The sequence below is a fragment of the Argopecten irradians genome, chromosome 14 (assembly GCF_041381155.1).
Source record: "Argopecten irradians isolate NY chromosome 14, Ai_NY, whole genome shotgun sequence".
NCBI classification, from domain to species: Eukaryota; Metazoa; Mollusca; class Bivalvia; order Pectinida; family Pectinidae; genus Argopecten; species Argopecten irradians.
In genome coordinates, this window is record NC_091147.1 from 7,348,617 (window position 1) to 7,420,705 (window position 72,089).

At 33.2% G+C, this 72,089-nt stretch overlaps 1 protein-coding gene across 1 annotated transcript; it reads left to right on the top strand.

The window, feature by feature from the left end:
* Nucleotides 1-4,991: 4,991 nt before the first annotated feature.
* On the top strand, nucleotides 4,992-54,510 carry LOC138307736 (FMRFamide receptor-like). The gene is made up of 2 exons (XM_069248592.1): nucleotides 4,992-5,248; nucleotides 52,697-54,510. The coding sequence occupies exon 2, from the start codon at nucleotides 52,761-52,763 to the stop codon at nucleotides 53,883-53,885; it is 1,125 nt and encodes a 374-aa protein (XP_069104693.1). The 5' UTR covers nucleotides 4,992-5,248; nucleotides 52,697-52,760; the 3' UTR covers nucleotides 53,886-54,510.
* Nucleotides 54,511-72,089: the final 17,579 nt, after the last annotated feature.

Here is a 72,089-nt window from a genome sequence, read left to right on the forward strand (position 1 = left end):
ACTTCACTCCCTATTTACAGCTAGAGTCATGTTTATGCCGTATATCGCGTGTGTTGATGTTTGTATGTTTTGGTAGGCTGCGGTATGTTGTGTTTCCGTGTACACAGTGCACTCCATCCGATCACATTATGTTGATATGAGGACAATGTAGAGAGCATATCATTGTGTAAATATGTATCAATCATGTTAGGTTATGTTCCACCACACTTTGATGTTTTTTGCATGTATTAATAACATTATCATTTGTACAATGCCAAATGTTTTTCATAACTGTAGCGATCAAACAGTATAAACTTCAATCGTTTTCCCAACCGACATTTAATTAATGTTTAATTATAGTATGATAGTTAAATCATTATGTATTGATTAGCCCCAACAAAATGTATCCGTCACTGTCATTTAATTATTTTACAGATCCGTATATCCACTCAATTACTGTAGGGCATCGACATCACCATCACAGACATCTAAGACAGCTGAATCATTAAAGACAAATAAATCACCTCGAGAGGATGGTATAATAAGTTATTTTCATCAAATTTATTAGATCTTAAAGAAAAGCAAATAACCCGCTTACTAATAATTCAATACACATTTTTAGAAAACAATCTATATATAAAAATAAGGGCTTAACTGATAACTGATATTTCAGGAAGAAGACAGAAAAGACATTAAAAACTGAAGACCGATAGCATTATTTAATCATAGCAAAGATTATAGCGGTCGCAACCTGATTAAAAAGGAATATGATCTATCGTCTTAGAATCGTATTAATGATGGAAGAGAACAGAGTAGCCCTCGTTATAACATATCAAAGTGATATGGAAAACCAGGATTGTCGAGGTATTTTTTCTTGATCATCAGAAATCGTTAGGCAGGATAGAGTAGTGTTGAGTATTGGAATGATTATTTAATTTCATTTTATTTTTGTCATTTGGATTACTGTATACTGTACAATGTACATTCCTAAGCGACTCGGAAACATGGGCCTAAACAAGATCTATCAGGAAACAATACTGGCTTCTCCTCGTTGATATATCATGTACATATATAAAAGTGACAAACAATAATGCAACACAAACAAAATAAATATGTTTATAAATTTTAGAGGGATATCAAAATCCATTGGGAGCAAAATTGATTACTAAGAAACTGAATGCGTATCCCATAAGTAAACCAGCCGATTAGCCCGTGCTTCATACGGATATATACATATGTCCCTATATAGTCAACGGGAGGAGAGTTGCGTTCAAATTAGCGTAATCGTCATGACGTATGAATACAAACCGAGAACAGGTTTGGACTGCTTCTACTTTACGCTTCGGTAAGATTTTGAGTCATATGATAATTAATAGATAAAAACTTGTTATTAGATCCAATTAAATATGTATTAAAACAAAACAGAATTTGTGTTCAAGCAAAGTTACGGTAATAAGCAACCAAAATAAATCACTGGTCAGGGCTTTCCTCAGGAATGCTCGAGGAATAGTACGGTCACTCCTCTCAACTAAATATACAGAACATATGATTGTCGAAGAACAACTCCAGGAACGTCTAAGCGAACAAAAGGTTAACAAATCATGTACATGTTTCGGAAGGAAAAAACAACATTACAGGTAGCTTTTCCAAAACAGTATCCTCCGTCTTTGCATTCAAAACAGACCTACACATACCATGCAAACACTCATCTATCTTCCGTACAATAAAATAAAAGTCATGACTATGACGAATTTAGTCTATATCGCGTTCGTACATGTACACCGATACATAAATGACAAACATTCAGCAGCTCAACGGCCATACCAGCAATAGGTTATATCACAGTAACTTTCCTCGGTCGAAAATCATATATGGCGGCTCGCTCCACTTGGGACCGTATCCCTACCCTGACAACGATACATGTATGTACCGGTAGTCGTTCCGTCTCGGTTATCTCATATGTTTTCGAAATGGACATTATTGATATATGATCAAATTGAAAAATAAGCATATTTTAAAAATAATTGAAAGCTGTCATTGTTATTTTTTCAAATCAAATTCAGCCACAGCATGCAACAATCGGAAATATATCTACGGCCATACTGACTACTGTAGTTACCCAGCTTAGCAACCAACATCGTTTTTAAATTTGATCACGAACATGTAAGAATATACTTATTTATGTAAATAGCGCACTGCATTTTATATGTCTGTATCCCATTGCGTTCATGACATCTTTAACGCAATCAAACTCTGTTCAATCTCTAAAGAAATAATATCTGATATAGTTATTTATTTATTTTATATTCAATAGATATGAAATTGTATATGGGATAGGAAATGCATCAATTCGAATGAATACTTTGTTATTTAGCTGATGTATGTTGTGTGTGTAGTGTGTTGTGGTTTGGACGACTACGGTATATTTGTGTTGGGTCTCTATACAATAGATGAACACTTGCTCTGTTTATAGGGCTATTCCACTGAGGCATTCCTACGAACAAACAAACCTCACCCTAGCAACTTATACTGACAAAGAATACCCAGTCGTCCCACTAAATTCACGCTGAGCGCTAAGTTGGAGCAGAAATTCATAGACATCACTTTCATAGACAAAGGTGTGTCTCGGCTAAAGGACAGAATCCAGAGCCTTCCTCACAGGAGCGAGCGATAGACAAAGATGTGTCTCGGCTAAGGGATAGAATCCAGAGCCTTCCTCACAGGAGCGAGCGATAGACAAAGATGTGTCTCGGCTAAGGGACAGAATCCAGCCAGAGCCTTCCTCACAGGAGCGATAGCGAGCGATAGACAAGGAGCGAGCAATAGCAAAGTGTCTCCGCTAAGGGACATAATTAGGCTTTTTAATTTTGTTTTTTGTTTTTTTTTTGCCTAATATATAGTCAGCTCGCACCTCTTAAAAATGTGAAAGTAGATAAACAAAATTCTACCGTGTATATGCTACATGTATATGCAACGTGAATATCGCGAAAGTTATGCGGTACCAGCAATAGTCGTGTTCAATTTGAATATTTGACAACAAATCATGGTCGTGTATGTCGACCATGATTTTACTTTAAAAACTCTAACTGGCTAGCATTTTGTTTATCTTTCAACTACACGTGGTTTTTTAAAGATAAAACCGGAAGCGAAGTTGATTGGCTGCCGTTTGCTCTACTAAATGTGTATACGGCGGCCATTACAAATGTGTGAAATAGAAGGGTCTCGGAAGTATTTCATTGTACACAGTTGTTTAATTTCATAAATGGGATGTAACATGGGGGCAAAGGAGTACATAAGATCCCAATATAAAGGTATGTGTACGTTTTCCCGGCATTGCATGGACGATATATTAGAAATATGCCGCTGACGTAGCGTAGGCCAAATCTGGCCTACGATTTCACATTTTTAAGAGGTACCGCGAGCTGACTATATATTAGGCAAAAAAAATAAATAAAAAATAAAAAAAAAACTAATAATATAGGCAGGTTTAGCGGACTATAGACAAAGGTCAAACAAAAGTGAGGCGGTGTCGAAGGAGACTTGAGGAAGTAATCAGTCAATCAGGAGGAAGTGAAAATATAAAAAAGCTTTATACAGATTGCAAACCATTCACAGAATACTGCTACTGCAACACAGAAAATTGGAATGTAATAGATTTTTTTTGAAAAGATAACAATTATGCAAACAGTAATGTCAATGTTCAGACTTGTAGTGAATCGACCTTTCTGGGTTTGTTCTGGTTCTATTATAATAGTTAAAAATCATTCTTAAAGTTTCCTATCCAAGTACATGATACAAACAGGAATCATATTCTCCTTGGAAATATCCCTATCCAATTAAAGTATACAGCCATTCCAGAAAAGTGAGCTAAAACTATGGAATGTTTCGTATGAAGACATTCAGGAGCTCATATCACATCAAGGAATATTTCAAAAATGTAATTAATACAAAATCACAGCAATCTTTCGGATAAAAAAAATCTTCAAGATTTAATAAATATACTAAAAGACAGTATTGCGCCAGAGGTCATCTAAGTCAATTATATTCAATAGTAAATTATAATATGAATTATATATGTCCATTAAACTGCAACAGACAAAAATCAATTCACTTAGAAGAGTTGATATCAAATAATATTTACCAAGTACTAAGATATGATTATAAATGGATCCAATGTATTATGCCATTTTGTGATAAGGATATCAGCACTGAAAACCACGTAGATTTTACTGTCAATTTGCTCATACCGTGTGTGGAAATTGTTGTTCTGAAACCTAATATGGAGTGAACGAAGTAAACAGTTTAATTGGAATGCACCAAATCATTTAAAACTATATTGATAAACTTGGTAATAATCAGCAAAGTCATCTCCTAACTGTAGCTACTCTTGACTTGACACGTCCATTATATTTTCTAATTTATGTTATTTGTCTTCCACAATATCCAATTTTCAGCTTAAAAGTTATGTTTATTTCGAAATTGGTAATTTTGTAGTGTCGCAAAAGTTAATAGCCGAAAGTTATTTAAAATAAGTGCAATGCTAATTTACATTACGCGGTTCGTAATATGTTTCAAACCGTCATCCAAAATATTGCGTGTTAGCTAATTATCCAATGCGCCAAACCGCAACATAGAGAACTGAAACTTCACTGTTAACATATTTTACGAACGAAAAGTTTAGTTAATCGATATATAAATTTTCTTATGTGGTTCTTGTAAAGAAACGTTGTTTTTATTTTGAAAATGTATCGACCTTTAAGTTGAATACTATTTTTTACGAACGCGGATGTTATGTTGTTTTTTTCAGCGACTACGATATTATTTTCTGTCTGTCTGCCAGTCATACAACTACCTGTAACCTAACCGATATCAAACTTGTAAATCCGATACCTGAGCTCTAGATGAACTATATGTAGAGTATATTCTACACCAACGCCTCTCAACCTTATACATAATATTCGGTTTAAGTATGTCGTAAAATAATTGATCGTTTCGGAAAAGTCCACGCAATATTTTGGTTCAGTCGTCATTTGCTTAAAAGCACTACAGAAACCGGTGCTTGCTAAAATAGCTAGTATAGTATTTCAAATCGTCATTGCCAGTGCGAAGCTTTTGCTGAACGGCTGATACTAGTTAATAGAGCCGGGCTATCGATCGGCAGGGGAAGCGCTTCGGAGACATCGTGCTTTGTACCAGTGTTACTCCGTGATAGTGTTGTAACCTGTTGCTTCTGTAATAAAGGGAATGGCATACAACGTACTTCTGTAAAGTAAGTATTATGTCACCTCTTTATATCGGATATATTGCCCTTGATAGAGTCCCTATTATACCGCATTACGCTACATTTACTAAATTAAACAATTCACATTTAAGGCTCACACAAGCATATGCCTATATTTTGTTTTATGAATCGTTAAAATAAATTCAGCTTAATAGACCATGATCAAATAATGTTTTATTGCAAGCCATAACTTGTTGCTGATTAAACGTCTTGTGACGTTTATTAACATTAACAGTCTAAGGAAAACACGCCTGTTAATTTAGATTGCTCAATATGTTCAAAGGCTAGGGCGAAGTGTTTTTAGATTTACAGTCATATGAACATGGTAACAGTGACCTTCCAAGTTAATTAAAGCAAAATTGTTTCTAACAATTTATTTCCTTTTTTTTACATCCACTATTCACTAACTTGCTTGACGAATATTTATATGCTGATTTATTTTCTTGTTAGAGTTTTGATTAACAAGTCCTATCAAACATGACTTTAGCACAAGAATTGTGTAACTATCCCAGGATCCGAGTGATCGCAAAAATTAATCGTTACTGTATAACACTTTAATGTAGTAGGATTCAAACTAATCCACGAATTCCTAACATGAACAAATTGTTCCGTATCATAGGAATATTTGTATCGTATATATAAAATATAACCTCCCCAAATAATCCCCGTATAGGATGCCGCACACCATTGACCCTACGCTATATTTCATGATGTGTTAATAGTAGCCATTAGAGGATTTGTGTCATGTAGATTGTACATACCGCGAAATGATGATCGCGACTATAAAGACCTAGATATTACTTTATCTAATAGCTTAATTCATAATTTTAACATGTATTTTAGACAAACCATACCTATAATAACAAACCTATCGCACCAACACGTTCAAGTACTAAAATGTGTATTTACATACACTACACAGGAAATCTTTTACCGATGACGTTTTTCGTTGTGGCCTTGCAAGGTGCACTTCATTTTAGACTTAAAGATTCGTGGTACATCTCGTTTTATAACAAGTATCACATTGGTGTTATATGTGATTGATTTGTTTGTGGATTAAGCTTAAAGTCATATATTACCCGTAAAGATTATTTACATACAACCTCCGCGGATGTAATGTGTCGCCTGTGTAAATCACTACATGTTTTGGGAAACTGTGGTAAATTCGTGTTGTAGTAGTGGGACTATTGTTCTTGTAAAAGAGTTCTCTTACTGAAGTAAGCGAAAGACAACGAACAACACACGTCATCAGGACACATGGAATTGACGTCAGATATATCATTCTACTCAGATCTTTTGTGGTGAACGTTTAGCAGATTATTTTACTTGGTTTAATGTTCTCTTAACAGATAAAGCCGTTTGAATTATATTTCTTGTAATTTTCAACATCACAAACTCTCATAAAACTACAGTGTGTGAATATGGATGCTTAATTATATATGATGGTTCATATCTATAAAAGCACCAATATACTATTGACATAGCGGTAAATGTCGCATGAAATATCACATGTTTTGAAAGAACCGCCATAGTCAACGCCATGTTTCAAACTTTCGGATAATATCGGAAAACTGAGTTGAATCACGTGATCGACATCGGCGATACCCGTATAGATAATATCTACAATACCCGTACAGATCGAAATAGATCGGAGCAGTTCGGATACTTCCGGGCTATTTAAAGCCACACTATACATAACTATCAACAAAAATTCAAGTCAGATTCGACTTCGATATTGTTAGTATTTGTAGATTAAGTTAAAATTAAGATATAAATGTATTAAAGAATATTTATAATATTTCTTAATTACTTTGGTACAGTAGTTGTTGAAAGTCGATACATGTAAACATGCCTTCATTTTAAACTGGTCGCCATAGAAGTTACGAGTATTGCCGAACGGAAGTCAGAAAGTTCATGACCCGTTTTCGGAAGAGTTCGGACAAACGTTACGTAGTTACGGTAGACACATGGCGTTCTCTGCAACGACGTTACAATGTCGGCTAACTTCCGCTTGTTTGACTAAGTGGGACCCACCTAGCAATGTTTAATGTTTATTTGATTTTTATCAAAATAGTCCGAATCTTATCGCTCATCTTGACTTCGATTTAGTCCTGTCTCTGCATGATTTACAACAGGATTTTTTTCAACATTCATCTAAACCATGAAAAAAAAATAAGAAGAAAATAAGTGTTGTGTTTGTGTTTAGGACCAGTTATAGTGTTATCCAATTGCCATAGTAGTAATGCCCGTAAGTGTGATGAAGCCACAATAATTATATAATCTAACTTATTTTCGTATTAATTAGAATTGTCAAAAAGAAACTATTAATAGATAAATTATGGGGTTTTTTATTAATTAATGTCTTATTAACAGCCAGATTCGTGTAAGGAATTCGAACGGCCTTCCATGTATGCGGTGTGTAGCGTGCATGAAGTGCGCGGTGCGTGTTTTGTAAGATTGCGGTATATTCGTGTTGTGTCTTCTTGTATAGTGGAACTTTCGTCCTTTTTATAGTGTTATATCACTGAAGTATGCCACCGAAGACACCAAGCAACATATCCCACCCGGTCACATTATACTGACAATAGATAAAGTGCTTTTTTCAATGAAGCATATTGCCGAAAACACAAAAACTTACATCCCAGAGAATCACAGTATGCTGACAACGGGCAATGCGGTAATGCAACAATGCAGTACCATGTGACCAAGGAAAGTACTTTGCCAGGGTATCTAGTTGGTAGCTTGTTTACTTAAAAATTTGCCGTTGTCTCTTAAACATCTCCCTTCTCCCATGGCTGTATATATCGCAATTTCCACGCACTAATGAGACCTTTTACAACAATGTTTACCCTGTATTGGCATGGAACACGGAACGTTATACGTACTCTTTCATATGAGTTTTTTTTAAATACATGTACAACAACTATCCTCATATATTTTACAGATTTCTGGTATAAAAGACCCCAGCCTATATAACGTGGTCTCCACCCTCGTATCAATGTGATGTTCTGTACCTGTAATGACGTTGTTAGCCAGCGTACGCTTTAATATGTGAGCTTCAAAACGTTAATATCTTAACACGGGATAGTCTTACATTAATAACGATAATTAGTTGTTAATAAGATATTAACCCTAATTAACCAAACCAAGTGTAGTTTTCGTTTAACTAGACAACCAATCGACAAAAATAAAATCATAGCCCAACGTATTCAATCATTATTCGTTTACCCACCATTATTGCGATATTATCACTTATTAAGTTCAATATTTCATTATTTCATTCCATTTTTTACTGCATGCGGATTTTGAAGTGATACACAGCTGCAATAGATGTGGCTACAGGGAGAATGAACAGATGTTGATATGTAAAATTTTGTAACAGGCTAATATGATATGTTCTCGTCATATATCATAAATTATAAATAATGAATAATAAACACAGTTTCAACAGTCTGAAATGTTCATTTGTAATGTCTCCAATAACCATTATGCTACAAGCAAAAAATATAGCTTACTCCATGCTGTCTGCTGCCTACACTAACGTTACCACCTTGCTCTTATGTTATAGAAAAGAAAACTAAATAAACACAATCATAATGTCTTTTATTTCCAAAAATAAATTAAGATAAACATTCATATGACTATTCATTTCGTTGGCGACGGTTTCATATCAAGTGATCACTCACATGTATCTAATTATCAAGTCAATTCGCTAATTGACAATATGCCAATAACAGGCTATATTGTATTGTCCTGATCACTTAGCACATCATTGATGCGTGGTAAGACTATAACACGCCGAAATAGAGGTAGTAATCGTTTTATTATTATCGATACAAATTGTTCTTGCCATTGTCTTGCAGAAATTACTTCCGATGTTTGTTTTAATCTGTTGTATAACCATAACGTCAGATAAAAATAGAACTATCAGGTGTAAGTCAGACACTTTTGTTTGACCCACGATCATTAGTGTATTGCCGTTATACGTATGTAAGCCAAAGTAGAAAAGGTTTCTCAAAAAATTCAATTTGTTTAAATATCATATTGTGGCCAACGTTTCATATTATTCAGCATATCAAAATAAAAAAAACCATTGGCATGATATGGAAACCAAACGCGAATGTTGAAGTCGTGCGAAACCCTATAACATAATTGCAACTGCAACCTACGGCAGAGTTGTTGATAGAGATGTGGTGAAAATCAATGGAAATGTGTTTGAGCTTTTTTCTAAATTCAATTTAAGTTTAATTATTGATTGTTACGTTGTGTTTGGGTACCCAAATTTCACAAATGTAAACCTTTTTAGTAGCTGAACTTGGTATTATTCGAAGGTCTATATTTTCACTGTTGATCTGACTAGGTAGCTCTCAGTTGAACGTTTAGAACAAAATCTGGCTCCTTACGGCCTATAGAATTATTTTTAGTCTGTAAAACACCACAGCTTACCAGGACATACACACACACAATACTTTACATACAGGTCATCCAGGTCTCAGCATTAAGGGTAGGTCGAGTTGTTTTCCTGGTTGGAAGTATAATGACTAAGTTGATCGTGCTGTTTGGTGTGGGGGCATTCGTGCTGTTTGGTGTCGTTGGGGCATTCGTCGGTGACCATAGCGCTACAGAAAGTGTAAGACTGCCAGTATTATTTGAGGCAAAACAAGAATATACCACAGTCAACAACCAAAACATAAACTTTTAAATACGCAACACACATTGCTTAAAGTGAATAATCGGGCAAAAGAATGGCTTAAGTCGCTAAAAAAATGGTCTTGATATATCCAATATACATAATTTCCTATGAAATAGGAAAATAAAAGTTTTCCAATCAAAATCGCTCTAAATGCAAAGAAACTCAATTTATAATTATTCGGAATCTCGGGTGATAAAACCTCCACTTAGCCCAACTGGCTATCAGCTGTTTTCCGTGAACGCGCAATGACATTCTTAGCCAACGCTGCTACATAGCCTCGCGCTTTCAAAAATTTAATCTCTTTAGAACTTGTGCGCATGAAGTTACACAAAGGTCTTTTCCATTATTTCCTTCCAATGGTCCAATTCAAAATCGTCTCTAAACTGAAACTAATTTATATTATACAGGAACTTGACCGTGGCTATGTCCGTGATTTGACAATTTTGAATTTATAAAGATTCCATTTTCAAAAACAGGACAGATACTTGAATGCTCATGAACGCATTAAGACTGGTTTTCATTGCCCGACTATTCACTTTAAATGGGAGGCCGTCATAAATGCTATGTATGTTACGCCATCGTATGTCATTCTACCGAAATCCGGGGCGGGTAAATACGGACAGGCGGGTTAATGCGGACAGCTGGGTAAATGCGGACAGTTCTTTTAAGACATGCACATAAACCACTATATCAAAATTAAATAAGTCTTCGTTCATGGTAGATGTAGATCGGTATGAAAGTGATGATGTTTGTCTTTGTTTCGTCTGGTATCTGGTTTATCCTAAAGTCTAAAAATAGCCATGGCGATTATGATATTGTGTGACGTCATCAGAAGGCATTGCGATGCATTCCGGGAAACTGGATTTCCAGAAACGACATACGAAAAGCTAAGTCACTAATCGATAAATCAATACGCTTCAGTTATCGTTAAAAGAAAATAGAATTCTTTCTTTCATGGTGTTAATGTTGCTATTTGTTTATTTCCCGTTACCGAAATGCATCATGGTAGTTAATTTCGAAGAACGAGTGTCTGAGGGGTCCGTGATATTCCGTCATGATTTTCATTAGTCGGGAAAATACGGACAGTCCATAATTGACCAATTAATAGCAGCAGTTGCTTGGATTTTCATCAGTTGAAAACAGTGCCAATACTAAGTTTGCTCAGAAACTGAATACTGTAAATAAATATTGTAATATATACTGCAAAAGATTAATTGTTTTCATGATTTCTCCATTACTTCTGACATCGTTCACAATTGTTTTCTATCAACATGACGTCATTTTCAAATCTGAGTAACGTACATTTAGTCATAACTAACGTACCCGTTTGATACAACACCCATCTGTTTTGAATAATGTTAACGTGCTTACAATGTTTATTATACGTATATATATATCTCTATCAAAACGATCTCAAAATGGTCTTTTTTTAGTTACATGTACGTACAATAGTTTTAGGTATAGTTTTGTATGTCCATATAAAATATATATGTTTGATATAATATCTATTAATTTCTGAAAAATTAATCCAAATCACTTCTATCAATCATTTCCCGTACGGACACTAGTTTGCTTCCTGTTTCATGTTTTACCCGTACATTCACGTGTACATACATTTACGTGTACATTTCTCTTACTGTTATTAACTTATTTCTATGATTTGTTTTGCTATAAAATAACTATTAATTGGACACTTTTAGTATAATTTATAGTTTCCTGTGGACATAAAGTCTCAGTAATTAGCATACTACAGTAGCAGTGTATGATACGTGCATACATACTGACGATGTATCTGTACTTGCTATAAGTAAACCACCGTTACTGCTGGTTCCCGTTATAGTTTGATATCTAACGCTTCTCATAATGTCTAGCTTGACAAGACTCGGCGGCATGGTTATCCATACTTCATGGGAGAGAAATCATCGTTAGATAATTATGTACAGAGATGTGCACTTAACACTTATACAAATATTTGTATGTCATTCCTGTCTGTAAACATAATAATGATACAAGACGTCCTTTGAAGTTATATGTATTTCAACAATAAATTATATGTTTATATGAATTATTTAATTTGCATTGGTACTACTTCTATTTCAAATCGTAATCAGGCATGCATTGTTCAATCAACCGTGTCCACAATATCTGCTTATAAGTGTCACATAACAGGCAGATCTTATACTATGTTTGGTCAAATCCCTGTAGCATGGAAAGAAAACATACAAAGTCATCACATCGACTGTTGACACCAGAGGAATTAATGAAAGGGAAAAAAGAGACTGCATTAAAACAGAAATTAAATCTTAAAAGTTGAACGACTGCAGAAAAAATGAAGTAAATAAGCTGAAAACTAGAGGCAAAATAGATTGCACTGTTCTTTTAAAACATTTTTAATTCTAATCATCCTACGTTTTGGCAGGACCTGGAATAACAGTTTGCTCTAAGTTAAACATCCTTACCTGACCTTACATGTAAATCCATATACATGGATATGTTCGTTCAAAATATCATTTCATGCATGAAATGAAGTTAGTATTTAAAGATTGTTTTTTTGCGCTTTTTTTACATAAAGAATTCAAAGAAGATAAATTTAAAAAAATCAACATTTGAACACACATTGATACCTTATCTTTACCCATTGTCTATTATCACAAAGCACGTGCCCGATATAAGGGGCGATCTACAAATGTAGTTGCCAAATTTGGTCCAGAAGATCATTCTTACAGACGTACCTGGTTAGAATAAATAGAAGCAGTTTGACCAATATTTCTCTATCAGCATTATGTACATCCGGCTATACCGTCACGAAATCTTGATGCAAAAAAAACAACAAAACCCATCTATAACACGGACTTTAATGTCCAAGGTGCAATTACAACCTGTTTATTGTAGATCCATGGGTGTAGAGAATCATTATAACGTGGTTTCATGAGTTTCCTTATATGAAGTTATGATTCTAGTGGCGCTTCCGCATTTACCCGACTAACGAGTATGTATTTGAAGTATTCATCTGAAAAGTGTCCTTATTTACCCGGACCTATCATTTAAATGTCCTTCTTAAAAGTTCTTCAGGCAGACAGTGATACTACAGATCATGTCCCGCTCATTTTGTAATTTAGGACATATGATAGAAGAAGCCATGGCATTTTAGTGATTCCTTGTCATTCAAAATATTCTTTACCCTCATATTTCTGTGATATGATACATTTATCGTATCGTATATCATAACAGTGAATAGTCAGGAAACCCTGAGTCCGTTATCACTGAAGACTCTTTGCTGTATTGCCGACGGATGTTTACACTTTTAAGTTTTCATAGTAAGACAAGTAAGATTGCGAAGTGTGTTATATAACCACTGCATGCGTCAGCTTTATATAAACAGTTAAGTAATCTTCACGTTGCATCCGTACGATAATGACTCCACGGAGTTAGGAATTGAGGGCACGGTTAAAACAGGAAATAATGAAGCAGAGATCATGATGTGTCTCTATCGTCTCGATATACACGAGACTAACGGAAAACAATCAACATCTCTGTTCAAATATTTTTCTGTTATCTCCTATTTGATAACTGTAAGTGAAAGACCCAGGAATGTTGTGATTGACTGTAATAGACAGATTAACATCTACAAATGTCATTATATGACTTGCTCACTCCTTTTTATCGAGATCTCCACATTGATTCCAATATAGCGTTTGAAGAATCTTATACCCAAATAGCTATTACTGAGTTACAATAATCTTTGAGCTGTCACACACAGTGTTGTGTTCTGAAGCGATTAAGGTTTATACAAAGAAAGCGATATCACTACATTGAAGTCATTTTCCTGGACATATTTTGTGATACAAAATATTTAACCATGGATCGTAAAACAGACAAAGCCTTTAATATATTTCCACTTAATCTTCGGACCATAGGTTATAATATGATTTTAAATAAGTGTAGTGCTCAGTGCATATGCAAGTTAATAAAACGAGTCTACGACGTTTTTTTATACTTAGATATAATATTCATTAAATTTAATATAAAAACAGATATTTTAAGATACTTTTGTTATCTCACTTAACGGCGGAGTTATATTGAAAACATCCGCGGAGTACCGCCATTTTGCACACGACGTCTCGACTAACTCAGAATCCTGACGCCACAGTCATCACTTATACCTAGGAACGTGTTTCCGAATTACATTACCCATAATGCAATAAACTAATGGGCACCGAGTTACTCCGACTTATCAGGCAGTGCAGGTTATGTGACTTATAGACAGAGTTAGAGATAGAATATAGACAGTTAGAAATATAGACAGAGTTAGAATATAGACAGAGTTAGAATATTGACAGAGTTAGAATTTAGACAGAGTTAGAGTTAGAATATAGACAGAGTTAGAATAGATTTAGACAGAGTTAGAATATAAGACAGAGTTAGTAAATAGAATAGACAGAGTTAGAATATAGACAGAGTTAGAATATTGACATAAGTTAGATAGTTATATAGACAGAGTTAGGTAATATATGACATACTTTTGTTAGTGTTACTGTAGAAAAGAATATAGGACAGAGTTAGAATATAGACAGAGTTAGAATATAGACAGAGTTAGAATATTGGAGTACATGAGTTAGAATATAGACATAGTTAGAATATAGACAGAGTTAGAATATTTGACAGAGTTAGAATATAGACATAGTTAGAGTTAGGAATATAGACATTAGTTAGAGTTAGAATATAGGGACAGAGTTAGAATATAGGACATAGTTAGAATATAGACAGAGTTAGAATATTGACATAGTTAGAATATAGACAGTTAGAATATAGACACGCAGCTTAGAAATAGACAATCAAGTTAGAATATTGACATAGTTAGAATATTGACAGGAATAGTGATAGAGTTTAGAAGTATAGACATAGTTAGAATATAGACAAAGTTAGAATATTGACTAAAGCGTTTAGAATATTACAGAAGTTAGAATATAACGACAGGAGTAATAGAATATTGACATGAGTTAGAATATAGACTAGAGTTAGAATATATACATAGTTAGAATATAGACAAGTTAGAATATTGACAGCGTGGTAGAATAATTGACAGAGTTAGAATATAGACAGAGTTAGAGTATAGACAGTAGTTAGGAATATTGACAGCGTTAGAATATTGACAGAGTTAGAATATAGACAGAGTTTAGAATTTATAGACCAGAGTAAGAATATTGACAGTCGTTAGAATATTGACAGAGTGTTGAATCATTAGACAGAGTTTTAGAGTATAGACAGAGTTAGAATATTTGACATAGTTAGAATATTTACAGCGTTAGGAAATATTGACAGAGTTAGAATATGACAGTAGTTAGAATATTGACCATAGTTAGAATATTGACAGCGTTATGAGAATATTTGACAGAGTTTAGAATATTGACAGAGTTAGAGATATAGACAGAGTTAGAATATTGACATAGTTAGAATATTGACAGAGTTAGAGTATTAGACAGAGTTAGAATAATGACATACGTTAGAATTTAGACCAGTGTTATAGAATTGATAGACAGTAGTTTGTATATTGGAACAGAGTTAGAATATTGACCAGAGTCTATAATAATACGAAAGAGTTAGAATATTGACATAGTTGAGAATATAGACAGACGTTAGAATTATGGCAGAAAAGTTTAGAATATTGACATAGTTTGAGTATAGACCATAGTATAGGACAGACAGTTAGAATATAGACAGAGTTAGAATATTGACAGACGTGTAGAATATAGACCAGAGTTAGAATATAGACAGATGTTAGAATATTTGACAGCGTTAGAATATAGACAAGAGTTAGAATATAGACATAGTTAGGAATATAGACTTAGAGTTAGAATATTTGGACAGTCGTTTAGGAATATTGGACAGAGTTAGAATATTGACAGAGTTAGATTATAGTCATAGTTACAAGTTATAATGATAGACATAGTTTAGAATATTGGACACGAGATAGAAAGTTATAGACGAGTTTGTATATTAGACCAGCGTTAGAAATATAGACGAGCGTTAGAATATACGTACAGAGATACGAATAAAGACAGAGTTAGAATGAAGCACAGATTTAGAGTTAGAATATAGACAAGAGATGAATATTGACAAAGTTTAGAATATAGACAGAGTAAGAGTTTAGAATAAAAGAACAGAGTAGAAATACGACAGAGTTAGAATATAGACAGAAGTTAGAATATTGACAGAGTTAGAAAAGATAGACAGAGTTAGAACATTGACAGCGTTAGAATATAGACAGAGTGAGAATATAGACAGATTTAGAGTATAGACATAGTTAGACATAGAATATAGAACGAGTTTAGACGATAAGACCCCCCACATATGATAGAATTTAGACGATAGATAAGTATATTTACGAAGAGTTTAGAATATTGACAAGAGTTAGAAAATTGACATAGTAAGAATAAGCAGAGTTATAATATAGACAGAGTTAGAATAGTTGACGAAAGTTAGAATATAGAACAAGTTAGAAGTTAGAATAATTGAACATAGTTAAGAATATATACTGACATAGAATATAGACAGGAGTTAGAATATTGACAGCGTTTATGTAATCATAGACAGAGTTAGAATATAGACTAGAGTTAGAATATATAACAGAGTTAGAGTTTTGAATTTAGACAGAGTTAGAATATTAGACAATAGTTAGAATTAACATAGATAGAATAGTGACAAGTTTAGAATATAGACAGAGTTTGAATATAGACAGAGTTATAATAAAAACAGAGTTTAGAATATAGGGGGAGTTAGATTTATTGACATAGTTAGAATATAGACAGAGTAGAGTTAGAATAAGACAGAGTTAGACTATAACAGAGTTATGAATATAGACAGAGTTTGGAATATTGACAGCGTTAGAAATATAGACAGAGTTAGGAATATAGACAGAGTTTAGATTGTTTAGAATAAAGACAGAGTTAGAAATAATTAACAGAGTTAGAATAGTGACATAGTTATAGAATATAGACAGAGTTAGAAAATTGACAGAGTTAGAATATATGACAGTAGTTAGAATATTGAACAGAGTTAGAAATATATATCTGAGTTTAGAATAATAGACATAGTTAGAATATTTGACTAGATTTTTTAGAATATAGACAAGATTTAGAAATATTGACAGAGTTATGAAGTAGTAGACAGAGTTAGTTTATTAACAGAGTTAGAACATAGACAGAGTTTAGAGTTAGAACATAGGACAGTTGGTTAGAAGATTGATCATATGTTAGAAAAATGACATAGTTTAGAAGAATAATAGACCACGTTAGAATATTGAACAAAGTTAGAATAATTGACATAGTTAGAATATAGCAGTAGTGTTAGAATATATACAGAAGTTATAATAAATAGACAGAGTAGAATATTGAATTAAAGACGAATATAGACAGAGTTAAGATATAGTGTAGAATATAGTCAGAGTTAGAATAATAGTCATAGTTAGTGAATATAGACATAGCGTGTAGAAATGATAGACCAGATTTAGAAATATTGACAGCGTTAGAATCTTGACAAAGTTAGAGTTAGAATATAGACAGAGTTAGAATAATAGACAGAGTTAGAATATAGAACAGAGTTAGAATATAGACAGAGTTAGAATATAGACAAGAGTTAGAATATAGAACAGAGTTAGAAGTATATAAAGAGTTAGAAAATATAGACAGAGTTAGGAATAGTTGACAGCGTTTAGAAATATAGACAGAGTTAGAATATAGAAAGAGTTAGAATATTAGACAGAGTTAGAATATTATACTATAGTTAGAGTTAGGAATATCAGACATAGTTATGGTATATAGACAGAGTTAGAATATATACATAGGTAGATAGATATAAATATAAACAAGTTAGAATATAACGATAAGTTAAAATAGTTGACAATCGTTAATAGAATAGAGCATATTAAGAATTATAGACAGCGTTAGAAAATCAGAAAGAGTTAGAATTATTGCCATAAGTTAGAAAATAGAACATAGTTAGAATATAGACTTAGTAGAATATAAAGAGTTTAGAATATAGACAGAGTTAGAATAATGACATAGTTAGAATATAGACAGAGTTAGAATATTGCCAGCGTTAGAAATAGACATAGGTAAGAATATAGACAGATGTTAGAATATAGACAGAGTTTAGAGTAGAATATAGCAAGTTAGAATATAGAACGCAGAGTTAAATATAGACAGAGTTAGAATTAGACATAGTTAGAGTTAGAATATTATGACAAAGTAGAATATTGACATAGTTAGAATATAGACAGGGAGTTATAATATAGGACCGATGTTAGAGTTAGAATATAGACAGAGTTAGAATATAGACACTACGTTAGAATATAGACAGAGTTAGAATATAGACAGAGTTTAATTAGAATATAGACAAGAGTAGAATATAGACAGATTAGAATATAGACAGAGATAGAATATGACAGCGTAAAATATAGACAGAGTTACGAATAATATACAGAGTAGAATGATAGAAAAAAACATAGTTAGGAATATATGACAGAGTTATAATATATACAGATAGAATATAACAAAGTAAGAATATTGAACATAGTTAGAACTATAGAGTTAGTTAGGTACATAGTTAGATTATAGTTAGATGTAGAAACAGAGTTAACTCTATACACAGAGTGTAGAATATACGGTACATAGTTTAGAATAATAAGTTAACAGACACAAGTTAGAATGTTAGTACAGAGTTAGAATAAATAGTTAGATTTTACACAACCTCTAACACCAGTTAGTACATATATAGAACAGTTAGAATTAACACACACAAGTTAGAATATAGGTACAAGTTAGAATATAGACAGAGTTAGAATAGACACAGAGTTAGACATATAGAATAGTTAGATTTAAACACACAACTAGACTCACACCTGTGTTAGACATAGTTAGAATAAGATATAGATTTAACAGTTAGAATATAGACAGTTACAGTTAGACATAGTTAGACAAGTTAATTATTAACACAGAGTTAGAATATAGTTAGAATAGTTAGAATATAACACAAGTCTAGAATATAGTACATAGTTAGAATATTGTAAAAGACACAACTTCTAACACCTGTTATACAGTACATAGTTAGAATATAGTTAGATTTAAACAGACCTATGTTACTGTCACACCTTAACTTTAGGTACATAGTTAGAATATTAGACAGAGTTAGATTAGATAGTTATACACTATGTTACTATAAACCTCTTAACTGTGTTAGGTACATAGTTAGAATAAGTTAGATTTACTACATACACAACCTCTAGACCTGTGTTAGGTACATAGTTAGAATAAGTTAGATTTAACACACACAAGTTAGTATTAGGTACATAGATAACAGAATAGTTAGATTTAACACACACAACTCTTACACTGTGTTAGGTACATAGTTAGAATATAGACGGTTAGATAACTCTCACACTATGTTAGGTAATATAGACAGAGTTAGATTTATACACACAACCTCTACACCTGTGTTAGGTACATATAGAATATAGAACAGTAGTTAGATATAGACAGATTTACACACACAAGTTAGACCTGTGTTAGGTACATAGTTAGAATATAGATTTAAGTTACAACTTCTCACACCTGTGTTAGGTAATAGAATTTAGAATAAGTTAGATTTTACACACACACAACTTATACACTGTGTTAGAATATACATAGTTAGAATAAGTTAGATTTAAATAACACAACTCTCACACCTGTGTTAGGTACATAGTTAGAAGTTATTTAGACAGAGTTAGAATAAGACTAGATTTAACAATCTCACACTTCTTACAATAGACATAGTGTTAGATTTACATATTAGACATAGTTAGATTTAAATAGTTAGAATATAGACAGACAACTTACACCTGTGTTAGGTACATATATAGACATAGTTAGATTTAAATAGACACACAACTCTACACCTGTTTATAGTACATAGTTAGAAATATTTACACACACAAGTTCTAATTAGACATAGTTAGAATATAACAGAGTTAGATTTAACACACACAACTTCTCACACAGATAGTTGTACATAGTTAGAACAAGTTAGATTTAGACACACAAGTTAGATTTAACACACATGTTAAAATAAGTTACACCTACATTGTTAGAATAAAGTTAGAATAACATAGAATATACATAGTTAGAGTTAGATTTAACACACACAACTTATCACACCTGTGTTAGTAATAGTTAGAATAAGTTAGATTTAAGTTACCTATTCTCATACTGTATAGGTACATAGTTAGAATAAGTTAGATAATAAGACACACAACTTATACCTGTGTTAGAATTAGGTACATACTTTAGACAAGTTATGTTAGATTTAACACACACAACTTCTCATAGACTGTGTTAGGACATAGTTAGAATATAGTTAGATTAGATTTTACATAGTTAGACACATTAACTTTACACAGTTGTATTAGGTACATAGTTAGAATAAATAAATAGATTTAACAGACAACAACTTAGAATACACTGTGTTTAGGTACATAGTTAGAATAAGTTAGATTTAACACATAACTTCTAACCTGTGTTGTTAGTTAGACTAGATTTAGAATACATAGTGTTAGACAGAGTTAGATTTAACACACACACTTTCACAACTTAGTACAACCTAGTTAGTAGTTAGTTAATAGTTAAATATAGATAGAATACATTAAGAGTTACACACACACTAACTCTCACACCTGTGTTAGGTACATAGTTAGAATAAGACATATTTAACACAGTTACAACTTCTCACACAGTAGTTAGTACATAGTTAGACAGAGTTAGATTTAGACACACACAACTCTTACACAGAGTTAGAATATATAGTTAGAATAAGTTAGTTTAATATACACAACTTCTACACCTGTGTTAGACAGTAGTTAGAATAGTTAGAATAGTTAGAATATACAACACAGACACAACTTCTCTCACACCTGTGTTAGGTACATAGTTAGAATAAGTTAGATTTAACACACACAACTATACACTGAGTTAGGTACATAGTTAGAATATAGTTAGATTTACAGACATAGTTAGAATATAGACAGAGTTAGAATACACACAAGTTAGAATATAGACATAGAGAGTTAAGATTTAACACACACAACTTCTCACACCTGTGTTAGGTACATAGTTAGAATAAGTTAGATTTAACACACACAACTTCTCACACCTGTGTTAGGTACATAGTTAGAATAAGTTAGATTTAACACACACAACTTCTCACACCTGTGTTAGGTAGAATATATAATAGAGTTAGAATATTTATTTACACACACACAGTTAGTTTAACCACACACAACTCACACCTGTATTAGGTACATAGTTAGAGAATAAGTTAGATTTAACACACACACAACTTCTACAGGAGTTGTTATAGTACAGAGTTAGTAGAATAAGTTATTTACACAAACTTCTTACTGTGTTACTTATACAGAGTTAGAATATAATAGAGTTTAGATAAGTTAGAGTTAACACACAATTCTTAGGTAATAGTTAGAATAAGTTAGATTTAACACACACAACTCTACACCTGTGTTAGGTACATATAGTTAGATAATAAGTTAGATTTAACACAGTTACAACTTCTCACACCTGTGTTAGGTAATACATAGTTAGATATACCGACAGATTTAGAATAGACACATATCTCACACCTGTGTTAGGTACATAGTTAGAATATATACAGAGTTAGATTTATACAACTCTACACACCTGTGTTAGGTACATAGTTAGAATAAGTTAGATTAGAACTTATCACACTGTGTTAGGTACATAGTTAGAATAAGTTAGATATAACACACACAAGTTACTCACACCTGTATAGGTACATGTTAGATATAGTTACTAGATTTAACATAGACAATAGTGTTAGTACATAGTTAGAATAAGTTATATTAACACACACAATCTTCTGAGTCAATATAGTTAACTGAGTTGTTAGGTAGATAGTTAGAATATAGACATTAGATTTAACACACACAACTCTCACACAGTGTTAGGTACATAGTTTAATAGTTAGATTTAACACACACAAGATTTAGACCTGTGTTAGGTACATAGTTAGAATAATATAGATTTAACACACACAACTTTCTCACACCTGTGTTAGAATATACATAGTTAGAATAAGACTAGATTTAAACACACACAATACTTACACCTGTGTTAGTAATATAGAATAGTTAGTTACAATAGAAGTTAGAATAAGTTAACACACACAACTCTACACCTGTGTTAGTAGTTAGAATAGTTAGAATTAACATATTTAGACCTGTGTTACATAGTTATATATTACAAGTTATATAACACCTGTGTTAGGTACATAGTTAGAATATTTAGATTTTAACACACACACAACTTCTCTCACACCTGTGTTAGGTACATAAATTAGAATAAGTTAGATTTAACACACACTTACTTAAATCTCACACCTGTGTTAGGTAATAGTTAGAATAAGTTAGAAGTTTTTAACACACACAACTTTACTGTACACCTAGTTAGTAATTAGACAAGTAAATATAACAGTACCTGTGTTAGTAATATAGACAGAATAGTTATAATTTAAACACAACACAACCTTGTTAGTAATATAGTTAGAACAGAGTTAGAATATAACCTCTCACATAGTAATATAGAATAAGTTAGATTTAACACACACAACCTCTCACACCTGTGTTAGAATATAGAATAGTTAAGAACCTGTGTTAGATTAGTTTTAAACACACACAACTTCTCACACCTGTGTTAGGTACATAGTTAGAATAAGTTAGTTAGTACAACTCACAGTTACTGTAAACTTAGAACTAACTTATACACAGTTAGAATATAACTGGTTAGTAGAATAGAATAATTTAGATTTAACACACACAACCTCTCACACCTGTTGTTAGGTACATAGACATAGTTAGAATAAGTTAGATTTAGATACACACACAACTTCTCACACTGTAAACCTGTGTTAGGTACATAGTTAGAATATAGTTAGAGTTAGAACACACACAATGTTCTCACACTCCTGTGTTAGGTACATAGTTAGATATAGTTAGATTTTAACACACTACAACCTCTCACACCTGTGTTAGGTACATAGTTAGAATAAGTTAGATTTAAACACACACAACTTCTCACACCTGTGTTAGTTAGTATAGACATAGTTAGAATAGAATTATAGTTAGAATTTAGATTTAAACACACACAACTTCTCACACCTGTTAGTATAGTTAGTAGAATATACACCTGTGTTAGTAATAGACAGAGTTAGATTTAACACACACAACTCTCACACCTGTGTTAGGTACATAGTTAGAATAAGTTAGATTTAACACACACAACTTCTCACACCTGTGTTAGGTACATAGTTAGAATATAGTTAGATTTAACACACACAACCTTCTCACACCTGTGTTAGGTACATAGTTAGAATAAGTTAGATTATTTAGATTTACAATAGGTACATGTTACATAGGAATACTTCTACACCTGTGTTAGTACATAGTTAGAAATAAGTTAGATTTAGACACACACAACCTCTCACACCTGTGTTAGGTACATAGTTAGAATAGTTAGATTTTACACACACAACTTCTACACCTGTTGTATAGACAGAGTAGAATATAGTATAAATTAAGTTAGTACATATAGACATAAGTTAGAATATAACACACACAACTTATACCTGTGTTAGAATATACATAGTTAGAATAATATAGATTTAACACACACAACTTCTCACACAGTAGTACATAGTTAGAATATAGATAGTTAGAATAAGATAGTGTTTTACTAGTAACACAGTTAACTTATCACACCTGTGTTAGGTACATAGTTAGAAATAAGACCCTAGATTTAACACACACAACCTCTCACACCTGTGTTAGTACATAGTTAGAATAGATAGTTAGAGAATTTAACACACACAACTTCTCACACCTGTGTTAGAAGTATAACAGTTAGTTAGTTAGAATAAGTTAGTAAATATTTAACACAGAATCTACACCTGTGTTAGGTACATAGTTAGAATAAGTTTAGATTTAACACACACAACAACTTCTACATAGTTACACCTGACTGTTAGGTACATAGTTAGAATATAATAGAGTTAGAATAAACACACACAACTTCTCACACCTGTGTTAGGTACATAGTTAGAATAAGTTAGATTTAACACACACAACTTCTCACACCTGTGTTAGGTACATAGTTAGAATAAGTTAGATTTAACACACACAACCTCTCACACCTGTGTTAGGTACATAGTTAGAATAAGTTAGATTTACACAACAACTTATATCACACCTGTGTTAGGTACATATAGAATAAGTTAGATTTAACATACAACTTCTTAGAATGTTAGTACATAGTTAGAATAGTTAGATATAACACACACAAGTTAGATATGTTAGAAGTTAGAATAAGTTAGTTACACACACAACTCTCACACTTGTGTTAGGTAGAATAGTTAGAATAAGTTAGATTTAACACACACAACTCTCACACCTGTGTTAGGTACATAGTTAGAATAGTTAGATTATAAACAACTTCTTACCTGTGAGGTACATATAACATAGATTTAACACAACTTCTCACACCTGTGTTAGGTACATAGTTAGAATAGTTATATAACAGTTAGAATATAAGTCTCACACCTGTGTTAGTACATAGTTAGAATATAGTTATAAAACACACACTAACTCTACACTGTTAGTTAGGTACATAGTTAGATAACAGTTAGATTTACACACACACACAACTTCTCACTGTGTGTTAGGTTACATAGTTAGAATATAGTTAGATTTAGATAACACACACTAGTTACTGTGTTAGTACATAGTTACTTATACAGAGTTAGACACAATCTCTCACACCTGTGTTAGGTACATAGTAACAGAATAAGTTAGATTAAACACACACAACTCTCACACCTGTGTTAGGTACATAGTTAGAATAAGTTAGATTTAACACACACAACCTCTCACACCTGTGTTAGGTACATAGTTAGAATAAGTTAGATTTAAACACACACAACTTCTCTCACACCTGTGTTAGGTACATAGTTAGAATATAATATAGAGATTTAACACACACACTTACTTACACCTGTGTTAGGTATAGTTACTAGAGTTACCTCTAGTAAAACCTAACATAGTTACAATAGTTAGATTTAACACACACAAGTTAGAATATACACTGTTAGTGTTAGTACAGTTAGATTTAGAATACCTGTTAGTTAGAATTTAAGAGTTTAACACAACAACTTCTCACACCTGTGTTAGGTACATAGTTAGAATAAGTTAGATTTAACACACACAACTTCTCACACCTGTGTTAGGTACATAGTAAGAATAAGTTAGAATTTAACGGTACACAACTTCTCACACCTGTGTTAGTTACTGTAGTTAACATAGTTAGAAACCTTATACAGAGTTAGAATATAACGGTACAACTTATCACACCTGTGTTAGGTACATAGTTAGAATAAGTTAGATTTAACACACAGAGTTACAAGGTTTAGAATATAGTTAGAATATAGATTTAACATAACACTGTAAACCTCTCACACCTGTGTTAGGTACATATAGATAGAATAAGTTAGATTTACACACACACAACCTCTCACACCTGTGTTAGGTACATAGTTAGAAATAAGTTAGATTTAACACAACCTATGTTACTGTAAACTCTCACACACCTGTGTTTAGGTACATAGTTAGAATAACAGTACAGATTTAACTGTGTTATGGTACACAGAATTCTAAACTTATAGTTAACTTCTATACCTAGATATAGTTAGAGTTAACACACAGAGTTTAACTATAGACAGTTATATAACTATAGTTATACCTGTGTTAGACATAGTTACAGAGTTAGATTTACACACAGAGTTAGACAACTCTCACACCTGTGTTAGGTAAATAGTTTAGAATAGACAAGTTAGAATATAACACACACAACTCTCACACCTGTGTTAGGTACATAGTTAAATAAGTTAGAGGTTAGAATATAACGGTGTGTTAGATATTAGAATACCTATGTTAGTAAACCTCCTACACACCTGTGTTAGTTACATAGTTAGAATATAGTTAGATTTATAACACACACAACTCTCACACTTAGGTACATATAGTTAGACCTAGTAGATTTGTTAGAATATAGTTAGTAATAGACAGAGTTAGATTTAGATTTAACACAGTTACAAATTCTCACAGACCTGTGTTAGGTATAGTAATAAGTTAGATTTAACACACATAAATACAGTGTTAGAATTTTACATAGTTAGAATATACACACATAACTAGTGTTAGGTACATAGTTGAATAGATTTACAACTTATACAGTGTTAGAATATAGACTAGAATAAGTTAGAACACACAACTTCTCACACCTGTGTTAGGTACATAGTTAGTTAGATTTTACACTGGGTTAGAATATAACTGTGTTAGTACATAACAGAGTTAAGTTAGTTAATTTAACACACACAAACTTACACCTGTGTTAGAATAGTTAGAGTAGAATAGAGAACTATCACACCTATGTTATGTATTTAGTAAACTTACAACACACTCTCTCACACAGTGTTAGAATATAGAATAAGTTAGATTTAACACAACACAACCTCTCACACCTGTGTTAGGTTACATATTAGGTAAAGTTAGATTTAACACACACAACTCTACACCTGTGTTAGTTATAGTTAGAATATAGTACATTAGAGTTACACACAATAACAGTGTTAGGTATGTTACTAGATTTAACACCTCCTAACTTATACACCTGGGTTAGGTACATAGTTAGAATATAGTTAGATATAACACACACAACTTCTATCACACCTGTGTTACTGTACATAGTTAGAATATATACAGATTTAGAAATATAAGTGTTAGGTACATATAGACATAACAAGTTAGTTACATGTAACACCTCCTACACCTTGTTAGGTACATAGTTAGAATAATAAGATAGTTAGATAACACACAACTCTCACACCTGTGTTAGTACATAGTTAAGAGTTTAGTACAACTCCAACTTCTCACACTGTGTTAGAATATAGGTAATAAGTTAGATAACAACTCTCTAGTATAGGTACATAGTTAGTTACTGATTTAACACCTCTAACTTACTTAGACAGAGTTAGAATATAACGGTACTAGATAGTTAGAATAGTTAGTTAGATTTAACATAGTTAAACACACAACTAACTTATACTGTGTTAGAATATAACATAGTTAGAATAAGTTAGATTTAACACACTGTTCACACCTGTGTTAGGTACAGTTAGTTAGAATAGTTAGATTTAACACATAACAACTTCTCTCACACCTGTGTTAGTACATAGTTAGAATAAGTTAGATATAACACACACAATCTCACACCTGTGTTACTAGTAAATAGTTAGAATAAGTTAGATTTTAACAATATAACGGTAGAATAACTACTGTAGATATAGTACATAGTTAGAATAGTTAGATTTAGACACCTGTGTTAGTACATATAGTTAGAATAAGTTAGATTTAACACACACAACAACCTGTGTTAGTACATAGTTATACAGAGTTAGATTTAATACGGTACTAGTATTAGAATAGATAGATTTAGACATATGTTACTGTGTAAACTCTTAACTTAGACACAGGTTAGAATATACACTGTGTTAGGTACATAGTTAGAATAGAGTTAGATTTAACACACACTAACTTATCACACCTGTGTTAGAATAGTTAGAATAAGTTAATATAACACAGTTATGTTACTGTACACCTGTGTTAACTTATAGTACAGAAGTTAGAATATAACGGTACTAGATAACACACACAACTTATGTTACTGTGTTAGGTACATAGTTACTTATATAAGTTAGATATAACACACACAACCTCTCACACCTGTTGTTATGTACATAGTTAGAATATAAGTTAGATTATAACACACAGTTAGAATATAGACACACCTGTGTTAGGTACATAGTTAGAATATAGTTAGAGTTAGAATATAAACACACCTGTGTTAGTACATAGTTAGAATATATTTAGAATCACACCTTGAATTAGGTACATAGTTAGAATATAATAGGTAGATAGATTACACACTATGTTACTGTAAACCTGTGTAACTTATACATAGTTAGAATATAACGGTACTAGATAACAGAATTATAGTTACTGTACAACCTCTCACACTTATACAGGTTAGAATATAGTTAGTAATAGATATATGTTTAACATAAACTCCTTACACCTGTGTTAGGTACAGGTTAGAATATAACGGTAGAGATTACAACACACTATGTTACTGTAAACCTCTAGTACATATAGACAGAGTTAGAATATAACGGTACTAGATAACAGACTATGTTAGGTACTGTATATACTTATACATAGATTTAGAATATAACACAGTTAGAATATACACCTGTGTTAGGACATAGTTAGAATAAGTTATTTACAGTTAATTATAAGTAACCTTAACTAGTTATACATGTTAGTTAATATAGTTAGAATAAGACAGAGTTAGAAGTTAGAATATAGATTTAACACACACACCTCTCTACCTGTGTTAGGTACATAGTTAAGAATAAGTTATATTTAACACACTATACAGTGTTAGTAATATTACAGTAGTTAGATATATAACGGTACTAGAATAACAGATTTATGTTACACAAACCTCACTAACTTATACAGGTTAGAATTATAACGGTACTAGATATACAGTTATATGTTACACACACCTACTATACACAGGTTAGAATATAGGTACATAGTTAGACTAGAGATAACAGACTAGTTAGACTTTAACACACACAACTCTATACAGGGTTAGAATATAGGTACATAGTTAGAATAATGTTACTGATACACACAACTTACACTGTGTTAGAATATAGAATAGTATAAGTACTAGTATAACAAGTTAGTTACTGTAAACCTACTAACTTATACAGGTTAGAATATAACAGTACTAGATTAGACCTATAGTTAGATTTGTACAACCTCTCACACCTGGTTAGAATATAATAGGTAGTAGTTAGAATAGATTTAACAGACTATGTTAAATGTAGACAACTGTTATGTACATACCTTAGAATTATACATAGTTATATATAATAGTACTAGTGTTAGGTACATGTAATAGAATAGATGTTAGTTACTGTTAGACTATATACAGGGTTATAATATAGAATAAGTTAGATTTAACACAGACAATGTTACTGTGTTAGGTACAACTTACTAACTTAGGTACAAGTTAGAATATAACGGTACTAGTTATATACAGACTATATGTTACTGTAAACCTCCTAACTTATACAGTGTTAGAATATAACGGTTAGAATAGATAACAGACCTATGTTACTGTAAACCTGTAACTTAGACATAAGTTAGATACACACACAACGGTACTAGATTAGTACATAGTTAGAATAAGTTAGATAAAACACACACTAACTTATACAGTGTTAGAATATACATAGTTAGAATACAGACATGTTAGATTTAAACACATAACTTTACAGTTAGAATATAACAACCAGTAAACTAACTTATACAGTGTTAGAATATAGTTATAGTTAACGGTACTAGATATAGTTAGAATATATGTTAGATAAACACACAACTTATACAGGGTTAGAATATAACGGTAGTTAGATATAGTATAGACAAGTTAGATTACTGTAAACCACACTAACTTATACACACCTGTGTTAGAATATAAGTACTAGATAACAGACTACAACTTCTACACACCTAACTTATAGGTACAGGGTTAGAATATAACGTTACTAGATATAGACTGTTACTGTAAACCTCCTAACTTATAGGTACATAGTTAGAATATAGTTAGTACTAGAATAACAGACATGTTACAACAACCTCTACACAGTTAGTTACGGTACATAGTTAGAATAAGTTAGATTTAAACACACACTAACTTATCACACACAGTGTTAGAATATAATACTAGAATATAGTTAGATTTATGTTACTGTAAACCTCCACACTAACTAGAATATTACATAGTTAGAATATAAGTTAGAATATAGTACTAGATTTAACAGACATATTCTCTGTAAACCTAGGTTAAGTTACATAGTTAGAATATAATAGATTTACACACACAAGTCTACTGTGTTAGTAAATAGTTAGAATATGTTAGTTTAAATGACATAAGTTAGACTCTTATAACAGATGTTAGGTACTATTAAATAGTTAGATTTATACAGGTTAGAATATAACATAGTTAGAATACAGACATAGTTAGATTTTAAACACACACAACTTATCTCACACCTGTTAGAATAGTTAGAATAGGTAGACTAGATAGATAACAAGAGCTAGTTATGAATATTACAGTTACTGTACACAACCTCTCTAACTTATACATAGTTAGAATATAGGTTCTATATATAACAGTAGACATAGTTAGAATAATTTAACACACACTAACTTATACACTGTTAGAACATAGTTAGATATAAGTTACTAGATAACAGACTCTCATACCTGTTACTGTAAACCTAGAATAACTTATACAGGTTAGAATATAACAGTAGTACTAGATTAGAATAAGTTATGTTACACACACAACCTCTCACACCTGTGTTAGGTACATATAATAATAAGTAGATAGATAACAGACATATGTTACTGTACAACCTGTCTTAACTTATACATAGTTAGAATAAGTTAGATTTAACTTACACAGGGTTAGAATATCTACTGTGTTAGGTAGATAATAGAAGAGTTATATTTACAGAGTAAACCTCTCACACTGTGTTATACTAATAGAGTTTATAGTTAGAATATAACGGTACTAGATAACAGAGTTAGATTTACTGTAAACCTCCTAACTGTGTTATACATAGTTAGAATATAAGAGTAGTTACACAACACACAGACCTATGTTTACTGTAATACCTAGATTTAACTTAACAGGTTAGAATATAGAATTTAGATTTATAGACACAACTTAACACCTATGTTTACATAGTTAGAATATAGTTAATTTAACACACACACAACTCTAACTTACACAGGTGTTAGTACATAATATAACGGTATTAGATAACAGATTTGTTACTGTAAACCTCTCAACTGTTATAGGGTTAGAATATAAGTACTAGATAATAGAGATATGTTACTGTTAAACACTTATAGACAGAGTGATAAATATACACGGTACTAGTAATTACACTGTGTTAGAATATAGAATAAGTTAGATTTAACAGATAAACAGACCTGTGTTAGGTACATAGTTAGAATAAGTTAAATATTAGACAGACACACACAACTTATCACACCTGTTAGAATATAACATAGTTAGAATAACATAGATAGTTACACACAATATATGTTAGGGTTAGATATATAACGTTACTAGATAATTTAACACACAACTGTAAACCTCACACAGGGTTAGAATATACGGTACTAGAGTTAGAAATAGACTAGAGTTTACTGTATTTAAACACACCTAACTTATACACAGTGTTAGAATATATATAGTTAGAATAACATAGCTAGATTTAAAACACACACAATCAGAACCTGTGTTAGAATATAAGGTACTAGAGTTAATAGACAAGTTACTGTAAATAGTAACTTATAAGTTAGATTAACACACAGTACTAGATCTCACAGTTATGTTAGTTGAAAAGTTAACTTACACACACAGGGTTAGAATATAACAGTAGTTAGTACATATAGAATAGAGTTAGATTTACTGTAAACACAACTTCTACACTGTGTTAGGTACATAGTTAGGTTAGATTTAGAATATAAGTTAGATTTAGAATATAACATAGACTATTTACACACACTTGTCAACTATAAACATAGTTAATATATACAGAGTTAGAATATAACGGTTAGATAACAGATTTGATTTTACACACAACTTCTCTCACCTGTGTTAGGTACATAGTTAGATAAGTTAGATTTAACGGTACACACAACCTCTCACAACAGACATAGTATATAGTTACTGTAACACCTCCTAACTTATACACTGTGTTAGTTACATAGTTATATAAGTTAGAATATTTAGACACATGTTACTCTCACACCTGTGTTAACTTATACACATAGTTAGAATATAACGGTACTAGATAACACACAACTTCTCACACCTGTGTTACTGTAAACATAGTTTAATATATACAGAGTTAGAATATAACGGTACATAGATAGAATAGTTAGATTTACACATATGTAGAGTTATGTAGGTACATAGTTAGAAAGTTAGATTTAACATACACAACCTCACACCTATAGGTACATAGTTAGAATATAACTCTCACACCTGTGTTAGGTACATAGTTAGAATATAGTTAGATTTAAACACACACAACTTAACTCACACTGTGTTAGGTACATAGTTAGAATAAGTTAGATTTAACACATATGTTACTAAACCACCTGTGTTAGGTACATAGTTAGAATATAACGGTATTTATAACACACACACAACCTATCACACCTGTGTTAGGTACATAGTTAGAATATATACAGATTTAGAATATAACTACTCACACCTGTGTTATAACAGAGTTAGTACATAGATTTAGAAACCTTAGAACTTATACACACAGGTTAGACAATTAACACCTGTGTTAGGTACATAGTTAGACATAAGTTATTTAACACACACAACCTCTTAACTGTGTTAGGTACATAGTTAGAATATAACGGTATAGATTTAACACACACTATGTTACTGTGTTAGGTACCTAATTATATAAGTTAGATTTAACAAACAAGAATTAGAATATATACATAGTTACTTAGTTAACCTGTGTTAGGTTACATAGTTAGTAAATAGTTAGAATAAGTTAGATTTATGTTAACAACCCTCTTACACCAGAGTTAATATATATAGGTACTAGATAATAGAATAAGTTAGAATATTTAACACACAAACTCTCAACTGTGTTATACATAGTTAGAATATAAGTACTATATTTAAATATAGACAGAGTTAACACACCTGTGTTAGGTTACATAGTTTAACATTTAGTATGTTAACTTAGACATAGTTAGAATATAGGTTAGATAGTTAGATAATAACAGATGTTACAAACCTCTCACACCTGTATTAGGTACATAGTTAGAATTACTAGATTATAACACACACAACTAGTTCTACAGAGTTAGTATAGTAGAATAAGTTAGAATAACACAGGGTTAGAATCTCACACACTGTGTTAGGTAATAGTTAGAATACACTAGATTTAAATTTAACACATACAACCTATCACACCTGTGTTAGAATATAGTTAGGTTAGATATAGACAGTTAGAATATTTTACACACAAACTCTCTCTAACTTATACAGATAGAATATAGACGGTAGTTAGAATAACAGTTACTAGATTTACTGTAACACACAAACTCTCACACCTGTGTTAGAATATAGTTAGAATAAGTTAGATAACACACAATGTTACTCAAACCTGTGTTAGGTACATAGTTAGAATATAAGTTAGAGATAACACACACAAGTTCTGTAACACACCTGTGTTAGGTACATAGTTTAGAATATAGTTAGATTTACTAGAATACATAGACATAGTTAGAATACTTAAACACACACTTAACTTATACAGGGTTAGAATATAACGTTAGATTTAGATACAGACAGTATAGTTACTGTAAACTTAACTTATACTTCTCACAGTGTTAGGTAGAATAGTTAGAATAGTTAGATTTAACACACACAACTTCTATACCTGTGTACTGTAAACCTAGACATAAGTTAACTTATACACATAGTTAGAATAAGTTATTAACACACACAACTCTCACACCTGTGTTAGTACATATTAGACTAGTAGTTAGGTAAAGTTAGAATGTTTAGAATTATACAGAGTTAGAATATACGTTAGAACACAGACAGAATAATAGACAACCTGTTCTACACCTGTGTTAGTACATAGTTAGAATAAGTTAGATTTAACACACACAACTTCTCACACCTGTGTTAGGTACATAGTTAGAATAAGTTAGATTTAACACACACAACTTCTCACACCTGTGTTAGGTACATAGTTAGAATATAGTTAGTACTAGATAAGACACTAGACTGTGTTAGTTAGTAAAGTTACATATACAGTACATAGTTAGAATATAGTTAGAGTTAACACATATTCACAACTGTGTTAGATATAGTTATAGATAGTTAGATTTAACACTACACAACTGTCAACCTGTGTTAGGTAATAGTTAGAATAAGGTTAGAATTAACACACACTACTCTCACAACAGAGTTATGTTACTGTAAACCTCCTACTTATACAGTTAGAATAGTTAGAATATAACGGTACTAGATTAGTACATAGTTAGAATATGTTTTAGTTTAACTTTACACTGGTTAGAATATAACGTAGATATAACAGACAGACTATGTTACTGTAAGAATATGAGACTTAACTTAGACAGGTTAGAATATAGTTAGGTACTAGTTAGATTTAACACACATAGTTACTGTACACCTGTGTAACTTAGGTACATAGTTAGAATATAAGTATTATTTACACACATACAAGACTCTCACATGTGTTTGTTAGGTAAATAGTTAGAATTAGACAGATTTAGAAATACAACAGTAGTTAGATAGTTAGAATAGTTAGATTTACTTAAACCTGTTAGAATATACAGAGTTAGAATATAACGGTACTAGTTAGAATACATAGATTAGAATGTTACTGTAAACCACACTAACTTACTGTGTTAGGTTAGAATATAGGTACATAGATAAGTTAGAATAAGTTAGATTTAACACTAACTTATACAGGGTTTAGATATATAGACGGTACTAGATGTTAGTATATAGTTACAATAAGTTAGAGTTAGAAATTATACAGAGTTAGAATATAGACGGTTAGTTAGAATATAGACAGAATATGTTAAACCTATAACTTATACAGGGTTAGAATATAACAAGTTAGACATATAGATATAGATAGAGTTATGTTACTGTAAACCTCCTAACTAGTTAGAATATAAGGTTAGAATATAACGGTTAGATACAGAGAATAGTTAGATTGTAAACCTAACTGTGTTAGTACAAGTTAGAATATAACGGTAGTTAGATAACAGACACAATGTTACTGTGTAAACCTATAACTTAGTTAGAATATAGAATATAACGTATACACAATAACATACCTATGTTTACTGTAAATAACTTATACATAGTTAGAATATAGATTTAACACACACACAACTTCTCACACTGTATAGGTACATAGTAGTAGAATAATAGATTAACAGTTAGAATATATGTTAGTACATGTAAATAGTTAACTTATACACAGTTAGAATATATAACGGTGTGTTAGATAATAGACCTATGTAGTTACTGTAACAACCAACTAACTTATACATAGTTAGAATATAACGGTACTTAGTTAGAATATTGACAGTTTTAGTTAGACTAGTTTAGAATATTGACAGAGTTAGAATATTGACAAAGTTAGAATATAGACAGAGTTAGAATATTGACATAGTTAGAATATAGACAGAGTTAGAATATAGACAGAGTTAGAATATAGACAGTTAGTTAGAATATGAATATGACAGAGTTAGAAATAGTTAGATATGACAGAGTTAGAATATAGACAGAGTTAGAATATAGACAGAGTTAGAATATGACAAGTTAGAATATAGACAGAGTTAGAATATAGACAGAGTTAGAATATAGACAGAGTTAGAATATAGACAGTAGTTAGAATATATGACAGAGTTAGAATATAGACAAGTTAGATATAGCTAGTTAGAATATAGACATAGTTAGAATATAGACATAGTTAGAATATAGACAGAGTTAGAATATAGACAGAGTTAGAATATAGACAGAGTTAGAATATAGACATAGTTAGAATATAGACAGAGTTAGAATATAGACATAGTTAGAATATAGACAGAGTTAGAATATAGACAGAGTTAGAATATAGACATAGTTAGAATATAGACAGAGTTAGAGTTAGAATATAGACAGAGTTAGAATATAGACAGAGTTAGAATATAGACAGAGTTAGAGTTAGAATATAGACAGAGTTAGAATATAGACATAGAGTTAGAATATAGACATTAGAATATGACAGAGTTAGAATATAGACAGAGTTAGAATATAGACAGATTTAGAATATAGACAGAGTTAGAATATAGACATAGTTAGAATATTGACAGAGTTAGAATATAGACAGAGTTAGAATATAGACATAGTTAGAATATAGACATAGTTAGAATATAGACAGAGTTAGAATATAGACAGAGTTAGAATATAGACAGAGTTAGAATATAGACAGAGTTAGAATATAGACATAGTTAGAATATAGACAGAGTTAGAATATAGACAGAGTTAGAATATAGACAGAGTTAGAATATAGACAGAGTTAGAATATAGACAGAGTTAGAATATAGACAGAGTTAGAATATAGACAGAGTTAGAATATAGACATAGTTAGAATATAGACAGAGTTAGAATATAGACAGAGTTAGAATATAGACAGAGTTAGAATATAGACATAGTTAGATTAGGATATAGACAGAGTTAGATAGACAAGATAGAATGATAGACAGAGTTAGAATATAGACAGAGTTTAGAATATAGACAGAGTTAGAATATAGACAGAGTTAGAATATAGACAGAGTTAGAATATAGACAGAGTTAGAATATAGACAGAGTTAGAATATAGACATAGTTAGAATATAGACAGAGTTAGAATATAGACAGAGTTAGAATATAGACAGAGTTAGAATATAGACAGAGTTAGAATATGACAGAGTTAGAATATAGACAGAGTTAGAATATAGACAGAGTTAGAATATAGACAGAGTTAGAATATAGACAGAGTTAGAATATAGACAGAGTTAGAATATAGACAGAGTTAGAATATAGACATAGTTAGAATATAGACAGAGTTAGAATATAGACAGAGTTAGAATATAGACAGAGTTAGAATATAGACAAGTTAGAATATAGACAGAGTTAGAATATAGACAGAGTTAGAATATAGACAGAGTTAGAATATTGACATAGTTAGAATATAGACAGAGTTAGAGTTAGAATATAGACAGAGTTAGAATATAGACAGAGTTAGAATATAGACAGAGTTAGAATATTGACAGAGTTAGAATATAGACAGAGTTAGAATATAGACAGAGTTAGAATATAGACAGAGTTAGAATATAGACATAGTTAGAATATAGACAGAGTTAGAATATAGACAGAGTTAGAATATAGACAGAGTTAGATAGACAGAGTTAGAATATAGACAGAGTTAGAATATAGACAGAGTTAGAATATAGACATGAGTTAGAATATATAGACAGACAGTTAGAATATAGACAGAGTTAGAATATAGACAGAGTTAGAATATAGACAGAGTTAGAATATAGACAAGTTAGAATATACAGAGTTAGAATATAGACAGAGTTAGAATATAGACAGAGTTAGAATATAGACAGAGTTAGAATATAGACAGAGTTAGAATATTGACAGAGTTAGAATATAGACAGAGTTAGAATATAGACAGCGTTAGAATATAGACAGAGTTAGAATATAGACAGAGTTAGAATATAGACAGAGTTAGAATATAGACAGAGTTAGAATATAGACAGAGTTAGAATATAGACAGAGTTAGAATATAGACATAGTTAGAATATAGACAGAGTTAGAATATAGACAGAGTTAGAATATAGACAGAGTTAGAATATAGACAGAGTTAGAATATAGACAGAGTTAGAATATAGACAGAGTTAGAATATAGACAGAGTTAGAATATAGACAGAGTTAGAATATAGACATAGTTAGAATATAGACATAGTTAGAATATTGACATAGTTAGAATATAGACAGAGTTAGAATATAGACATAGTTAGAATATAGACAGAGTTAGAATATAGACAGAGTTAGAATATTGACATAGTTAGAATATAGACATAGTTAGAATATAGACAGAGTTAGAGTTAGAATATAGACAGAGTTAGAATATAGACAGAGTTAGAATATAGACAGAGTTAGAATATAGACAGAGTTAGAATATAGACATAGTTAGAATATAGACAGAGTTAGAATATAGACATAGTTAGAATATAGACAGAGTTAGAGTTAGAATATAGACAGAGTTAGAATATAGACAGAGTTAGAATATAGACAGAGTTAGAATATAGACAGAGTTAGAATATAGACAGAGTTAGAATATAGACAGAGTTAGAATATAGACAGAGTTAGAATATAGACAGAGTTAGAATATAGACAGAGTTAGAATATAGACAGAGTTAGAATATAGACAGAGTTAGAATATAGACAGAGTTAGAATATAGACAGAGTTAGAATATAGACAGAGTTAGAATATAGACATAGTTAGAATATAGACAGAGTTAGAATATAGACAGAGTTAGAATATAGACAGAGTTAGAATATAGACAGAGTTAGAATATAGACAGAGTTAGAATATAGACAGAGTTAGAATATTGACAGAGTTAGAATATAGACAGAGTTAGAATATAGACAGAGTTAGAATATAGACAGAGTTAGAATATAGACAGAGTTAGAATATAGACAGAGTTAGAGTTAGAATATAGACAGAGTTAGAATATAGACAGAGTTAGAATATAGACAGAGTTAGAATATTGACAGAGTTAGAATATAGACAGAGTTAGAATATAGACAGAGTTAGAATATAGACAGAGTTAGAATATTGACATAGTTAGAATATAGACAGAGTTAGAATATAGACAGAGTTAGAATATAGACAGAGTTAGAATATAGACAGAGTTAGAGTTAGAATATAGACAGAGTTAGAATATAGACAGAGTTAGAATATTGACAGAGTTAGAATATAGACAGAGTTAGAATATAGACAGAGTTAGAATATAGACAGAGTTAGAATATAGACAGAGTTAGAATATAGACAGAGTTAGAATATAGACAGAGTTAGAATATAGACAGAGTTAGAATATAGACATAGTTAGAATATAGACAGAGTTAGAATATAGACAGAGTTAGAATATAGACATAGTTAGAATATAGTATATAGACATAGTTAGAATATAGACAGAGTTAGAATATAGACAGAGTTAGAATATAGACATAGTTAGAATATAGACAGAGTTAGAATATAGACAGAGTTAGAATATGACAGAGTTAGAATATAGACAGAGTTAAATTAGACAAGTTAGAATATAGACATAGTTAGAATATAGACAGAGTTAGAATATTAGACATAGTTAGAATATAGACAGAGTTAGAATATAGACATAGTTAGAATATAGACAGAGTTAGAATATAGACATAGTTTGAATATAGACAGAGTTAGAATATAGACAGAGTTAGAATATAGACAGAGTTAGAATATAGACAGAGTTAGAATATAGACAGAGTTAGAATATAGACAGAGTTAGAGTTAGAATATAGACAGAGTTAGAATATAGACAGAGTTAGAATATAGACAGAGTTAGAATATAGACAGAGTTAGAATATAGACAGAGTTAGAGTTAGAATATAGACAGAGTTAGAATATAGACAGAGTTAGAATATAGACAGAGTTAGAATATAGACAGAGTTAGAATATAGACAGAGTTAGAGTTAGAATATAGACAGAGTTAGAATATAGACAGAGTTAGAATATAGACAGAGTTAGAATATAGACAGAGTTAGAATATAGACAGAGTTAGAATATAGACATAGTTAGAATATAGACAGAGTTAGAATATAGACAGAGTTAGAATATAGACATAGTTAGAATATAGACATAGTTAGAATATAGACAGAGTTAGAATATAGACAAAGTTAGAATATAGACAGAGTTAGAATATAGACAGAGTTAGAATATAGACAGAGTTAGAATATAGACAGAGTTAGAATATAGACAGAGTTAGAATATAGACAGAGTTAGAATATAGACAGAGTTAGAATATAGACAGAGTTAGAATATAGACAGAGTTAGAATATAGACAGAGTTAGAATATAGACAGAGTTAGAATATAGACAGAGTTAGAATATTGACAGAGTTAGAATATAGACAGAGTTAGAATATTGACAGAGTTAGAATATAGACAGAGTTAGAATATAGACATAGTTAGAATATAGACATAGTTAGAATATTGACATAGTTAGAATATAGACAGAGTTAGAATATTGACATAGTTATAGACAAGTTAGAATATGACATAGTTAGAATATGACAGTTAGATATTGACATAGTTAGAATATGACATAGAATATGACATAGTTAGAATATAGACAAGTTAGAATATAGAATAGTTGACAGAGAGAGTTAGAATATAGACAGACATGTGCCACATTTAATCTGTTTGATTAATTCTATATCGAATTAACGTTTGGATTCTCGTTACTCTTTGTGAGAATATAAAAACGCTATCTGACACAGATGTGATACAAGCGACAACTAGTCACTGAGATACTTGAACTGTTGGCATCGGTCCTCTCAGGCAATAATAACGAAATGATTACTTCTCCCCAATTGGTGGATAATTGCTATACTAGGCACCTGGTAATGATGTGGTAAGTGATCCTAGCACACACGATCGTCCGTTATTGGCAATTAATGCTATTGATCAGGAACGGACCCCGATAATTATCTTCGCCCTCCACATCATGTCATATGTCAGAGATCCGTTCGCATCAAGCGGTTTTCCTACAACGAAATACACAAACATGTCTATGTTTAAAAAATGACTATCTTGTGATAAAAAGGTGTTGTTCCTTAAGACTGACTAAAGCTATCAATTTGATACGAGTTTATCCCTGTTTGTTATCCGATTTTGAATTAAAATGTGGGTGTAGGACTGGCATGTAGAGAACTATGCAAATGTGAGAAATCGACGTATGTTTTCCTGATACTTTCGATTTGTTTTTTCATGGAACTTTTACGATAACATTGATTAATGGTTTAATGTCTGCCAAAAGAATTGTTTGTCCTTCCAGAGCACATTTGAATACTTCTTCGAAATTTATTTTCAAAATATAGGTAATTTTGTGCACTTTAAACGTTATTTACATCTTTGTTGTTCAAAATATCGTTACAAAAAGTTGCCTGAGTAACACTTTTGTCCTACTGCCACCAGTGACATGGAACGATGCCACCACCCGGTTACAGTGCACTGAAAACGCGCATACCTTTCCGTGGTATCTGTAAATCTCTATGTTATGAGAGACTTATTTGTGTTGTTCTTCTTTTTCTTTCTTTTTTTTTAACAAAGTTGACATCCTATTAACACCCAGAGTCATTTAAAAGTACTATATTTTTCATACTTAGGAAACAAGCAAGGCGAGCTTTAAATTTTATTTGCCACGGAAAATTTTCAATATTTTGATAATCACATTGGTTTAAATTTTACAAGTACAAATGAGAGGTAAATTTTGCCAAAAATTGTTATAATTATATCTACAGTGCAGGGAAAGGAGTACATACGGTCAGACCCTAAAGTCAAGTTGTGGTCTACAATTTCATCGCACATTTATACACTACTATTAGTAATTGCAAAGTGTTGTCTGCAGATATTTTTTCATCTAAACGTACATAATGCATTAAAACATCAACTTTATAGTGTATACATTCTGTGTCGTACATCATGTAACTAACGTTTCTAAGTACTGTATATGTTTGTCGGTGCATTTTAATGATTTTCACATCTTCATTCATCTAACCTCATAGTTCTCAATAGCTTACTGAAGAAAAAAATAACAGAAATTTCGCCCAGGTATGGCACATATAGTTTTAAGGACTGCTGCGGTGTGTATATGTCTGTATGTTTCGGAAGGCTGTGGCCTCGTGTTGTGTCCTCGAGTAATATATGGTTATTGCTCTTTTTATAGTGCTATGTCACTGAGGTATCGCCAAAGACACCAAGCAACACATCTAGTCACATAACACTAACAACAGGCAAACCAGTCGTCCCACATCCTTTATGCTGAGCGCTAAACAGGCGCCGAAGCTACCAACAGACTATAGTGTATCTCGGCAAGAGGACGAAAATCAGTTCGGAAAAATAGACATATGATCATTAATTTTGTCGCCTTTTACGATGATGTATTGATGGTAGCTGGGACAATCTTAACTCCTCTAACGTGAAAGGCAGTTTTCTAAATAGCGCATCAGTTGAGTCATGGCGCTGTTTATCAGTAGTACATGTATGTTAACATAACGAAACGAGCTATCGATACAGTACTATTTTACTTGATTTGTTTTAAGAAAATATCCACAGTGCAGTCTTGGTAGTTAAAAACAAACTCGTTAAAAGTGAAAACGAAAATAGAAGGAAACATCATGTACACTAGCGAGAAGTGTTGATTGTTTTGACGGCGTAATGAGGATATTATAGAGGAAACAAGTCATGCCACTCTCTTTATGCCGAGTGCGTATGTACTCATTCATTATGGTTGGAAAGTCTTGTAACAACTGTTATTCTGCATTTGCACATTACAGAAGTATCTGCACTTGTGGGTAGGTATTGATTATGACGTCATGTGTTTGCGAGCGTTACGTCATAAATTTCGGAGAAAGCGACTTGAATTGCGCGCATGTATTAATGTCGTCATAATATAATGGATACCTAGCTACCGGCAAGGGAGCTAACTATGTAATATGCAAAGACGGATTAGAGTATAAGAAGACATTATTTACAGAATATTGGATCACTTAAATCATAACTGTTCCCAGAAAGAACTATTCCCAGAAAGTAATTATAAAAAAGTTGTTGTCCTTGTTATTAACACAATAAGGGTGACCTCTTGAAAGCCCTTTATTGAAAAATGATATTCATTGCATCCTAATACTGTCATACAATCCAATGATTTCTGTTCCCGCTTATATCTCAGCAAAAGAGGTGCAGCGACCGGTTTTCTCGTTGTGGATATCATGTGACCGGATGCGATGTGTTTGTTCCCAGCATGCCTTTGGTAGGATGTTAATCTAAATAACCAGCCAACAATCAAATGGAATTCGAATTGAAATCAACTACAGAAAAAATGTGGCGTAATCGTTATAAATCACGTTCCTGTGTCAGCGTCCGGTATTAGTGCATCCTCTGCAGAGTAATAACAAGATCTTCCTCAGAGTTGGAGAAAACATATTTAACTATTATAAAGTGCCAATTTTTAGGGAAAAAATAAATAGTACGTCGATGCACACAAGAAATGTGTACGTTTCTGCAATAACCAACTGCACACGGCTATTGCAGTAATAAAAAAGAAGAAAATATACGTTTTGATCTAGCGAACGGTTCGGTGTTTTTGTGAGGAGTTCAATATGCTCCAGACCTATCAATTATGCATGCGTCATTCGTCTAGGTAGCTGCAATATCGTAGCTCAAAATTTTTTACACAGATAATGGTGTCGCCGGCCGACAAGTAGATTCTTTATAGTAAGCCGGGTACGTATATTCGTTCAATGGTGTAGGTATCTATGTAGTACCAATATATTGATGGATCGTTTAGAGATGATGACAGGTAATGGCTTTCTACCTAATTGCAAACTGCCTGATGTCAACATGATGACTACATATATAATGTAGTGACGCACTCTGCTAGACCGCCGTAGCCATACATTGATACGCTTTTTCACCGAGATAGTCAATGGGTACCCAGCACGTCTACATCTCCACCACCTGAAGTACAGATCTCAATGTCCCTCGGCGGTCCGACTCCTACATTGAAGGACATTTTTGTTAATAAGGACCGTTGTTTTGCGCCGAACAAGTATCACAACTTACATTTAATTAGAAATAAAAGTGTGTGGTAAACACGCCCTTTGTTTGACACGTTTGAGTCACAGTGCATTGCCACTTCTCCATTGCTGTTGGGTGAGTGGGTGTTCTGTTTATGTAGTAACGATATATAACCAGTGTAACTCTTAAATGTTTGATAAATAAATACTTGGATCTACGAAAAGTCATTTCTTACACAACGAACATGTAAATTTGTTTTATACATGACAAGATATGACAAGAGATTGTACATAGATTCCCATGTCTCGGTACACGTGGCACCATAAGACAGAAACATTTTGTATTAAAACTTGTATCATAATTCTGTTTCTAATGTTGTGAGGATAAATTGGATATATTTCTTGTTTTGTAGTCTAATATGATGGCTGAAATATACCAATTATAAAGGAGATCCCGCACAAAAAAAAACAAAAAAAAAAACAAAAACAAAAAAACAAAAACGTTTGTGCGTCATCTTGGGTAGGGAAGCAAATGTCAGTCATTCGGCACAAATACGGCGCTCATCAGCTGAATCTATTGGAGAGTGTAACGAGTGAATACCTTACGGCTTCTATCAATGGCTTCTTTATAGGTGTTGTTGGTGTGTGAAGATGACTAGAAATTGATCTCGGTTAAAAGATCAGATAAAAAGACACCTTTAGAAAACTGAAATTGTAAACTGGGTTTCCTACCTAATAATAAGAAATATAGATTACGGCTTTCATGTGACTGATAGACGGAGAGACAAGTTATGTGTTGGACCTATATAAATTAATCATTGACATCTATAAAGCTATTTCCAGGACACCATGGTAGGCGTCATGGTAAGTTATTAGTCCTTTCTTCTACAGGAGAGGTGTAGGCTAGTCACAAAGATGACAGTAATATTTCAATTTGTCGCTAGCTTTTATTTGATGATTAATTCGCTTCCATTTGTGTTATACATATGTATACGCAGCGATCATTTTATATGTTCTTAAATGTTGTTTCAATATCCTGTCGATGTTCGATAATTCTTACCAGTGTGTAATACGTGGGGCCACGGTGGCAGAATGGTTAAGATGTTCCGACATATTACCACAAACCCTTCACCTCTCTGTCGCGAGTTCGAATCCAATGTGGGGCAGTTGATATGTACCAATCACTTGTAGATAGTTTTCCTTTGGGTACTCCGGTTTTCCCCCACCATCAAATCATGCGCGTCATTAAATTGCCCTGGCTGTTAATAGGACGTAAATTTAACAACCAAACTAAGTATGATGTGAAAAGGTACACTTTTGACATGTTCATAGACGATATTGTCAGCAACAATGCAATGGTATCTATTGATATAAAGCCAATACATATAGTCATATACTACATGTATCACCCCTGTGGATTATCTTAAATCTTACTTCACTGGAATCTATGTTTTAATTTAAAGTAATTAACTAACTTATTAACAAACAAAACATGTTTTTCGCATTTTCACCATTTTCGTAAGTTTCCATATTTAGTGACGTCCTGTCCACAGTCATCGTAAGTTTCCATATTTAGTGACGTCCTGTCCACAGTCATCGTAAGTTTCCATATTTAGTGACGTCCTGTCCACAGTCATCATAAGTTTCCATATTTAGTGACGTCCTGTCCACAGTCATCATAAGTTTCCATATTTAGTGACGTCCTGTCCACGGTCATCGTCAAAGTTTCCATATTCTAGTGACGTCCTGTCCACTCAGTCATCTAAGTTCCATATTTAGTGACGTCCTGTCCACAGTCATCATAAGTTTCCTATTTAGTGACGTCCTGTCCACAGTACAGAAGGGAGAAGAACATTTCCCCGTGTCGTTAATAGGGCCACGTTTTGTGTAATAAGATGTTCTTTGATGAGTCCTTGATAATCGATCTCTGATATATCGGGAACAAAGACACGCAGTGATAATGTGCGGACGCAATTTCACATGTGACTAATTGCTATACCTGGTTTGAATGGTTTCATAATAAAATCTGGCCTTAACCAAATGTGATTACATGTATGGCACTAACCCACCACCACATCATTCTATGATGCAAGTTAAGAATGTTTTTTTTTTTTAGTTTCGAATAACGATGATTACTATGCTACTTGATAAATGTGTTAATTGGCTTTTCTGGCAGTTCTTGCTATTTTCACAAATTAATCTCAGTGTTGGGTGTCTTTACGAATCCAATCAGGAAGTCTTCGTTAGTGCTTATGTCCTCTGGAGGTCTTGTGACCGTCACCGACGATCACTTTAACACGTGGTCTGTAATTATGTTCAGAACATCCCGTTTACTGTTGATCAAACTTAATTCTATAGAGATGTGATATACAAACTTCTCATAAACAAGCATTAAAAGACAATTTGGCAAATAATTGACTACTTTTTGGCGTGTTTGTTTGTTTAATTGTTTAATAGCAAGCACATTTTTTGGTAATTATGACAATGAGTTACAATATCAGGAAAATGTACATTACTTTTCCTGAATCAGGTATATTCGCGGCTGAGGATAAGTTCTAACTTTAGTTATTATTTTGTTTTGCGATAAAGTAATGTATTGAAAGTTTTCCATTCTCTCTCTTCGAATTTATTGGACAGTTATTGTATCACTTTCAGAGGAAATAAAGAATGAATGAATTAATACCTTCACACTCATTGTTTTTTGGAAATATTGAATTTGAATAACAAACGACTCTAGGGCGATTTATAAAGCAATTGTTAATGTTTATGTGTGGACCATGGAACTTCCCAATACTATGGTGCGAAAATTACATAGATGCAAACAAGTATTAATGCACGAATATAGTTGATAGGAATACATTTAAAAATCGGAGAAGGAAGTGGTTTCGGCTGGACATATATACGTATACCGGTAGATCCAACCCTAGCTATTGATAGGGCGTTGATTTAAAAAAAAAACAAACAAAAAAAAAACACATACACACACACACACACACACACACACACACACACATTGTAAACTTCGAGATTATACATTGTACAACCAATGGTTGTCACTTCGACCTATCCCGCGACGATGACAAATTCACGAACAGAATAAAACAATGAAGCATAACAGTGCAACTGGCTGGATTGTGATAAACAGTTTTAATTTGCTGATTATTTGGGGTTTATTTTATAGTATCTCATCAAATTAAACATATGAACGGTAACAAGAACTCTTATATTACAAAACATCGTGTTCGTGTCATCGCGTGCTCACTCCCTGCAGAACCGGTATACGATATAACGTCATCGGAAACAGTCAATTTGAACATCGAATAGCAACATATACATGAATAGATTAATTAGCAACGATGTGAAACGAACATTAGACCAAGTCTTAACCAGGGGATGTAACCTAGAGTCTTCCTGGCAAGGGTGAACGCCCAAACCCTAAAAGGAAGTTGCCTTTACACAAAATATATACTTAATGGTAGTGTGTAATTTGGTGCCGTCTCGGTATTCCAAAACTGTGGAGGTACCGATATTGATATGATAAAAGCCCATATGAAAAAACACAGTACGAATATCAACCAAGAACGAATATACCTAGGCGGGCTGCTATGCTTTTGGCCCGAAGAATACATAATTTTTTATTTAGAAATCTTTAAAGCTACAATTTTGCAGGTAATATATACTGATCGCAAGAACATATAAACCAGAAAGTTTCCTCGCAAAGCAATTCTAAGCGATATTCAAACCTGTTAAATGAAAAACAAAACAAAACTATTATTGAAACAAACGTTCTCCTACGCTTTCGAAACACACAAACAAAATATATACACAACACTTATTTATATATTATATAAATTCATTTATATGTCAGAATGGAACTCTCCGTCCTGTCCGTTTCCCTCTATGTCATCTGGACGTGAAATGAAAAGAGGAATGCTGACGATATGTTATTGTCGGTTATTTACTAAGATGTTCGGAAGCATTTAAATATTCTGGCGAAAGACAAATATTACATAATGTCAGTTGAGAAATTCTGTTAGTAATATAAATTTTGATTTATTTAACTCTCATTTAAGAGATAGTCCTGTCTGTCTGTGTGGTTTTACAATTTAAAGTTATCATTATTTCTTCTATTGTCCTTTCTACAATAATCAAGGAACGCGTCTATGTAACTCTATTCATGCACTAGATATAAACATTCCCCAATCTATCGATACTTACCTCTATGGATATAATAGTCAATATTTTCATTCAAGACGCTTTATATATGATGTCATGGACACTGAGAGCATTTTAAATCTATTCATTAAGATACTGTGAACATTAATTGATATGTTATGACATTGTTAACACTTCTGTGATGTGTGACAATAATTTCGTGATTTTTTTCAACTTTTGATACTTTCCCTAATTGTTTTGCCATTTTCATCAATGTAATACAACTTATGTACTGTTATCCGTGTAGTTAACGGCTAATATCAGCATGCCTGTTGCCCTATTCCTTTTGTATTGACCATCTACTCGGAAATAACATTTTACCAGGTATAAAATTGCCTCTTTCTCATTTGATAAGCCTTTTTCACTGACGTATCAAGTCAGATATGATAAACAATGTATTTCAATTACAGTCGATATGATGGAATGATTTTGCTATAATCTTTACTGGCGTTTCCCCCTTAGTATTACTATTTAATATTAAGACAATGAATCAAAACTTGTTTATAATTATGTCATGGTGAGAACAAAGATCAATAATTCGCCAATAGCTTTCAATGACAAATGTGTTTGAAAGACGTTATTATCATAATCATACCAAGTATTTGATTGATTAAATAGAGAATAACACTTGTGTTTTGAAAAAATAGCATTAATATTTCACCGAAATAATTACTCTCTTTGCTTCAGTAATAGGTGTTTTGTACATTGTAGTATATGTGCGTGTATTGAGAGATGACTTGCCACGGTTTATCTGAATACTCATTTACGCCACAATGATGCAGACAGTTTCCTAAATTTTGTTATTATTGATGTGAAACTTGACTTTTCAGTTATTGCATGACATTAACTTGCGGCGGCTCCAGAATTGAATAGTTAGACAAAGTGTTTGTAGATTGCTGTGGGGCACATGCTGTGTTAATACACTATAAATGTTATCATCAGTACCAGCAACAGTTTTTTGTTTTCGTGTTTTAAAGAAGAACAGCTGCCCCTATTTTTCAAGTTTCGTGATTATCAAAAAAATTAAATATTGAAGTTTATATCTTCGTACCAGTAGTAGGCACACCTAATCATTAAAAACAGTATTCGTGTGAAGAATGAAACTTCTATGGAGCCACATCGTATGAATTAAATGTGATATCAAAACATTTGGCTTCGCTAAGGATCTTACAGCATACTGATATTGCATCGGCAAACCAGGAATAAACAACTTTGATGTGACTTTACATTTCCAAATCCAAACCAACTTTTCCTATACTCTAGAACCACGTAGTGATTACTGTTAGTGATTGTCCTTGTAATATGAAATGTGACATATCTGTAAACAAATCAGCGATGTTTTGGCTGTCTATATGTTTTAACCTGCGTACAGTAATTTAGGAATGACCTCCCAAGTAGGAATGTGTTGTTATCTGATAGTTCTATGTTTCTGCATATTACTCTCTGTAGTAATGTTAAGTTTTGTTTTTTTTTCTTTTTTTTTTAATCTTACTTACTGCCAAACACGCGTACGTCAAACAACATACCTCATAGAGTGTCTTTAAACTGACATCAGGTCCCGATTTACATACTACGGCAGATCGCGGAATAGACAGCGCAGTGAGAATAACGTCATATTAACTGCGAGGGTCGTATGACCACGGCATCCTGTGTGCGCAAACCATTGCAGTGTGTGCAATTTGGTATGTTTTGGGAGGTTACGAGCAGTAGATCCAATCCTACCGCCCTCCCTACAGGTCATATAAATCAGATCACAGACATACAGTATATGACAGTACCGATTACACCTCGGCGATTCTGTACTCACGCAATTGGCTTTATTTTACTACAGTCGTCACTGTTCAAATAATGACATACTTACGCTGAGTTACATTTCCGGTCCGTATTCTCTGGTATGACACGGGTATTTGACACATTACATCTACTATGCCAATTAGAGTGACAAGCTGGCTACTTTTCCGGAATCCCGGGATGATGTCTCCCAATAGCATACTAAATTGACGAAATCAAGAGCAGTTCAGATGGTGGTGCCTGTATACGGATATATTGATTTACCGATATCAATAAGTTTCCATGGTTTCACACTGATGACGTAGGGATAGAATCTAGAATAAGAACTTAAAAAGATAAAATAACCAATTTATGGCCGACAGCTAAGTGTAACTGGAGCGAGTGATAGTTAAAAATCTTCGAAGTAATAATGCCGCTTCAGTGTTTTTACATGAACATATCAACAGCCGATCAAATGGAGTCATTAATTTTATATTGGGGAAAATATTGCATTGCCCGTAGCAAAAATGTGCTGCCATGTAGTCCTAATGCGTGAGCGTAAAACGATAATACTAAATATTATGTTATAGGATAATTTTCAAGAGGACAATTTAGTTTATGTCGAAAAAAACCCGTTACGCGATTGCTGTGACCTGCACACAAGCTACGCATTTTAAAATGCTAAAAATAGTATGGTTCTTGATAGTCCTGTGCAACTGATCGTATAGCCCAAGCCCTGCTGTACATATTTTGTATCCCGAGCCCGTACCAGTGGAGTAGATTTGTACTTTGCGGCTCGGGTATAGATTAAGCGTACACATTGTACCGACTAATCGGATAGCCACACGTGCCTTGCGATTTTGTCAACACCTTTCATTAAATTAAGTGTTGTAGAATTATTACAGTGTGATGTACTATTTTGATTTGTTTATGCGGGTAAAACATTCAATGAAGAGTTCCTTCAAACATCATATTAAGTATATTCAATATAGCATGATAATATTGTAGAATTATCAAGTTACTTGAATACGACACAGTTTCAGATTTAATGCATATTTTCAGTTTTCTCGACAGTTTCATTTTTTGTAGTATTCATATATAATATTCCATATGTTCCGTTTTAGGAAATTTAGAAACAAAATTGCTTTACTATATACGTTGACATATTCGATGAAGGATTAACTTGTTCTAAATCAGTAGTTAGGATATTTCCGCCCTTGTTGTCATCATTTTTTATCTCATCTTTTACAATCGTATTGAATACTACTAACTTCACCGTATGTTTTTGTCGGTACCATCATAACGTATAAATACGTACCTGTAGGTGGGACCTCGGAACTATTCCTGTTATTCATCTGTTCAAATTGCAATGCCGTAAAAACCAACTAAGTTTCGCTTTCTGCTGAATATATTTCTCCAGAGAAGAAATTATATGTTCCCTGGCCAAACACACATCGTATTCTGTAAAACTGTTAACCTATGCTCCTGCTTAACTTTAAGCATTAGGGGAAAGAAAAGACTGCGTTTATTTTCGCTGTCTGTGTATCTGTGTAATGTAATCGGCTGGAGGACATACTGTTTGGTTTCTGTGACAATATGCTTTATTTCAATCGCGCTACAAAATGACCAAATTTCCACTCTCACAGGGGGACACAATAGGCAATACCAGTCTTCCAATACTAAAGCAATGCATGTAGGGAAGGGCGCCATAGATCGTCCGTAAATGACCTTAGCTGCTGGTGGGACACTACGCCCAGTGAACAACCCTATGTGACCATAACTGTAAATAGACAATGACGCATTATCATTCAATCGACTACATTCTGATTACTTAATTCATACTGTACAATACACTCACTATAATAAGTCGCATTCGAACTATTCCAGTTAGGTCGGGGACTGGCAAATATAGATAAAATGCTCTGATTGTGTTTTATAGGAGAAAGTCTCAGGAATGACATGTTCAAATCATCACATTTCACAACTTACAATATATTCCAATATCATCGCTGTATTGGAGAACATGTGTTTTTACCAATTGGATGCCTAAGGCTACACAGTCACATTGTAATATCTTCCTTCTTGGAAGATGAAGCAAACCTTGCTGCATATGTAAAGTTCTGTCAATCAGTTGCATCTGTACCTGAATAAGAAATCGCTTTGTTCTACATTTCATTATAATCATCGGGAAAATTGAGGAAAACAACTATCACAGGACTATGATTTATGTAAACTGACTGGTTAAAATACAATCATAAAGTTGGTTATTGAATTGTAAGTGTGAAAAAGGTTGCACATTTTATATTTGTCTTGATCTTCCAGTTACTCGGCTAATCCTCAGGTTTATGTTTGCTATCCGAGTCGAGTAATGTCCATTATCTAGTGTTCGTGCGATAATCCATAGCAAATTAATGTAGATGAATATTACAACTTTACAACAAATTATGAAACAACAGAGCATATCAAAACATTTTAGCATTTAAGGAAATTATGATGGTATATTCAGAAGTGCAATGATAAACAATTGGTCATGATTTCTTTTTTCCTATCCAGCCTATTTCCTACCTTTCTGTGGCTGTTGACAAGTATTTTGCTAACGGTATTCAGTAATAAAAATCATTAACTTTTCTGATGTTATGACATCGTTGCTATGCGACTAGTTGTCAATAAGAGAAAGGCTATCCAAATTTAATCTTACCGGTTTCCTATCATAGAAATTTCACTTACGCGGTTAGAGCTATGACGCGCAGTGAGATGAACTTAAGTTCACAAAATGAGATTTTCTGTATTAGTTTGTCAGATCATTATTTCCAAAAACTCATTCCGTATTAGGATATTTGTCACATTCTGGTCCTGGCTAGGAACATACTTCCATTAAATATCCTTTCAAATATAATCATAGCACGCGACCATGCCGTTAGCAAACAAGTAAACACGCCAAAAGTCTCGTTACAAAATCAAACGGACGAGAATGAATAAACAACGTATTTACTAGTAAGCTGGTTTGGTAATGTGTTATAAACATTAATCTAACATGATTTCATATCTATTGACAGATGCACCTAGACTAACAGTGTTGTGCTGAAGGAGAACGAGAGGAGCAGCATTACTCAGACAAAAATGGAAAGTTACAGCGAAGCCATCCTGGGCAACGCTTCAGTAGACAATTATAACTTCACGCCACACTCATTGTGCTTTGAGCCTGACGGTGCCACCAAGGTCGCCACGCTGATACAGAAAAATATAACGCCGGTTATATGTGTGCTTGGGGTGATCGGGAACATATTAGCAACTGTTGTGTTTTTGAGTAAATCCCAAAGGAAAATTTCATGCAGTCTTTATCTCGCTGGACGCTCATTATCGGACACAGGATTTCTAATCACTCTGTTTATAGTCTGTCTTACAGATTTAGGCATCAACATCTTCAACATTAATGGGATATGTCAAGTCGTTATATTTCTCACTTACATTTGTGGATTCCTATCTGTGTGGTTTGTGGTTATGGTGACTGTAGAAAACTATATACGGATCTGTCACCCGTTTAGGGTCAACCAGCATTGCACAGCACGCACAGCTAAAGCCGTCATAATAGGATTTGTAGTAATTGCCCTTATTCTCTATAATTTCCCATTATGGACGACTGGGATAGACGTAGGGACAGACGGCAGTAAGGTGTGTGCTCGTCACACCGTTTACGATAAGATCAATCAGATTGTGACCTACTCAGATACGGTGATAACACTGATCGTCCCAATGCTGATGATCATTGTTCTGATGGTCCCAATTATCTACAGTATACTACAGTTACTTCACCGTCAGGCACGGCTCAAAGGAAAACGGCAGAATGGCCACGACCGCCGTCCATCGTCCCCTCAGAGTAGAGTGACCAGACTCTTGTTCTCGGTATCATTCGTTTTTATAGCGCTCACTTTACCTAGTCACGTGATCCGAATTCAAATGGCGATGAAATATTTATACTTTACATCTTCTACAGTTTTTTGCTTTACAGTGGCAGAGGTGGTTTTTCAGAAGATATTTTTGATATTGTATTACCTCAGTTTTTCAGTGAATATTATAGTGTATTTGGTGTTTGGTGACAAATTTCGTCATAACTTCATTGAGATATTCTTTACCAGACGGTGTAGTGCCAAGCACAGTCACGGGGACCTGATGACAAATCACGTTTCCGAAGTGAAGAAAACCACGTGTCCATTCTCACATACAGAAACATGTACAGAAGTCTAACACTATAAATTAAGCATGGTTTGTGGTTTCATAATGGTGCTTTCTTTGTCAAATACAATGAATTTTTGGTGTTGTACACTTTAAAACTTGTATATACAAAAAAAGTATGTGTGATTTTAATAAAATTACAATAACGTTTTGATTTGAATAAATCTATAAGTCAAAATCATTGCACGATATATTTTGTGGGGATGTGTTTGATTTAGGATATATTCAGAATAAGAATTGCCCGTAAAATATATGGAAACGTACTAATGGGAATTATGGACTTATTTTCTCCTGGTGAGGGCGGAGTAGGAAAATCCATCGCATAAGTACAATACATGCTCAAAACTGAGGCGACGAATGACATTTAGGAAGAGAAAATATTATGCATACAGATATTCAATATTTGCATATTACAGAGTTAGCTCCCTTGTCGGTAGATATCAATTGTTACTTCATAATTTTGTGAGCGCAATTCACGTCGTTTTCTCAGAAAAGACGCTATGCTCGAAAATACATGACGTCATTATCAATACCTACCCGCAAGGACAGATAACTCTGTAATATTCAAACACATAATTGTCCATGGGCTGAAGAATAAGGCAAATAAATACACCAACGATAATGCAGCACGGTAGCTCTCGACATAACCTGATGTAGTATATGATATAATACTTTATGCTATAATAAAAGTTTTAATTTAAACAGAACTCAATGATTCAGATTTGAACGTTAATTTTCTGTGTCCATGCAGTGCCACAGGTCTGAGTTCCGAGTATGCGAATCAAATGATTTCGCGCCATTTATTGATGTGATGTGACGTCATGATTCTTTGTGTTCATCTTCGCTTAGTGGATATTTTGATGGACTGGATTACCTGCCTGAGTACCAATTCTCTCCGCTAGGCTGCGTGTATAAAGACAATGTAATAATTTGTATTTCGGAGCGAAGCCTGGCGGAGAGTAGAAAAACTACTGTAGGTAATCCAGTCTAATGTTTTGACTGCATTCCTTAGCTTTTGTTTTTCAAAAGTGTTATTATTATTGTTTTAAAAAAAGTTTAATTACTCCTGTTAATGCATTTGAATTAGTTAAATATATTCACTGCGGAGAGCAGTACCGGAACAGCGCACAAACCGGAACAGGTTAAACCGGAAGTACGAAAATATTTTAACCCATCCATAAATGCAGGTCATTAGTCTCTGTGTGCACTTTTGCTTACGCATATGTTACCGGAACACAGTTTCGATTTTCGTTCTTATTAAAATAAAGAAAGTACTAGTGTTTACAGTATTGTTGGTTGTCATACAAACTTCAGTCATTAGTTATACTTTAGTTTTATAGAAGTTAATGGACCCAGGCAAAACATATGCCTCTACAATGTAAATCCATATCATAAATTGTCTATGAAATTGACTAAACGTTTTTAAATATGACAGTTGACTTCACACACAATAGCTATATTTTTCGGTGCCATGTTTTTCATTTTCTATCAGCATCTTTTCCAGGTTCCATTGGGAAATTAAGTGTATGCTTTTCAAGTTCATGGATTTTTCTGAAGATCGATTTCTTTGTTTCTAATTATCCAAGTGTAATAAGAATAGTATATCTTTCCCCTATCTTTCCCGTATGATACTATTTTCTCTGGTCTTTTTCCAATTCGCCTCAAATTTTTCAATGCTCCATCTTTAATTGATGCACCACATATATTTATCAACTCCGTAACCACTTTAACATCGGATTCTTTACGTTCATATCCATCCTCTTCGCGTTGTTCTGGAATACCGAAAACCAACAAGTTTTCCCCTTGTTTCCTTTGTTACTTCTAGTTCGGTTATAATGTCCTCTGTCTGGGTTTGTGGTGCTTCTCAGTGTCGATAATTTTTCAACTTCCTTTAATGCGTAATTTCACATTTTGTTTTAATTTCGCGCTCAAGGTCCACGATTCGCGATTCAAAAGATAAGTTCCTGGCATCGCTCGGCAAGGAGCACAGAACCGCACATTGTTCGATTTCGTTAGTATGTTAGGATCGCGGTCTTGAAAATAAAAGCATTGCATGCAAAAATGTTCGTGTAGCGGTTACATGCCAGCACCTTTGTTACCTTTTTCTTATGTTTCTTTGAACAAAGTTAACATTTAATGTGGTCTTCTGTCCATGGATCCTGAAACACATCTTCAGATTTGACTGGTGTTTGAAGCTGATTTCGCCCTAGTTACCGTACCGCTCTGGCAACTTCCGGGTTGTTGTTTCTCTTTTATTAATCGTCTATTCTCATCCACCGTTTGCATCGTTGTTGTGTAGATTCCATGAAGGTGTTAGATTAGTCCCATACTACTTGAAGTTGATATTACTAGCAATCGTATAAAACGATAATTGTTGTCAAAAAAATGCTGCGGTCGCTACGGAGCTCTCCCACGTACGTCTCCATGGGGTGACGTCACAAACAATTGCTCATTACTCATTTTTGTTTTGTTGTTAAAATACAATTTAATAACGCTTCACTCCTTAATGTGTAAAATTCAGCATTTTTGTTATAAGTCCATAAACTCCATATCAAACACAAGTCAATCCTTAAATTAAATTTTATACTAATAAAGAACTCATTGTATCAACCAATCGGACGCGACGTTAAACATGTTGTACGTTACAAGTAACATAACTGTTTTGGCTTTAATTACATTCAATTTTCTGAAATTATGCTTTTATTTCTGTTAAAGTATATATTTTGTTTCTTGATTTAGAAGTAAAGCTGCTTTCGCTCCCAAACGCGACATCAACTAAACATTACAGTTACGAAAATCAATACACATCCAATGAAATGGGTATAAACGACAGACCGAGTTGTGCTTTATTAGCGGAGTGATCTTGTATTTGTCAATTAACTGGGAAATCCTGTCAATAAGTGTCCATTCCTTCCAGTTCTCCTCTCTTTTCATGGATCATTTTTCAGTAGGTGAAGCACTCTTCTTTTATTTCCACCAAAATAATTCGACAACCTTTCCAGGCGAGTGTTGATGAACAGATTTAATATCCTGTACCTGTCATGTCTATTACAAGTTTATGACTGCGTCCTTGACGAGCCGTATAACAAGATCATTGCCGACTTTGCTAACGGGATTTAAACAACAAAGGCAAGCCAAATGTCCGTGGGTAAAGGCCGATAGAAAAAGCTTTAATAAAGTCATTACGCGGAGAGTCCCCACAGTTCCGTTCGCTTTGTTAACCTTTATCATCGTAACATTACGCTACGTGTAGCAAAATGGCATTAGTAAGTGTTTGTACATAGATATAATTTTAAGTAAGAACATTTCTGGTCAATTCCATATGGCTCTGATAGAAACTCCAATACTCCGCAGAATAAATTGAAAAACAAGATGGGACTTACTTAAATAAATGGCGATAGTTAGATATTACATGTATTCATTCCCAAAGTGTGAAAAACAATAATAAAGGAATTTTGTTAACTAACTGTTACACTTAGGATTTTGTTATTTTGTCAATTATCAACTTTACAACGAATCGTATTAATAAGTGTTCAATTATACATACATAAAAAATGGTTCTGCGATAATTAATAATGAATAAAACGAACTAAAATAAACTTATTGCAGTATCTGAATTCTACGTATTTATCAATTATCCAGAGAGGAGAAATGTATATGTTATTATAGCCACAATCGGTGGGTGTTATTCAACGCCTAGAACATCAGTTAATTATTATAGCTGATCATTAAAATTCATTTATACCATACGTTCTAACTGGCTGATACGGTGAACTGTGTCATTCTAATGACGTTATAATGCTGTACTCTGGCCGCTACTTGATGTGAACACTGCTGTTTAATAGCGGACGTCTGGTTGATCCGTGGAATAATCCCGACATAGTACTTAATTCTCAGCGTAATATATACCTTGTCACACGATAATTCTATCAATTCTATTAATGACTTTTGTAGATTCAACTAACAGTGGCATAATTTGTAAACAATTATTTAATAAAAAAAATGGTGTGAAATAGATGGCAACTTGCCGTGTTAATTGAAATATGTGTTATTTGATAATCATGGTTTCTTTATCAAATATGACTTATAGTTATTATTTCTTTATTTACTTATTATTTCATTTTTTGTTAATGTTAAGATATTACTACACCTTCAGTAAATGACTCTATTTTATATTCCTATCTACAAAAACCTTAATCATATATCACTATGAAAGAAATAGCACGTAGTTATCGTAAGCATTTTTTTAAAAAGATTTACACAAGACACATCCTGAAGTTCGGGGAAATCGCAATGTTTATAAATAACTCGTTAAGTATCCAACACCCACTCTCTGTCTATCCTGCAACTGTTACACACATTGACCGATAACTATACTGCCAGATGATCTTGTGTTTTATTCATCAATCCATGTGAACTTGTTCCACGTCTGAAGATTTGGTTTTCTTATTTGACCCCGAACCATCCAGTAATACGTTACGACAGGATTACTGGATCGACGCAATTTTTTCTGTATCTTTACCGTTTAGTGATAGTGTATCATACAAAGGTATGTATTATAAATAAATATTGTTGTTAATTGATCGTTATTTATTATTTCCTTTTCAGTTTCACGGATATAACACTATGCTTTTCATAAAAAGCACCCAGGATTTTAACAACTGTTCGCAATGAGACTTATAATCCGACCGCATTCAAAACACGTACACTCTCAATATAGTGAATGAATGAATCGTTTCAAATGAAATTAATTTATATCCTTCAATTTACTATCGTTTTTAACGTCATCTTATAAGCTAATGCACGATAAATGTTACGGTAAGTATCCTTCACTACAGGGTTTATTTTGGTGCTCGTTACAACAAGACTCGTTGTCTCAGCGTTCCTAAATCTAGGCCCAAAATAAACTATGTATTGTAAGAAAAGAATCATATATTTTATATGTATAACTGATATATATTCAATAGACAGACTCATACCTTGTTTAAAACAACAAAACAGTTTGTCTGAATTGTTTTGCTGTTTTGTTGGTTTTGAGTCGATGAAAACAAGATAGTACAATGGTAAACGTTCAACTGAAAAACTGAAATGTAACTTTGATCGCTAAACGAACTCCGTCGGGGGTGATAAGGAGTCTTTTTCCTCAGTATGGAGATTTCTACAATGACACATCAAACTTCATTTGCTATCCCATAACAATGTCGTGTCTAGGATTTATCTAGTTAGTCTTGGCTAATACAAACACATCACACGTCTCAAGGATAAGGTATAAGACGTTGGGGACTATAAGAAACAGATGACAAAGCAATTCCTTCAATACGGTTTCAAATTTGTTTGTCAAAACAAACTAATGTCAACCAAATTTTTCCATAGATCCATTGAAGAGACTTAAACGTATGTATTCCAAATGAAGAATGACCTTTCAACGCCTTCATGTTTAATTTACAATCCAGTTTGTTCCTGAATTGTAAAAAAGATAATATTTCGGCCTTCATAGCAATATACTGCAGCCTCTCAGAACATACAAACATTCACACACGTACCACAGTGCATACCGACCTGAATTGGCCTTAGCTGCACATAGGACTTTAAGCATAATAAACCTAACCAAACCATAGACTATTGGGTGCTATGGTGAGGGGAAAAATCAAGTCTTACTAACGGGGTCAAAGGAGACAGTATGAAGTCGTTTAACCTTAGTTGTGTATCGTATTATTACGCCCAATCTCAATGCAACTAATGGATTCTGGAATACTTGGTGTACAGATATAGGTGCCAGTATAGTCCTTAGTAGTGTTATTATCAATCTGTAGAGCACGGTCACGGATGGACTTTATTTGGAGTATTAATTAAAATTGTAATTTTGTACATCGTATGAGGCCGACAGATTAACTACGGACTAATATATTCACCGACGCAGCTGTAACTCGTTCCCGCGTATACGATTTTATAGGTTTGTTTAAAGGATTTGCTGTAGTTTATGTTATGGAGAAAAGCCGAAATAGTGCACATTATTTGGAAGATTGGATTGATCGAGGTGCGAAGCACGGAGGTCAATCCATTCTCTCACATAATGGACACTTTTGAGGCTTCTCCTCTATTTTAAAACGTAACACTGTTTGACAAGTTTTCATTTTCAGGTACCTGTCCATGCTTTTCATACCTTGTATACGTTAATTTATAGCATGTACAGGTAAGCAATATAAGTTTTAAAAATGTTGTCAGACGAGGAGGATATGTTTTTGACTCAGTCAACATTTTCAAATCATGTGGATTCTGACTCTGTTTTAATTGATGTTTTTGATTTAGGAGAAGAAAATTCGTTGACACAAAAGGAAAATACAATCCTTAATTTCAATGTAAAATCAGATATTTTCTCCGATAATAGTGATGAGGAAGAAATGCTGAAAGTTACGCAAAAAGTTGAAGAAAATACAACATTTCCAAAGCCTTAAAAGGAATCATATTTAGACAAATTGATGAAAGAGGAACTTTCAAAGAAAACAGAGAATAAATCAAGATGGGCCCTAAATGTCTTCGCAACCTGGCAAACAGAAAGAGAACAGGCAGCTTCTGTAAACAAAGATGTGGATTTCAAAGGAAACATTCTGGATATGTCCAATGCGTCTCTAAATAAGGCCTTGGAATTTTCCGTGGCTGAAGTGAGAAACAAAACAAAACAGGTATGAAACATAGACCTAATACACTGTATGAACTAGTTGTTGCTTTGCAACACCACCTACGAAACAAAAAACGCCTGGTAAATTTCCTCGATGACAAAGAATTTGTATTGATGAGAACGATTTTGGACGCAAAAATGAAATTACTGGCAAGGCAAGGTCTAGGATTAATCATAACAGAAAACCAAGAAAACTTTATGTGGAGAAATAGGATAACTAGGGACGGATATTCCGAAAAAACTTTTAGATAATCTAGTGTTTGTCCTTGGGTTCCACTTTGCTCTCAGAGCTGGACAAGAGCACAGAAATTAACGCATTTGACAGCAGGTCAGATTACTGTTAGATTCGAATGGGAGAATGTATTTGGAGTACACTGAGGATATCTCCAAGACCAATGCTGGTGAGATACAACATAGGAAATTAAGTGCTAAAACTACCAGCCAGAGCCTATGAGAACACCATCCATCCAGAAAGATGTCCAGTACATATTTATGAGAAATACATAAGTCTGAGGTAAGTCATTTTATATATTCAATTTATCTCCTTTGCATAATACGTATATGATCTAATTATAATTGATTTAATATTTCAGTTTACAGTCAATAAACTGCAATGAACCTGCATTACAATATCATGAAAAAATACAGTTAATTCAATTCTAACACCAATATTATTTTATGTTTTTCAGACCTCGTGACAGTATAGATGCACTTTACTTACGACCAAAGAAAGAACCGCGAGAAGTATGGTACTGCAATTCTCCAGTAGGTGTTCATCAATTGCAACAAACAGTTTCGAAATTATGTGAAAAGGCTGGATTTCAGGGACATTATACGAATCACTCCCTACGGTTACTAGTTACAAAAAAAACCGGGAACATCGTTCTAATGCTGTCAGGTCATATTAACGCACACGTGAGAAGCAAATGATAGCCGTGAATGACATATTACATTATCTATAAGATTGTCTTTAATTAACAAACATTTTGTGATCTTCATAGGTCCTAAGGGAATTATACGAGAAACACAGCAATTAAAAGGTCTATTTTTATCAGGATAAATACATGTAATCGATATTATATTGTTGTGACTTGTAGTTGATGAAAACATTTGTGAACCATTTGTGAAATGAGTTAAATTTAGTTGTTTTATAATGTGTTTTGGTGGGTGTCAAGGTGACTCTGTGACAGAGTGCGGTGACCTGCGTGGTAGGTTCGTATTCTGTTTAACAGTAAGCAGATTTACATAGATTAAACCACACATATAACACAGTTTTAACGTCTTATTACTAGTAGCATCGATAGTGCGCATGACAGGCAGGTGAACGGACGTGTTCAGGTATGTGCTCCCGAACACGTCCAATAAATGGGAAATACTTGTATATTCAGTAGTGGACAGCATGTGGTAACGTTTAATTGACTATCTGAAGTTTGTATTATCATATCATGGGGAAAAAACATCGTAGAGGAAGCAAAAGCTCGCCGACTGGTGTCTCCCCACCCGATAAAGTTCACGTGCTGCAAATGGCCACCCCTACCCCCGTCACATCGTTACACTCAGTGATTACGGACCCTCATAACTCAATTTATGATGGGTATAACTTTACAACGCTTGCTAATGTGAATATGAGTTGTAATTTTGATGGCTATAGCGGCCAGAATTCATCGACTCCACTACCCGGTAAAATTCACGTACCGATGCCAGTAATGTCGCCCAGCGCGTGCGGAGTGTCGCCAGCCCTATACAGGCCTATATCTAACATTCCAGCTTGCCTCGACAATGGCCAAAGTCATCATATACCTCTACCACCACCCCTGCCCCCGGTTCCTCCTCCAACGATGTGCATTATCAAAGACCTGCACGATAGACTCTCGCAATTAGACCAAATTTTACCGAAATTGTAAGTGCTCGACAAAATAAATGAAAAAATGAGTAGTTTTGAAGCATTTATCCGAAATATCCAGCTGGAAATGACAGATGTCAGGCAAATTGCGGAGCGGAATAAACACACAAACGACAAACAGGAAGAACACCATTATAGTTTGGAATCACGCGTATGTGAGTTGGAGAAAAAAAATGAAACTTTGTTGAATGAAAATCGCGACCTATCTGAAAATTTCCTGAGGCTATAAACGCAGTCTATGAAATACAACCTACTACTCTCCGGGATACCAGATACTAATGATCAGACAGAGAACACCGAGAACACCGTGAAAAGTTGTTTGCGTGATACTTTAGAGTTGGAAAATGTAGATGAGATCGCGTTTGACAACGTACATCGCCTCAGACCGAGGAATAATCGAAAACCCCACACGACCGTTACCAAGTTTTCTAAGTTCAATGACTTGGAGGAAGTCCTCAAAGCAGCGCCAAACAAACTGCGTGACAAACCCGAAATCAGCATCCAGCGGCAGTTCCCCCCAGAAATCGCGAGAAGACGGGGTGCACTGTACCCAATGATGAGGGAGCACAAGCGTCGTGGAAACAGGGCTGTGCTGAACTATGATATATTGTACATAAATGGAGAGCCCCATCGAGCCCCGCCTCCCAGATACCCATCCACTGAAACACCACCACCTTCCGGAAGTGCTGACCGCCATTAGCGTCACGTGACAAGAGGTCGGGTGACCGAGGATTTGAAATTTACTTTCTTAAACGTATGTGGTATAAGGTCAAAACTTTTGTTACCAGAGTTTATTGATATTATAACGTCTAATGACGTCATATTATTGGCTGAAACAAAAACTGATAATTATGATATTTTAGATTTACCATCAGGTAACAGTTACATAGCGAAAAATAGTTCACATGCAAAGCATAAGTCAGGTGGAATAGTCGTCATATATAAAAACAAATTCAAATCATCTATTGTGTTACATGAAACTTTGTCAGAATTTGTATAGTGGATAGATATCCGTACTTGTAAAAAATCACCTCGTTTACTTGTAGGCTGTGTGTATGTGCCACCTGAAACATCAAAGTACACCTCTAATGAAGCTTTTCAAGATATTGAAAATGAAATGATTAATCTTATGAAAAGTCATGCTAGTTGGAAATTTTAACGCCAGAACCCAAGTTTGTGATGATTATGTAATACCAGATCAACAATTTATCGAAGTGTACAATTTAATTGAAACTAATGAAATGCATAATTATTTATATGACTTTGAAGTCCTCCCCCATATTAGGAGTACCATTACAGAGATCTAGCCAAGATATGTCAAGACCAAACAGATTTGGCATAAAACTACTGGAACTTTGTAAAAATAATAACCTGTATATTGCGAATGGCAATGACAAATTCATTGGGAAAAATACATGTAAAAATGTAAGTCTTGTAGACTATTTGATCGTATCGTCGAAATTATTTCCTGTGCTTAATGATTTCGAAGTTTTAGATCTTAATCCTCTAATATCGGATGTTCATTGTAGATTAGTATTTTGTATTCAACGTTCGGAGATAAATACTGAAACAGAAGAAATATTCAAACCCACCGAGAAAGTTGGTAAATGGGCTAAAGGAAAACCAGCCGATTTTGTATACAATTTACAGTCTGAGAGCGGCAGCAAACTGCGCGATATAAATGACTTAATCGAGAAAATGCAAGAGTCCCCCATACCAGTTTCGCAAGCTGATATGAATGACGTTGTGAATAGTCTTACAGACATATGTAAGAAAACGGCAAACAATGTCTGCGGTACGAACAGACGAGAATAGGTACAAAATCATTTACACAGGGAAAGATCAACCATGGTTTACACGCGAATGCGCAATTAAAAGAAAGGAATTCCATAAAGCTTATTATAAAAAAACGGTTCAAAATTCTTAAAAATAATGAGAATCGTAAAAAGTTAATCAAGAAAAGTAGGGAATATAAAAAAAATAATTAATGCAAATTATAGAAAGTTCCAAAAAGAACTGAAAACGAAATTTGGAAAACCTCCATGTATGCATGTACATGTATGTATGGGATATCTTCAATAGAATTGATAAACTAAATAATTCAACAAGAGTTGACATGCCAATTGATGAGCTCCATGATTACTTTAGAAATTTAAATCTAAATCCTAATAATACTGAAGACTAATTTGAAATTCAAGTCTGGACTGATATACCTTTATATGACAATATACTGAACGGTCCAATTATTAGCGAAGAAATAGTAGACGCTGTTAAAAAATTAGATAATAATAAAGCGTGCGGAATTGATGATATATTTAATGAATACATTAAAAGTACAATTAATGAAATGTTGCCCACATACCATTAACTTTTTAAGATTGTATTGGACACAGGTATAATACCAGAAAGTTGGAGCACTGGCATAATTAAGCCAATTTTTAAGAACAAAGGTGATCGTAAAGAATTAGATAATTACAGAGCTAGTCTCATGCTTGGGTAAAGTTTTTACGTCAATAATAGATTCCAGACTTCAAACACTGTCAGATGAAATTAATCTTATTAGTTGCGTTCAGGCGGGCTTTAGAAAAGGACACTCGACCATAGATAATATTTTCATTCTACATGCTCTGTCATCTTTGTATCTGGCTTCTGGTAAATATGCTCTATTGTGCCTTTATTGATTTTAGGAAGGCCTTCGACTTGGTCTGGCGTATAGGTTTATGGAAAAAAAATCATAAAAAGTAGCATAACTGGGAAGATATTTCATGTTTTATATGGTATGTATTCAAACACTAAATCTTGTGTGAAAAATGGTAATGAAATGTCACAAATGTTCACCTCCAACAGCGGTTTGAAACAAGGGGAAAATTGCTCTCCGTTTTTGTTTGCTCTGTATTTGAACGACTTAGAAACTTTTTTTATTGAAAAAAAATGTTGATTGTTTGTCTAAAATTTATGAACTGTTTCGCGACAATATTGATATCTATGTTAAACTGGTTATTATTCTATACGCTGACGACACTGTTTTAATGTCCGAAACAGCGACTGGTTTACAAAATATGTTAAATATGTTTGAAGAATATTGTCAGAAATGGAAACTTGAGGTTAACACAAAGAAAACAAAAGTTGTAATTTTTGCAAAACGAAAACGTACAGGAAGAAACCGATTTTTGGTGTTCAAAAAGCAACTAGATATTCAAGATACTTTCTCATACGTAGGTGTACTATTTAACTACAATGGAAGCTTCACAGCTGCCAAAACAAAATTGAGTATTCATGCAAATAAAGCACTTTTTGCTCTTAACCGTAAGATCAGAAATATTTATTTACCTGTTGATATACAACTTAAGTTATTCGATTCATTAGTTACACCAATATTATTATATTCATGTGAAATATTGGGATACGAAAATACAAGTATGCTGGAAAAAATACATCGACAGTTCTGTAAAAGAATTCTTGGTCTACGAAAAAATACATCTAATTTTATGATTTACGGAGAAACCGGCAGGTATCCTATTACTGATAATATAAAACTAAAAATGATAAAATTTTGGTATACTCTTCTATCCAATGAAAGCAAATTGTCTAGTTTTATGTACAAATTGATGTATACTCTCCATGTAACTGGTCAGATTGAGTTTAAATGGATGAAATATGGTAAAAATATTTTAGACAGTGTTGGATTAAGTTTTGTTTGGATACATCAGGGAAATTGTTTACCTGATATTAAATATCTACATTGAATTATTACTCAAAAATTGCAAGACCAATTTATACAAACATGGTTTAACCAATTAGAAAACACGCCGAGAGGACGGACATACTCTATATTTAAATACCATTTTGGCTTCGAAGATTATCTTATGCGATTAAATGTAAAAGACAGTAAAACAATATGCAAATTTAGAACCTAAAATATAAAATTACCGGTTGAAACTGGAAGATGGGCTGGGATACAACGTCAAGACAGAGTATGTCCACTTTGTAGCGCTGGTACTGGAGACGAGTTCCATTTTTTATTTGTGTGTAACAACCATAATTTAGCCCAATTGCGTAGTAAATATATCCCAAATTACTACCACAGCAATCCTAATTACTACAAAATGAAAGGAATCTCAATATTTTATAAGAAATTATATATAAATGTCAGTTTGTTCATCCAAAAAATAGTCAAGTTATATCACTCAGCATTGTGTTTATGTAGTAGGTAAGTTTATTATATTTATAGTTACAATTATGAAATGTTAAAATGTTTGTATTTTTCCATATTTTCTCTGCAAATAATGTTTCATTTTGCCTGTCATGCATCCATTCTGTTAAAAATGTCTGACCTCTTGTTATACACTATTTTGCGTGTCTGAGTGAATAAATAAAATCTCGAAATCTTGAAATCTTGCATCCATGGTCATTTAGGATCATACATCAGACAGTTAATTACCTAATCTGACCAGGCCATACATACATATACATATCTATAGTCACACAGTGTGTAGTGTGTGTGAAGTACCAGGTGCATGTTTTGGAGACTGTGGTATGTTCATGTTGTGTCTTCTTCTATAGTGGAACTGTTGCCCTTTTTATAGTGCTATATCACTGAAGCATGTCGCCGAAGACACCAAGCAGCACACCTCACCGGGTCTCATGGGAGTCCGTCCTTACATGACCCTGGCTGTTAATAGGACGTTAAAATAATAAAACAAACAAACAAATACTCATACAAACGTGTTGTCAAAGGAGATTATGACGTCATATTCAAAATCTGACGATTTATTGACTTCGTATAGACGAACAAGGTGCTTTGTCATATGGATCAAATTTGAATATTACGTGATTTTTTTTTGAAAAAATCCGTGTATAATATCTGTTCGATATATATATATATATATATATATATATATGTATATTTTACAGCATCTTTCTTTTCTTCAAATCAAATCTTATCTTAAAAAATCATAATATTACATAACATTTAGTGTCTTCACACAGGAGGAGATTCATTCAACACCAAATCATATATACTTTTTTCACTCAACCTAATCTATTTTATATACTATTTCAACCTTACTGGTTGTTTTTTATGTATATCATTTTATATAATCCATGTACACATCCATAGATACAAAGTACCTCTCAACTACAGGAGGATTCCGGACAAAAATATGGCTGATGAGATGTGCCTAACCTAACCTATTGGTTTCGTCCTACCATAGTGAGAGGTAGCTAGACTTCAAGAGAAAAACTTAATTTCATTTTAACACAGTTGTATTGCTCAAACATCACTCTGTCATGCATATAATTTACTGTATAATTAAAAAAAAAAAAGAAATTTTCCCTCTAATTCCGGACTTGTTTTTCCCTTTAAATAGATATGATTCGACACTCATCTATAAAGTACCAGTATCAAAATAATATTAAAATGTATATACTTCGAATAATACCTTTCATGTTACATAACATCGCATAGTCATTAGCGTAGGCAACCAACAGTAATGTGTTGTATAGGATCAATTATTACATCACTTGCCTGCATGAAAATTATCTTAACTCCTGCTGCTAACTATATGAAGGAATCAATAGGAATTCATTTTCAAATTTTATCTCGATGGTTTTGTTGTTAATAACTATCACATCGACACATTTCCATTAGGTGCTGCATTAAGTCTGATTTCACAATCGGCAATTTTAGCGACATTCACTTCAAGTGTAACCAAGAAACGAAATCAATGTCATTCATACATTAATATTTACATTTTCACTGCAGTCCCACTATGTTATCTTACCAAGCGCAGTTTGGATTCATATAGTCTATGAACTTCAAACGCTTACTATGACGTCATTATCATTGTGACGTCACAATTGTCGTGCCAGCGATCACGGAAAACGGCTGGTTCCATCCATGATAATGACGAATGATTAGTTCGTTATAGATGCAAAAACCCTTGGGATTGCATCATGAAAGTGTAACCAATTGTAAATATAAGCATTGAACGTCTTTTAGTTGGCATTCATAGTCATTATGAATGCCAACTGAAAAACTTTCAAAACTGAAATGGCATTTTCCTGCATGTTAATAGACAAAGCTTCAGACCCTCTGGTAATAGAGTTAACTAATATCTTTTTAAGTTTTAAGATATTTAACTGTAGCCAGGGTCTGGAGTGATCAACACTGCCATGTATTTGAACCCCATCCATAATCAATTAGGCCAGCAGTTCTTCATCTGTTAATCGTGTTTAAAGTTTGTTACGTAACATAGCATGGTAAATAGGTTACCTTTTGATAGATTAGAGTTTTAGAAGATTTGGGTCGCGATGATTTTCGAAAGAAATATTTTGACATTTGATTAAATATAATGCGTATTTTGTTGGCGAACCAATTGGTTAAATTTTAGGACACTCCGGTCATAGAGAGGTTTGGCCTTGGGATTTTAATTAGTTAATTAAGTTTATTTAATTACGTTTAAATTTAATATTCATGCCATGTCAATGACGTCACACCAGTCATTATATGTACTTTAGATGTGGAGACACATATGTAGCATTTGTGTTGAAATGCATTGAAAACAAGCAAGAGTTCCGTTACTACAAGTGGACGGAACATGTATTTACCGCGGCCCCCAAAAACATACATTTTAACATTCATACACACAACATATTTCATACTAATAGAGGATGACGTCCTTCAATCAATGAGCCGATGAACCAAGCTATTATTTGCCATTCTGCTCTCACTAACACCGGAAAGGTTAAACAGAGACCAGGTGGAAATTGACTCTAGAAAGAGAAGAGTATCTGCCACAGTTTCCTCTCCAGTATTTAGCCGTTTACGATATTTCCAATTTTGTTAAAGTTGATTGGTCTAGGAAAATGCATGCTGGTGAGCAGTGTGAGAGGAGGTGGGAGTTTACACACTCAGCGCCTATATTTAACCTAACCATGCATGTACTATGTTTTTCTTCCGGAGAATTGTAGCAGCTTATCTTCTTTCCGCCATTCAGTTAAAGCCAGCAAATGTCGCAATCCACACCATTGCTGATTATAATGTGCATGTATGTGGAACTGGTCTTACAAATGCGTCGAGATATAATGCACATATGACAGAACATGACAGTCAACGTCGTGTCCGACCACAAAATATGCATATATGCAAATCGTAGTGTCACGTGATCAAGCGCATGATTAGTAGTCATAATGTTTCAGTGGAGATATTATACAAATAACATCAAATCATGACAAAATCATACCGTGATCCATGCTATAAAGATTATCTATTGACATATTGGGTCGTAGTGAACCCAAACATCTAGACCATTTGGTTTGATATTTCCAGACGTCACTTAATGCTATATCAAAGACAATATCCTGTATGTGGAAGGTGTGGCGAGTTTGTTATCTGAGTGACTGCAGTTATATTTATTTCTCTGTAACTATGACAAATCTTGTCAAATTGAAATTGCTATCGCTTAAAACGCTAGACAACAAAACACCTTACTCAGTCACATTATACTGACTGCGATCATTTCAAATGTTGTTTAAAAAATGTTGTTTAAAATCGTAATGCAAGTTTAAAGTATGCACGTGAGATTAAACAAATATCGCGTTTATCATGCGACATTTCCCTGATGTCTGCATGTTTGTTTTTGTTTGGCGGTCCATCGACAGCTAATATCATTTAAAAAGGAACGCTAGCCATTTTAGTTTCTGTACTTGGATATCACGCACGCAGTGATATAAAACCTTTGATTCAGTCAGTCATTACACGCCGATGGTACAGACACATAATCTGTCCAGTCAGGATGATCATAGAGAGGAAGTAGAGAGGGAGAGCATCGCCGTTCAAGACTTGCATGCGATTCTCCTCTCAGAGTTAAGCACTTTTTATTGCACTGCGATGATTTTAAAAGATAAAACAAAAACACCAAAAAAACTTCCATCTCTCCAACATATTTTCATTTTTTTCGTGTCGTCAAACTCGATGTCATTATTGGGTTTTTGAAAGAAAATTAACTGTTTGTAGATTTAAATATAAAATATATATGACATTTTTATTGACGCATTCTAGTTGCGTTTGCTAATATGTTCTTAACTAGATTATAGTGTTTTAATGCCAAGGGACACCATATTTTTTATTTACATTGTTTATCTTTTATATCGAAAACAATGTTTAATAGTGACCATTTTGTCAAACATGAACTCAGCTGTCGATTGGCCAGAAAACTAAAACAAACATTGGTTGATCGATTTAACATTATCCTATAACCAGCCAGGGTCATTTAAGAACAGCGGCTCCCATCGTGCAACGTGTTGCGGTGTGCATATATATTATGTTTCGGAAGGATGTTGTGTCTCCTAGTGATAGCGAGGTCTCTGTCCTGTATACCTTGCTATATCCTTTATAAATTGAGTTGAAGACATGGCACCAACACAACATACAGGTCAATGAGCAAATCAGTCGTTCCACCTCCTTAATGATGACCGCGATGGGACAGAATCCGGAGTCTTTCTCACAGGAAGAAAGTTAGAAAGAAGAGAAAACATGAATCATATATTTAACTCTAAAACACGTAGCCTGACAAATATGTTAATTGTCTAATATTTAAAGCTATTCAGTGTAATCATTCAAACAGTTGTTGTTGAATGAAGCATGCCTTGCGGTGGAGATGTGAACTCTGTATTTTTATCTGCGTGAGAATCGACAACAGAAATACATGCAATTAAGAATACATTAATTGCCATATTGCTGTTTGTTGAAAGTCCTGTTTAATTTCCTATTGATTTGAAATACTTCGTCGATAAGTATAGCCATCAGAAGCCCGTCAACCACACATTAACTTTGCTAGTGTACCGATGTTCCCTCTAACATTAATAAATCGACTTCATATCTGTTCTTTGTACAACTATATTATACCATTGCTTTTATTGGAAAACACTTAGCAGAACGTTAACACCTAACCAGTATTTCCTAATACATATACCGGGTGTTAGTTATCAGGAAAGACCGACAATGGAATGATCTAACCTCAGGCGTAGTGTCGAAATACGAAAACAATCAATTAAACAGGAAATAGAGCAATGAAATCTGAAATTATCATCATATGAAAACATCGCACGAAAACATATCGGTGTAACGGAACTCATTAGAATAATATTTACGTATATGAATGAAAAAAAAATGTTAAAACTACTATCATTTAAAGCACTTAATGTCAGACCTCGGGTAAAGTACTCGTCTAGTGTGTGGAGCCCTTATAAATTTAGACATCTTTCATTTTGCCAGACACGGAGTACGGACACTGACACTGACACAGACTTCCAAAATTCGGGGGTTGTCTCAAAAAACAAATTCAACAAATTAACTCGCCTTACCTTTTTCATGTTCATTCCATGTTTATCTGAACATATATGTATATAGAATAGAATAATGCTTATAATTTAATTCAGATAACTCAATCAGGTACCAATTTAGCAAAAAAATGGGACATTAAATTTAATCCAAATAAAACTGAGTCATTAACTTTTAGTCGTAAAAGGAACACAATTTATCCTGATATCTTATTCCAAAATGAAATTGTATCAAATGTAACGTCACATAAACACCTCGGTATATTTTTCTCTGCAGATGGTAAATGGCATC

Excerpts from the sequence above, each read along its gene's own strand:
- LOC138307736 (XM_069248592.1), top strand. The coding sequence starts at position 52,761 with ATGGAAAGTTACAGCGAAGCCATCCTGGGCAACGCTTCAGTAGACAAT.